Below are 72089 nucleotides of genomic sequence, written 5' to 3' on the forward strand. Positions count from 1 at the left end.
TAGCTAAGCATTTCTCCCACTGTACTTGGAATTACGGTATGGTCTACATATCAAATTGAAGATCTACGAGTTTAGTTTCTAACGTATTAAACCGTTTATCGATACGACATCTAAGTAGAGAGATATTTGCAGTTTCGCGAGACTGTGCAGACTGCATAGGTGACAAGTAGGTGTGTCACTAATGCTTTTTGAGCAATACATTTCGTATGTTATATGAGATATTTTTGGGACATGTTATATACAAAATTTAAGGTCTTGGAATGTAGTTTCTAAGTCTCTTAATCGTTCGTTCATACAACATACAGATAAAAAGATATAAGTATCGGAAGAAGGGTCAATGCTAGGGTGCCAAACTAGCACCTCTTTGAGTATTCAAAAGTTGATATATATAGGATTTTAAATCGTATTTCTATTCATTTTTCATAGAACACGACCATATAACCCCCAAAAACTTACCCTTAAGCTCTCTACAAGGGTTCCAAAGAAGATTAACATCACGGGTACGAAATCAATAAGCGATAACATTAGAACGATCCTTACGACATAAGTATCGCTATATCGCCTCTCTTTTTCTTTGTAGTTTGAGTTTTGGAAAGTACTTCATAGTTAAGAAAATATGTAGTTGATATATTTAAGCTTTTAAATGTCAAGTAAGATTAATAAATTCGTTTCATAATAGTTAGAACTCACGGGACGGTGATCAGAAGCCGTAAGTTCGATTTACTTCACTTTTAGTGGACTATTTTGTAGTCCACTCGTGTTGGCCTCTTGTGCTGATGTTTTATGGAGTTTTGGAGGATAAAAGGTGTGGAGAAACACCATATGATGACGGAATGGTGGGCTGGTCGTTCGTTGTTATATTTTTTAGGTTGTTTGGCACTACTTTGGTTGTCGTTTTATGTAAGAAGTGATTAGGGTGTGTGGGTTATTTTGTGGTATATTGTGATGGAGATAAGGTTGGAAAATGATGCATATATGTTGTTATTGTTGTTGTTTTTTTGTTGTTGCCATATAATATTGGAGGAGGGTCTTGTTACAAGGGAGATGCTGCCCAAATTTACGTAAACGAGCTACTAGTTTAAGTTGCGGACTTAGCCTTTACTCAGCACTGATTTTGAATTTCCTTATGTTGTGGTAGATTGAGTTGAGTTGTTTGAATAATTGTTTGGAGGGTATTAATGACTTAACGGAGTTAAGGTATGTTAAGGCTAAACATTTCCTTCAGTTTGGCATGATCCAGTAACTATATGTGTTTGATAACGAGACATAAAAAGAAGTTCATATTCCTGACTTTATGTACATTATCATAGTCTCATAAGTTACAGCATTCTCCCTTTTTGGGACTTCATATTCAGTTTAGTTTTGTCTTCTTTTAGCCAAGAGAGCATAGAGTCTATATATATATACAATACTACAGTATTTTCACCACCATCGAGCTATAATCAATGGGCAGGCCCCTATTGGCAACCTCTGATCAGATGGTAAGTTATATATCGAGCCTACTGTGGCCGATCACCTATGAGCGAGCCTAAAATGGTCGAGATACAAAGCCTAGTATGGTCGAGCGCCTATGAGCGAGCCTACTACGACAAAGCAATTACACATACCGAGCCTTATAGGGCCGGGCATCTATTTTACTTACTATTTTGAGAGAGATGAGTCAGTATCAACAGGTAAGCATATTTTCAAATTATATTTGACTCCTAGGTACTTTTAGTTATTATATTAGCAGTTCAGTTTCAGCTTTCAGTTATTCTGTTGTCTTACATACTCGGTACATTATTTCGTACTGACGTCTTTTTTGTTGGGGCTGCATTTCATGCTTGCAAGTCCTGATAGATAGCTGGATAGACCTTTCCAGTAGACAAAGTCAAACATCAGCTTGGTTGGTAAGCTCCACTTCATCGGAGTTACCAAGTCTATACCTTGGGGTCCATTTCATATATACAGGTTTGATGGGTAGGTCGAGGCCTTGTCCCAACCATGATACAGTTTAATTATCTTTAGAGGCTTGTAGACGAGTCCTGTATATTTTTTATATCAGTATTGTGGCTTTACCAGCCCTACGTAGATGTTTAGTTTGGTATTGCTGGTTGTAGACGTTATTTTTAGATGATTTAGAATATGGCCTTATTAGCCTAAGTTGAGGGTTACCCCTCCAGAGTTCACAGTTACAGAGTGGTACGCTCGGACCGAGTATGGCACCGGGTGCCGGCCACATCTCTTCAGGTTTGGAGCGTGACAAAAATATAGTAGAGACTAAATTCATAAGAAAACATCATATTTGAAGCTAGTAGAGAGCGCTGATGAGGAGGATAAAAGGGCGAATATGGAGCGTTATAAGAAGGCAAAGAAATAGGCGAAGTTAGTAGTCACGACGGCTAAGACTATAGCATTTGAACGTTTGTATGAGGAACTTGGGGGCAAAGACGGAAACATGAGATTGTACAAGTGGTAGGCTCGGGACCTAGACCAAGTGAGGTACATCAAAGACGAGGAATGCAAGGTACTGATGGAAGAGGCGTGTATTAGGCATAGGTAGCAGACATGCTTCCATAAATTCTTAAACAAGGATGGGGACAAGAACATCGTGCTTGGAGGTTTAGAGAACTCAAAGAGCCAGCGAGATTTTGGGTTTCGTAGGAGTATTAAGGTTGAGTAGATAATGCATGAGATGAGTAGGGGTAAGGCGACTAGGCCGAACGAGATCGGTAGAATTTTGGATAGACACTGGTCGGGCAGGCTTGGAGTGGCTTACTTTATTGCTTAGTATTATTTTTAGAACAAAGAAGATGCCCGAAGAATGAAGGTGGAGTTTGATGATTCTGTTGTACAAGAACAAATGTGATGTCCAAAATTGCAATAATTATAGGGGTATCAAGCTGATGAGTCACACTATGAAAGTTTGGGAGAGGGTAGTGGAGAGGATGGGTGAGAAAGAGTGTGTCTATTTTAGAAAACTAGTTCAGATTCATGTCGGGGCGGTCGACTAGAGAGGTAATTCATCTTGTGAGGAGATTGATAGAGCATTATAGGGAGATGAAGAAGAACTTGCATATGTTATTCATTGACCTAGAAAAAAACTTACAATAAAGTTCTGAGGGAGTTTATATGGAGATATTTGGAGGTTAGAGGTGTTCTAATAATACACTAGGGTGATTAAGGACATGTACGATGGGGCTAAGACTTGGGTGAGGACTGTGGGAGGAGACTCAAAATATTTTCTAGTGGTGATGGGGTTACATCAGGGATCAACTCTTAGCCCATTTTTATTTGCCCTGGTGATATATTTGTTGACGCGACACATTCAATAGAATGTACCATGGTATATGTTATTTGCATATGACAAAGTGTTGATTGACGAGACACGTTTTGGGGTTAATGCTAGGTCAGAGGTGTGGAGACAAACCTTGGAGTCTAAATGTCTCAGAGTTGCACCCATGAAGGGTGTGATGAGGTTCAGGAAGAAGAGCAAGTTGATCCCTCAATATATTGGTCATTTTGAGGTCTAGATATAATGGGAGATGTGGCCTAAAAACTTACATTGCCACCTGGTTTATCGGGAGTTCACCAGTGTTTCATGTTTTCATGTTTCGAAAGTATTATGAGGATCCGTCACTTATATTAGACTACAACACTGTATAATTGGATGAGGATTTGACTTATGACGTGGAGCATGTGGCCATTTTGGACCAGCATAATCGAAAGTTGAGGTCGAAGAATATAGCATCTATGAAGGTTCATTGGAAAGGTCAGCCGGTCGAGGAGGCAACTTGGGAGACCTAGCAGAAGATGCAGAGTAGATATCCCCACCTTTTGAGACCCCATGTATGATTCTAGACCCGTTCAAGGAAAAAACGTTTTTTAAATAATGGGAGAATATAACGACCCAACTGATCATTTTGAGTATTTTAGCCTCGTTTCCCCCTACTTAATGATTTACACATGTGTGTTTTTTATTATGTGACTTGCAGGGTTGGTTGGTTTATTTTCGGGGGAAAATTTGGATTGTATTGGGACACTTAGATTCAAGGTTGGATGCATAAGTTGTAAGAGTTCATCGGAGTTTGACTTTTGTGTATACGAACCCGAAATGGTATTTTGATGGTTCCAATTGAATTGTATAGTGATTTTTGACTTAGGTGTATGTCCGGATTTGGATTTAGAGGCTCGTAGGTTAATTTGGTATTTTTTGGCGAAAGATGGATAGTTGAAGGTTTGGAAGGTTCATAGGTTTGATCGAGAATTGACTTTCATGATATCATATTCAGATTCCGATTTCGGGAGTTGGAATAGGTCTGTTGTATCATTTAGGACTTGTGTGCAAAATTTGACTTCAATCCGAGTTGATTTGGTGTGGTTCGGTATGAATTTGAAAATTAATTAGTTTCTTTAGGCTTGAATTGAGGTGTGATTCATAGTTTTGACATTTGTTTTGTATGATTTGAGGCCTCGAGTAGGTTTGGTGTGATTGAGTGGAGTTCCGGGGGCCTCGGATATGTTTTAGATGAGTTTCGAATCATTTTGGATTAAGTTAGCATGGAAGGTTTTTTGGTTCTGGTTCTTGTCACACCTCCTTTTTCCAACCCCGCGAAGGGCGTAGGGAGTTTTTCCAATTAAAGGACAATCAAAACGGGATTTATTTATTTATTTCAGAGTCGCCACTTGGGAGATTTAGGGTGTCCCAAGTCACCAATTTTAATCCCGGATTGAGGAAAAGAATGACTCCATATTACAATCTGCGTACCAGAAATCCGGATAAGGAATTCTGTTAACCCGGGAGAAGGTGTTAGGCATTCCCGAGTTCCGTGGTTCTAGCACGGTCGCTCAACTGTCATATTCGGCTTATTTATCTGATTTTAAATACAATTATGAACCAATGTGCAAATTTAACTTTTTACCACTTTATTATTATTATTATTATTATTATTATTATTATTTTTAAAAATAAAATAAAATTGTGAACATCGTTTAAAACATGTCTTTGGATTACGTCACATGAAATGCACCCGCAATCCGGAACACATTTTTATTCAATGTTTTAGGATTTAGATTTGGGTCGCATGAAATGCGCATCCGAGTTTAAGAAGGTAAAATTGATTAAATCGCGCCTAAAGAGTCTAGCGCGTCATTATCTTTGGGGAAGGAAGTGAAATTCACTAAACAATCCATCCCAAATTCTAAGTAATTTTTTTTAAAATAATTAAATAAATAAATGAGATTGGAGAATCCTGTAAATTTTTGTATTATTTACATCTATTTATTTTTAGCGAAATCCTTCCTTATTTTAAAAATATCCTTTAATGACTACCTTTTTATTATTACTAAGTTTGTTTATAAATATAAAATCAATATCTACATTCTTGAAAATGACATATTAAATAGAAGAGAAAAACAAATATTAACAGAAAGTAATAAAAATTATAATCATAAATACAACATGGAATTGTCGAAAAATAAAATAAAATAAAAATAAAAAAATTAATTATCCCATAGTTGGATTAAAATTCAAATTGTTAGTAAGACTTAAGCTTATTGAAACTAATTATTTACAAATACTGAAAATTGAAAGAAAGAAAAATAAAAACTTGATTACTAAACCATATTTCTAAAAAATTTAAACAATTTAACCTTAACTAACTTTGTTTTAATTCACATCATGTCCTAATACTTGTTCGCAAACTAATTCATGTTATAACTGAAATTGACTACATGATTCTGATTAACTTATCGTTGACGAAAAACCTTATGAATAAGGAACTTAGTTAATTTTTGCCAAACTGATTCAATAACGCCATTTTTACGTTATTTCTTCTATTTTTTTTTATTAAACAGTTTTAATTAATAATCAGGCTTAAATATATTTCCTAATAATCTGGTTAAGGCGTTATTTAATATGTCGCTATAATATGCCTAGTTATGCCAAATGACAGTGATTTACAGAATAATAATACATGAATAACCTAAATACAATACAAAAAAATTAAATTCAACTAAATTAAAAATTTAACACTCCATTCTTCATTTCAGCTTACAAAAGGCCAAAATTACAGTTGTGTACCTGATATTGTCAATATAAGAAGAAGAAAGTCAGCAACGTAATACGTAACACAACAACAACAACAATAACCAGCAATAACCAGTCAACGAAAATCCCAGTGACAGCTTTGAAAAATTCAAAATAAAATCCAAGAATGCCGAAAATAACGGACAGAAACCAAGGGAAATTTTCAGATTTTTGAAAGGCTAGTTAATCTTCAACCCTTAATTTCTACACCTGTATACTAGAATATTTATCAGGTGTTTTTATTTTTATTTTTTGAAAGCTTAAATATTTTTCGGAATTTTCTATCTCTTAAATGTTCAGCCCTTTTCTCTCTCTTATTTTCAGATTTGTTTCTCTCTCTCGTATCTGTGTATTTTTTCTCTATCTCTCTGTCTATATTTTTTGATTTCAAGACCTCACATATATAACCCATCCCATAAACCTTTCAATTAATTAAAATCCATACTTTTCTCTACCCAACCCATTATCTTTCCACTCATCCCCATTACATTAAATAAACATATCACACCACCCCATTTCATTTTGTCCCCCATGCTTCATTTAAAATAATGCAAGATTCCCCTTTAAATTAAATCTTGTCCCCCCTTTATATTAAATAATCATATCACAACCCACCCCATTTCATTTTGTCCCCCATGCTTCAAATAAATAATTACAAAATGTACAATTCCTAAACTACCCCTTCCGACCTTACTGAAATTACCAAACTACCCCTGAACGTATTACAAATTTACCAAACTACCCATCAGCTATAACACATCAATTAATCAAACTTAACCAAAATATAGACAATATGATCAATTTCTAACAATGTTCAAACAACAATATGAACACGGATGAACATCATAACAACAATATCACATGAACATGATTTTAACAACATTTCAACAACAAATCACATGAACACAAATTGAACAACCAAGAACAACTAAAATTTGATTGAACAATATTTTAGCAACAAACAATCCTATTTTCGGATTCAACACCAACAACAAACAAAGTATGAAGATTTCTAAATTCAATCATATTGAACTTAAAATCAACTCTAACAACATTACAACAAACAATTCTTATATTAAACTTTAAACAAGATTATGAGAACAATTCAAGAAATAATCATAAATGGTAAACAAGAAATCAAACTATACAAAATTCGGATTCAAGATCATCCAAACATGAACATGAATGAATCTATTTTAACACAACAAACATGACGGATTCAAACGATTAAATCAATATATTTCCTTCAACACAACTATTTTTTTTAGACAAATAACAAGATTTGTTGTTAGAAACAATTATGAACTTAAACTTGAACTTAACAATATTAACAATTTCTAAAAATACATAAACACATGAAACAAATTGAAGAAATAATCAATTAAATTTCAATTTGAATCTAACAAACATCAAACTAACAAATATTTATTCTAACAATAAAACAAACATGAAATAAACATGAAAAAACCACTAATTAACTTTCCATTTGAAATTTGAAAATTAATTCAATCAAAACATATGAACAAACTAGAAAATTATTTCAACGAAGAACAAACCAAACAAGAATTGAATCATTTATCGATTTTGGATCCGAAAAATACCAAACAAAATATGGACGATAAATGAGATTCAAAAAACCAACTAACCGGAAATGAAACGACGAACAACGACCAACCAACGACGAACTCGAACAGTGATCGACGACATCGACCAAAACTCAATCAAGTATGCGAACTCGACTGGACTGAAGCAGCTGCAATTGGATTTGTTTGGATGACGAAGAAGAAAGCCGAAGAAGCTGGCCACGGCGAGCTGTAGCATCGCGGAGCAGCAGTGACAGCTGCTATGGCGTCGTCTGCGGGAAGAAGAAGCAGTGTGAAGTAGAAACGTGCAGCCATGGTGATGAGGCAGAAGTGATCGCGGGCATGGCGAGTTTTCCGGCGACTTAGGGTGAGCTAGGACGAAGAAGAAACTGGCAGCAGCCATGGCGACGTGGAGCTGGCAGCAGTGACGCAACCATGGTAGTAACAACAGTGGAGAAGAAGAATAAGAAGCAGGCGACGTAGTAGGGGAAGCCATGGATGAGCTTTGAGCTCGCCATGGATGACGAAGCTCGATGGAGGAGGGCAACTATGGAGTTGTTGGTGCGTGTGTGTGTGAGTGTGATAGGGTGGTCGTGGTGGAGGGTGGTCGACGTTGGTGAGGTCAGCCATTGATGGCTTGGGAGGGGAGCTTGAGGAAGAAGAAGGAAAATGAGGGGCGGCGGGTAGTTTAGTGTTTAGGTTAGGGTTTTTGATTTTTTTTTTTTTTTTTATTTTATTTTTGAAATGCAAGGTAATAAGGGTGTTGGGTTATGGACCGGGTCGACCCGGTTTGAAATGGACTGGGTCGTAGGGAAGATTGGGCCATTTTTTGGGCCTATGGCTTGAAGTTGAAGAAGAGGCCTAATTACGACTTTCTTTATATTTCCGCTCTCTTTTCTTCTTTTATTTTTCTAAAACTAAATTATAAAAATACTTAAACTATTATTAAGAACTAAATTAAGTTATAAAAGCGCAAATTAACTCCCAATAATAATTAACGCACAATTAAGTATTAATTAAGCATAAAATTGTATATTTGGACATTAAATGCTAAAAATGCAAACGATGCCTATTTTTGTAATTTTTAATTTTTGTAAAACAAATTTAATTACTAACAATTGTAGAATTAAATCCTACATGCAAAATGCGACATATTTTTGTATTTTTTATTAATTTAGCAAATAAACACGCACAGACAAATACAAATAATTATTCAAAATATCACAAAATTGCACACCAAAGAAAAATCATTTTATTTTTGAATTTTTTGGGGAGTAATTCTCATATAGGGCAAAAATCACGTGCTTACAGTTCTTTCGCACCTACGATGGATGGGGTGTAAGTGCGATGCCGTAGAAGCTGGATGGCCGCAGATGCGGCACGTGGCCGGAAAGGTTGAGTCATCATATGCGAACTGTGGAGCGCAAAATGCGTAGGTGCAGAAGCATAGAGTTCTCCCTATAAGCGGATGTGGGTTGGAAGAGCAGGGACCACAGATGCGCCGATTTGTCCGCAGAAGCGAAAGCGCATGTGCGCTTAGAGGTCCGCATATGCAGGTGGTCGAGCACTTAGTGCACCTCATAGATGCGAGGAAGGGACCTCCCAAACGGTGTCGCATGTGCGGCATTTTGAACCGCAGATGTGGATTAGCTGGGCAGATTTATAATTTGAAGTATTTTGGTTATTTTTCATTATTTTGGGTTGCGGAGCTCGGCTGGAGGCGATCTTTGGAGAGAATTTCACTACAATTGAAGGGGTAAGTAATCTTTATTTGATTTTGGTATTTAGATATTAATTATCCATGGATTATTACACCTAGTTTTGGTGAATTAAAGATTAAATTTGGGAGTTTTTGGACTATGATATTAGTGAGTAAAAATTGATGTTTTGAGGGTCGACTTGATATTAAAATTGGATGAAACATATATATACTCATATTGAAATGAGTATTCAGAATTTGTGAGTTTTTTGGATTTCGGGGTGCGGGCCCGAGATTGATTTTTTTGGGTTGACCTACCATATTTGAACCAAGATCATAGCTTTATTATTTGGGGTTATTTTCCATGGCTTTTATTAATGATATTAAGTAACATATCTAAACTTAGTTTGAGGGTAATTATCCTTGTGAGCTATGATACTTGAGATGTGTTGGGGTGACGCACGTGCTAGGTGACAGGCATGTGTGCACACACCGAGTATTCATGATTCGGGTAGACTTTAGGCTACTATAAGACTTGTTTGCTTTCATGCCTCGTTATATCCGTATTTTCTCCACTTGTATGATTATTTGAGTTATGACTCATGTTAGCAATCATGTCTAGGCTATGTGCGTATTTGTTTGAGACATGATAGGTCTATTCTTGTTATTTGAGTTGTTTGCCTTAATTGTAGTCATATTCTCTGTCACAATTCTTCATCCGCATGTTATATCTCAGTTTTTGTACACCACGTGTATGTCATATCACATGCTATTATTTCCTTATATATGTGATGAGCTGAGATTTATGATATGTGAGCTATTGAGACTTGAGCGGTTGATGACTGGTGTGGGTCATAAAGCCGTGTTGTGAGTTATATTGGATCGGGTTGCACGCCGCAATGGATTGATATTTGGATCGGGTTGCACGCTACAATAATTATATTGATTGTTGATTAGCGCTTGGGCAATGATCTGCCTCTCAGGAGTATGATATTACAGTAAGCGAAAACACGGTGTTATATATGTGCTTTGGTGAGGGGCATTTATTCCATGCATCCATACATTGTTGAATATGATCGTGTGTGAGATGGTGATAAGCATTTTTACTAGGCACTGTGAGTGTGCTGATGGTGAGTATACTTCATGACTTCACTGTAATGTTATTGACATGACATGTATATTTGACATGTAGGCATAAAGATTTATTTTTCCTCATGCTAGATGGTAAATGAAACGTATTATTTGTTGCTAAAAATTTGAAAAATCACAGTTTCCTTGATAAACTCACGCTTTAGCAATTTCGGTGAAAATTGGGCTTTGACTATTATACTTGGAAAGCATGTTTAATTTTCCATAATTGTGAACAAACTGAATATGATATATTTTGAGTTATTTAATTTTATGTCATCATTATATCATGTGTTGTTATTGATTATTGGTGTTGTTCGCTGATTTTCTTCCGAACTCATCACTACTTTCAGCCCCAGGTTAGATTTGTTACTATTGAGTACATGTGGTCAGTTGTACTCATACTATACTCTACACTTTATGTATAGATTCAGGTACTTCAGGATGCGATGATTGCTAGAGGTTTACACCGGTTTCAGCTTGTGGAGACTACAAAGTAGCTGATATGTCGTTAGTAGACCTTGAAGTTCTCTTTTGGTTATTTTGTTATCATTGTTCTATCGTTCAGACAGTTTTGTATTGAATAATGCTCATGTACTCGTTGACACCAGATATTTGGGTTGTTGTAGTTGCAATATTGTTGCTATTTTTCATATATTTTATGACATTACCATTGTTGAGATTATTAAGTTATGTTATTTGAGTGTTAGGCGTAGTCACGGATCCGGTGGGAGTTTAGATTGTGATACAAGCGTAAGGTTTCCTTGAGCCTAGGAACATAGGTATCGAAGGCAAGCCACCATCCGTTATATTGTCGATCCCACTTGAGCCAAACAAACATGGTATTTTCGACAAAACTCTTATATGATTGGGACTATTTTCTTGCCAAGTCTTAAAGTGAAAAGGGTATGTATAAACGTAAATATACCATGGTGTGCTGAATATAATCCTCTACACTTCACGAGGGGCTAAAACCTCAATGTTCTTCCAGTCACAATCCTCTTTTACAACAAAAATATTGGTCGGGCGAATAGAATAAGGATATTTACCATCAACTCTATTTTTGTCATTATCAGGATAAGAAGATTCCTTCTGAACATGAAGATCCTTTTCAAAAGACAATTGAGAGTGGATGATTGTGTATGTAGATGGATGTCGGGTATCATGTTTCTTAAACTTGTTCTTCTTGGATAGGCCACCACCGATGCAAGTCTGGTGTCGGTGGATGAATAAGTTAAAATAAAGTTATGTTGTTTAGGGGTAGAAGATGTGTTACTGGGAAAAAACAGCAGAAGACATGGTAATGAAAAGTATGAATTTGTAAATTTTACTAAGAAAATGAGAGTTGCAGGAAAGCTTCGGGAAGACCCAGAGAAGAAAATTTGTAAAGGTGAAGATAAAGGTGGTGAAAAGGGAAGAAGTTTATAGGCAGCACAATGCAAGGCCATCACACCTAGCTAACTGACGAAAATAATTATCGAATCACACGTCAACTCGTATTCGGCTAATTAAATACAAAGAGTTGTGCGTCCTTTCAAGTGTTAGAAACCGTTCAAGAACTTTCTCGTCAAGAAAAGAGAAAGTCTTATCTACTTCATGGTCATATCAAGTTGAGTCATCTGAAAGTAGGGGGACTATCTATATTGGGTAAAATTAATAGATGATAGGTGGATCGTCGAATTGACATGTGGCAGTAAAGACAGGTAGGATATGAGTCAGCAAATAGCTGACACCAGGTATAAATATGTGATCGAGGTGTTGTATAAGCTCCGAAGGAATCAAAATTGAAGAAGAGAATTTGGAATCGAGGTACCAGTTGGAGAAGACAACATTAAAGGAGCAGTCGTTACAAAGAATCATAGCATTTACTATGGGTGTTCATAAAAATCCGAAAACCCGAACCAAACCAAAAATCAAACCAAACCGACCAAAAAAATCGATACTTTTTGGTTTGGTTTTGGTTTTGAAATTTAAAAACCGATCAAATTTGGTTTGGTTTTGGTTTTAATTAAAAAAAAAAAATCGAACCAAACCGAATATAAGAGTAGCTATTTTAAATTTATTATTACACCTCTATATATATACACACACTTTTATACAAAGTTTTAAAATTTTTATAGTAAATATTAATCGTTTGCACTTTTAGTACAGTTCTTTACCTTTACATTCTAGTTTAATTGGTAATTTTCTTTTGTTAAGTGTAAAAATGTATTTCATGTTAAAATAATATATTTTTAATTGAGTCCTTAAATTATTCATCACTATTTGATTCAATTATTATCAATATATCTTGGTAAATAATAGATTTCTCAAAGGGTAATTGATTTGATAGTGTTGCGTTGAAAATGTGTTCGCTGATATGTGTATTTGGTAGTGTATGTCTTATATTTAAGAAAAAAACGACAAATAACCGAAAAAATCGAAAAATCGACATAAACCGAAGAGAAAAAACCGACTTAATTGGTTTGGTTTGGTTCTAAATTTGAAAAACCGACTTAATGGTTTGGTTTCTTTTTAGGGAAAAACCGATCCAAACCGAACCATGAACACCCCTAGTATTTACTATCAATCGTTATGCAACTATCAAGATGGTCTTTATTCATCTTAAAGAGGAGCATGATTTGGGGATTTTGTCTTCCCTAATTTTGGCAATCAATAGATTGAAGGACAAAAAATACTTGTATGAAAAAAGACTATTACTCTTTCTTATTATGTAAAACTTTACTCTGCTAATATTAAGTTTTCAACATTGTTCTTGTCTCCGGAGATGTCAATTTAAAAGCTCAGGTTTGTCTCTTCTTCAATTATTCTTATTTTACTCGCTTTTGCTCTTCATTATTTTATTTCTTCAGATCAACTTAATCTGCATATCTATAAATCACGTTGCAAATTCAACCGTACTATTTTACGGGTAAACAATTGTAGCTCAAGATATGTCAAATGTACTATGTTCAATCATATCATCTGAAAATACATTTAGGCAATAAAAACTGCAACTCAATGAATGAGTATATACATTAACTGGATGAACATTGAATATGCTTGTCTACTACACAGATGTGGTCAACATGAATCAAATGACAGATCCATAACAAAATTGTCAATTCTAGTTTTGAAGATATGTGTGATATGCATAACTAAGTACTTTTATTTGTATTTTTTTAAAAAGAAAATAGAAATATTAAATTAATACTAAACTTGTTCCACCATATTACATTCCATAGCGATGTCCGCTTAAGACTTTTAGATTACCTATACTTGATAGCATATTACATGCATTGTTAGATAACTGCTTAACAAAAATAACGACACCAAGTTTATCTTTTTTCTAATGCATGGTTAACACAAATGGGAGGCCTTGCAAAGCATGTGATCTTGTTCAACTTAGACTGATGAGAAGCTTTGTTTGTTGATATGTGTGCGACTTTATTTCCTTAACGGAAGGTATATCTAATTTCTAGGAGTCTCTGTTGCAGCATAAACAATCTGCAACCACAAATAAGATCGTTAAAATAGTATATAATTCTTGGTGATACTAGAGTCATCAACACATAGAAATTTATACTCTACAATATAGTGAAGAATATTTTGTGTAGCCATAGATAAAGCCATGTTAGTTTGATTGTTCTCGTTCCTATTAATCCACTGATTCCATGGTATAAAAAGGGAAGAACTCTGATCAATTAACATCGAAATTAGATGTGTGTAAATTTAGATCTCTTACCGAACAAAGCCAATGAGTAGTGATAAGAATAGTTATGTTGGGCATCCTAACTTAGACCAGAATAATTTAGCAATAGAACAATAGAAGAAAACATGATTTATAGTTTATGTAGAAGCATGCACACAAGACATATTGCATCAATATTAATACCTAAGTGATGAAGATAAGATCCACATGGAAGCCTTTCATGAAAATACTGCCATAAGAAAAACTTAATTTTATTGGGACAATTTACATTCAAAATCCAAGTGAAGACTTTGTTCGAAGAGTAGGGGCCATCAATAATTTTATAATAGGACTTCGTACTAAAGAGACCATTACTGTTGCCATACCAAGTAAGAATATGGCTGGTTCAATTTTTCAAGGGTAGTGGAATGATACACAAATTATTGAAAATATTATTAGGTAGATTGAAGGATATTTTAGATAGGCTCCATTTATTATTCTTACACGACTCTTCTATTCTGAGAGAGATATCACTTTTGGTCAAAGGACCTTCAATACAACTTCTAAGGCATGGAACATTTGGGATCCATCTGGATATCCAAATATCCAAATTAGATTTGGCTTTTGGTAGCCAAAGAATCCCAAGATTGCAGTAATTCCACCCTCTAAGAATACTACTTCAAATAATGGATGTATTGATTTTAATTTTCCTAAATGTATGGTTATTAATAAGGACCTTGACTCACGATGTATAAGAGTAGTGTAAGAGTCACCAAGTTAAACTAGTTAGATTTTTTTTGATTTGGCAAACCTTATGCCCAACCCTCAACCTCTGTATCTTTTTGAAGTACATTCCAATTAAGTATATGTATGCCTCATTTTTTTTAAGATTAAGGCGTTTGAATTTGAATTCACATCTGAATTATAAGATGTATATTAAGATTAGAATGCTTGAGTCTGAATACACATCTGAATATTAAAATTTGAATACTAAATGATTAAGACTGTTTATTTTTTCAACATCTGAATGTGAAAAAACTATCTTTACTTAATAAACATAAATTCAGATAAAATACCATTTAACCTTATATTATGTTAACAAAATACTTTTTGAATAATAATATGGTAGTTGGTGGTGGCGATGGCTAATGATGGTGCTTGTGAATGCCCACTAAAGAAAATGATTGGTTGCGATTTTGGTTGGTTGTAGTGGTTCTGGATAGTTTATAATGGTGGACATTGATGACTATGGTTGATGATGGTGGTGCGAGTGGTTAGTGGTGGCGGTTAAGGTGGACGGGCGGGTGGTTGTGTTTGAGGATGATGGTCGTGGGAGTGATAGTTTATAATTGATACTAAACCATACACAAACATGTGTTAATAAATCTAGAGGATTTCTGGTATTGAATTTATATTTCATGTGCAAAAAGAATTAAAAAATCCAATAAAATAAAAAACCAAAACCGAATCATAAATACTCCGGAACACGAAATTCACTTTTGAATTACCGCCAACCAAAGAAAAAGCGGAAAACTTTTCAAAATTTCAAATCATTCCTCAAGACACTTCGCCTTTAAGTTCCCAACAATTCTTCGCCGTCGATTCATATCCAACATCAACGGCTATAATTCATGATCCGCGTCATTCCATCAGGACCAATAACAACTCTCCTCCAAACCACTATATAATTAAACCCCTCACTCCAAATCTCTTCACAAATTCACCTTCAAGTCCTCAAATTTCTCATACTCTCTCTCTCATATTTTATTTCTCTCTCATATTTTATTTCTCTCTCTAGAGTATTCACAATGGCACCAAAAGCCGAGAAGAAGCCCGCTGAGAAAAAGCCAGCAGTGGAGAAGGCACCAGCAGCAGCGGCAGCAGAGAAGAAGCCAAAGGCAGGGAAGAAGCTTCCCAAGGACGGCGCTGGAGCAGCTGCAGGAGACAAGAAGAAGAAGAGGGTAAAGAAGTCAGTTGAAACTTACAAGATCTACATTTTCAAGGTGTTGAAACAGGTTCACCCTGATATCGGTATCTCCAGTAAGGCTATGGGGATCATGAACAGCTTTATTAATGATATTTTTGAGAAGCTGGCTCAGGAATCTTCTAGATTGGCCCGTTACAACAAGAAGCCTACTATCACTTCTCGTGAGATTCAGACTGCTGTGAGACTTGTGCTTCCTGGTGAATTGGCTAAGCATGCTGTTTCTGAGGGTACCAAGGCTGTTACTAAATTTACTAGCTCTTAATCAATTTTAGAGTTTGTGTTTTGATTAGGGTTTGTAGATGTAAAGAATTGTCCAGTTAGGGTTGCATTTGAAATTTGTGGTATGTAATGGACATCTATATCAAGAAGGAAGAATTTTCAGTTTTCTCTGTTAAATTTACTTGGTTTTGAATTTTGACATTTTTTGTACTTTTAATCGTTTTGGATGGTGGAAAGGCTGTTACCAGATATACCAGATCTTAATCAATTTTAGGGTTTTGTTTTATCTTGGGTTTTGAGGATTCTATGTGTACACATTGACAAATTAGGGTTTCTATTGAACTTGGATAGCTATAGTGAATGAAGAATTTTTATGTATCTCTATTAAAATTTGTTTGGTTTAGAATTGTGATGTTTTAGGTTTTGTGTGTTTTTTTTACATGTTTTGCCTTGTGCGGTTTCAACTTTGTCTGGATCTTGATATGTTGTTTTGATGGAGAGAATTGACATTGGTTCAATGGCTTCAATGTCCTTTAGGTGATTCCCTGAACAAGATTCTGGTATCTGTTGACTGTTCAATTAGTGAAATGTTTGTACTTCAAATTTGCATAATGGTATCTAAAGATTGTCACTTTTGTGTTAGACATCTAATACTTACATCCCCATTTTGTTCGTAATGAGGTGTTCTCATATAGTTGGACCTGATTTTTTGTATTTTGTTAGATTTATTTTTATTTTTTATTTTATGCATATTATTTTTATGTTTCAAAGTCCTTGCTGGTGTCAAACAAGATGAATGGAGGGACTATTATTTTATTTCTTGTTGGTCTTGGATTTGGATAATATTAAATGGTTAGATGATAATACCTTTAGGTGTTATATGTACAGGTTTATTATCAGCTTGATGGATGATTTATTGAGCTCTTTTCTAGAAAGATAATTGCATATTTTTCACTTGTAAAAGCATCTGCCATTGTTTAACAGCTCAAGTAGTTGCTGGTTATGTTGTGAAAACCTTTTTGTAGGTTCTTTTTTATTTAAATAGTGCCAAATTCAAAAATAAAAGGAAAAAGATGCTTGTAGGCACGTTAGATTTGCTAACTCAATTGATACTACTGTGTCTAGATCAGTGTTCCCGATTCCTCGCTGCATACTTCAATGAGAAAGGAAAAGAGCTTTGTTGCATGCTTCTTCGGGTGTGGTTGCAAGATCTCGCTTTCAGTTCGAAATGTGTACGTAGCTTCCTTGTACAATAGCTCTCTCATTTCACTTGTTTGTATTTCTAGGTTCTCACCATGAAGGCGCTCCTATTGCGGTCACCTAGAATGATAAATTTGATGACACATACTCTCCTTATGTGCAATATCCACTGTTGGAAAAGACAAGGAGTATTTACATGTGGATGTACTGATCCTATAATCTAAAGAACCTACATTTGTTTTTCTCTAAAACTCTAAAGATGTCAATGCCTGAAACTAGATATAATCTTTTTTATTAGTCCATAAACCTTGCATAATTGGATATTTATTTATAAAAAAGAAAAAGAAAAGAAAACTTGCACAATTTGATTATACAGGCCTGTTGATTTGGCTGGTTTAGTTCTGAACCCTCATTCAGTTTGGTCTGGTTTGATTTAATCTGGTTAGGGATTTAGGTCCGAAAAGTTTGTACATGGTTCAGTCAATTTGAATAGGTCCAGGATTGAAATCAAATTTACTTGGTTAGGATTTGTGTTTATCTATGGACAGCTTCTCTTGGTTGGTCTTGTTTTTCTTTTCATTTGTGAAAACCTTCTTGTGGTTTAGTTGATCACATAAGCTAGCTGGCGAGCCAATACTAGGTGTTGGATGTGGATAATATTGAATGGGTGTATGATACTACCTTCAGGTGTCATGTGTACAGGTTCGAACCTGTCCTGTTTTGCTGGTTATTTTTTAGGGACAGCCTGATGGATTTTTTATTGAGCTATTTCTTGGAAGAAATTTGCATAACTTTCAATTGTGAAAGAGTTTGCACTAGCTTAACAGCTCAAGTAAATGATGGTCATGTAATGACATTTTACTTGTTTGTATTTTAGCTTTTGATCCTGAAGGCACGCCTACTGTGATCTTCAAGAATGATAAATTTGATGACGCGTATTAAGTTTCTCTGATAATGTTATCAGTGGAAGTGGCACTGGATGTCCATGATCTTCAAAAGTTTAATTAATATTTGAACTTTGATCGAGGGATGAGTACCTTGATATATGTTGTGTTGGAGATGACATTTTCAATGGTGTTGTAAGCTGTCTATAAAAGGTCGTTTGGAACTAGAGTAAATATATTTTCCATAATATTGTTCAGGTTTTGAATTTATAACGTTCTGATGACATGATTTTTGACATAAACTCTGCAGCATTACAGTGGTCTTTTTTGTTGTTTCTGATCGTAGTTATCTTGAGTTGTAGTTGTTTGATAGCTCCTCTGCAGCACCTCCCTTCAGATGCTGTTATTAGCTATTCATTGAGCTCGTTCCCATTGCATATTTAAAATTAATTAAAACATTGTTTCGTTTGCTTGCTTTGATGGTTAACTTGTGCAGGTTAGCATTTAGTTTGCCTTTCTTTTTGAGCTATTTCAGTACAGGTGGTGAATCAACTGGTAAGGTCCTAGATCAGATATCATGCTGATGCTCCTCTGGTTAATAGCTCTGGTTTGTCCTCTCCCTCTCTAGTTAATGTGTTTTAAAAGCTTTGTCAATTTGCTCTTTATCTTTTTGAACTGAAATGCTTTACTTTTTTGGAACTAAAATGCTCTATAACCCCCTTAATTATTGGCTATTTTGCAACTTTCCCCTTAAACTATTTTCTCGGCCTTCTTTTCTCAAACTATTTTAGCTTTGTGCTACAACCCTTTTTCCACAAGGGTGGCTGTTAAATCTAAAGGAAAAATACATGGCACCAATGCACCATTAGTATTCTCGCTGTCCTATTTTGAATGTCTTTGGCACCAATATCTCGGAATGTTCACTATGCTAGTGTATTTCTTCTTTTTCTTGGATCACCATATAACAACAATCAAGCCTCAGTCCCAAACAAGTTGGGGTCAGTTGTAGAATTTTTTTCTTTAAGCTCAGGTCATATCATCGTCATACCAAAATAAAATAAAGTTAGCATAAAAGTGAAAAGGAAGTTATATATATACAATTTATAAATAACTGTCTGTGTATATATATATATATATATATATATATATATACTAGTAATAGGTATCACCTATTCTCTAACAAGTCTAAAACCTATTCCCAACTAGTAGGTATCACCTATATGGAGCTTTTTCTTCCCTTGCGCCCTATCTTTAGCTAAGTCTTGCATTACCATACTTCTCTTTTCTGTTCTTAATATTTTTTGTCTAGACCAAATTATACTATTTGTCATCGTTGAAATATTATGAAGTTGTAATACCATCTAAGAAATTATATTTGGGTCATGATGGTTTCATACCAGCCATACTACAAGGCATGTGTCCACCACTCTGTAATCCTTGAAGATGAAAAGGCATTCCCATGTCCTTGTGGAGAATAACCATTGGATCAGATCTGCAATAACAATGAGGTACAATGTGTAATCTCTTTTGTTTGTATAGCCTCTCTCAAAATAATAGCAAAAAAAATGTATATATTTTGTATATATACATTTTGTACGATACATACAAAAAATTATACAAATCTTATAATTATCAAAAAAAAATAAAATAAATACAAATCTTGTACACTTTTTCGGTTATCAAATGTAAATGGTTTCTGGCACGGGCTAAAAGTGATATTTCCCCTTTGTTTTGTAATATCATCTGGTATACCTATTACCCATGTTTCCCATTTATATTTCTAGGAGGAACCTTTTTGGCCTTATTTATACTGCATAATGTTTTTTTTTTCTTCATTAATCTAAAAAATAGAGTTGAAGGTTAAGTTGTTCGTTTAGCAAGCCCCTGAAAAATGGTCTTTGCCATAAAAAAAATATTTGCTTAACAGAAAATAGAGTTAACAGTCCCAGAGACTTAGGGAAAAGGAACAAATGGAGCTAAGTTGAGATTTGTATGTTTGTGCAGTGATAAGTTTAAGGTTTAGACAAACTCTATTAGAGAAGTTCCAAGTTGTATTAAAAGATAAAAGTATTTAGTATTGGAATGAAATGGAATTGAATAGAGCATGATGTTTAAGAGGTTGTAGTGCATTTTAACCGTTCATGTTCTTGATTAGTGGCTGAATGTAATGAAATCAACCTTTCAAGAGCTGCAAGTCCATGCCCTTGCTCTTTACTTAAAATTTCTCATTCCCTTTTGATTAAATGTTCCTTAATTCTTTTGCCTAATTCATGGGAACATTGGAAAGAATGAAAGGATATAGGGCTAATGTAGAGGTCTTTCCTCTATAAGCTGAAAATCAGTGGTAGTAGCGGAAAGGAAAACATATCTGGTGTAGGGTGGAGATGGACAAAAATGTCTTCAGATAGATGAAGATTTGAGTTTTGAAGATCTTAGTCTTACCCAAGGCAAAAGTAAGATTATGAGACAACAGGTGATGGCGTGAAGCTAGGCTGACATGGCTATTAACAACGACGATAACTATAAATCCCATGCTAGTTGGGGTCGGCTGCGTAAATCCTCAATATCATAAATGCTTTGTTTGGGTCCATAATATTGCAAAAATTCGTACTTAAGGATTATCTAACACCAGGGATTCTCTAATATACTCTAGTGGTTATATTTCTAATATACTAAGGGGTCATTTGGTAGGGGGTATTAGAATAAATAATGCAAGCATTAACTCTATGCATTACTAATACCTTGTTTGGTACTTTTTTCCAACTTATGTATAACTAATACTTGTATTAGTTATACATCATACTTGGCATTATCCTATGCATAAGTAATGCATAGAAAACCATGACATTAGTAATACCAAGGCTTTAATGCATGCATTAGCATGGTTAAAGACAAAATTGTCCTTAAAATCCCTTAAAGCTAGAGAATATGGAGGACATTTTTGTAAGCAACTATTTTTCTTAAAAATTATGCAATGCATTATAATTTTAATACACCACACCAAACAGTAGATAAGAAATAGTATTTGCATAACTAATGCTTATTCCGCACTATTCTTATACACCCTACCAAACGACCCCTAAGGGTCTCCTAGTAAGCTAAAATTTGTATTGCGAATGTTATATTGTTCACCAGAATTTTTTGGTCTTTGTATTCCATCAAAGTGGTTAAATTTATATATTAGGAGAAACAGGCTGTGGCTTCTTATGTATGAGCCTTCTGAGTGAGAAAAGGTTTCTTTTCTTGGCCTAGGCTTTGATACCACGTTTTCTTAGGTTAGCTTATGAAAAAGGGTACTCGAAGTTTTGTTTCAAGTTACATTTGCTTATCTCCCACATCTCCTCCCCTTGCTCCATGTACGAAAAAGAAAGCATTAGAAGGAAAAAGGAACTTTTGTAGTGCAGGATTAGAAGATTTACGAGAAGGGAAAAATGTAACAACTTCCTAGATAACATCTAGGAGTTTAGGTGTAATACCTCCACCCATCCCTCATCCTGAATGGACTGATTAGCGACTCAGTGTTGACTCTCGCAAGATCAAGAGAAAAGAGTGTGAACAGGTTACTATATGTTGTTCCTAGAGTTATATTAAAATAATACTCCTAGTAGGAAGGTGTGAAAAGAGTAGAGAAATGTGATATCGTTTTTTTTTTGATAAGTCAAATTTTTTATTAGAACCGGTACCAAGATGGTACTAAAACAAGTACACGTCAAAAAACCAACACACCACCAAACATATTACATGTTCCTCCTAAAAAATAAGAAACCCAAATACTGATCCATCCTATCTAAAGTATTACAGGAACACCGGAGAAATAGATTCTTGATGCATTTGTTTTTGATTCTAGCAATCTGCAACCTTTTCCCTTCAAAGCATGCCTTGTTCCTTTCCATCCATCCAGTCCTTAAAACACAGATGGGAATAGTCCTCCATATCTTCAAGTTTTTCTTCACTTTTTGAGCCTGCCAGATTTCCGAGAAACTACCGATCTTCTGTGGAATCACCAGGGACACTCCCATAATAGTAAGAAAAAGCTCCCAGCATTGTCTTGCTAAGGTGCATTGTAGAAATAAATGTTCAGCAGTTTCCTGCTCAATGTTGCAAACATAACATCTGCTGCACAAAGAGAAACCTCTTATTTGCAATTTATGCTGAGTTAGACAGGCTTCCCTATTTATTAATGCTAAGTGAAAACCTTCACGCGATATCATTCAAATATAAATCTTTGATGAAAGTGCTATGTTTATGTTTTCTTGATTGCTTGTTTTGCAGATGATTATTCCCGTGCTGTTAGAGGTCAATATTATTGCCATCATTATATATTGCATTTACTGCTTCTATATGATTACGTTCTCTTTTAGGGTTTTAAATGTAAAATTATATTAACTCTGATGTTCCAAAATTCATGTTTCCACGCCTGTTCGTTAGAATTTATCTGGCCATTTAGGATATCCTCTGTGAGATGGCTATGTCACATTTTTGTTTCCGACAATCTCCATCTCTCTCATGCATTGTTATTCTTTAGTTTTTTTTTAAAGTAGCTGGTTTTTATTTTCTAGCCTCCAACTAAGGAAAGACAAATCCAGCTTGGGTTTCAGGTGACATCTCAAGTCAGCTTCCAGGAACTGGTCAGATTTGATACCGTGAGCATCTTTCTCTGCAGGTTTGCGTGACTGCTATAGTTGTGCTAAAGCAGGGAAGTCATTCAATTATTTTTACCACCTCCATTCCAGTAGGAAAGCAAAGGGAGAATCTGCCATCTACTTCTGTTTCTAATTTTTCACAACGTAATCATGCTTAATCGATATAATTGCTGCAGATTTGAGTAAAGTTGCTGCAAGAGTTCCAAACAGCGATATATTTCTAGGAAATAGTGGTGGATATTCTTTAAATGTGACATTATGCTGCCAGAAAACATCTAAGACCCAGACTTCATATTATTTAATCGAACAATCATGAAGAAGAAAGACACTATCAAATCTGTAGGGAAGCTGAACATGTTGCTACCTCTATTCATATTCTTCTTCCTTTTCTTGTTGGTCAAAATTTTAGATCCTATTGATCTAGAGTAACTACTAGGTGAAGTAGCTTTACTTGTGGGGGTAGAGATCTGCGGTTATAGCCTTGATTTTGAATATTTAGAGGCCTCAGGCATAAGTATGACATGTCTGGCTTCGCATTTGGGATGAAAAATTAGGTGTCATTCTTGACTTAATGAGCAAAAATTTGTTTTCCTTTATAAGAAGTAAGTTGCTTTCTTGACAACAGAGGTTTCTCCGATGGTCAAGGTTGTGGGTTTGAGTCACCAAAGGATCGATAACTCCAACAAGAGGGGGATCAAAGAGGAATAAAAAAAAAAGTTGCTTTCTTAGCGACTTCATTTTGAAATTTCTTTGCTCTCTTTTGCAGTTTCCTTTCTCTTTAGGATATACTTGAAACGAATTTCGTTGAACATTGTTACTGTCAAATTGCATTAGATCTGGAAGATGCTTCAATCAGGCAGTTTGCTCTTTTCCAACTTAAATTTGAATGTCCCTTGAGGACTTGAGATTGACTTGTGGGATCGGATACAGAAATTTACAGTTGAAGTTGCGTCAGCCCAGCACCTGATAAAGAAGGCCAAAACCATTTTGATTCAACTGTGCGGGCCTTGTTTTTTTATTCGTTCTAAGTTAATGGAGAAGTAAATCTGCTCTAAGTTATATTACAATTCTTTAGTTTGTAACTAAGATTCGTTTTACTTACAATTCTTGAACTATTGGCCAACATGTGCATATGAATCGAAGAAGTTAATTCAGAATGTTTTACTAACCTAAATTAATATAAAAGTTTACTTCTAAGGCTTAAGTTCCCTCTTGCTATTTTTTTTCTATCTTTCATCAATAAGATCGAAAACTACAGTAAACAGTGAAAACAGTTGTTGGTTTCCAAAGTATGGCTTGAAATGTAATTTTGTCGCCTAAATTACGGCAATAATGTAATTAAAGAGGTTCCATCTCATTGTTTTAGCTGGACATTTTATAAGCCGAAAGTAAGGTTGAAATGCAAAATAAGGAAAAATTTCTAAGCACATATTTTATGTTGTTTCTACAAAACGGCATAAGGAGAAAGAGCTAAAGAGCTCGAGAAAGGTCGAAGAATAGTGAAAAAGAAACCAAATGAAACTTTGTACCAATAAATGTGTTTACTCTAAAATCTGGATAACAATTAAACTTATAATATAATTTTAAGGATACGTGATTTCACCTAATACAATTGATAAATGCAAAGATTAGCGATAGAAGTTGATAATAAGATAAAGCAAACCAGCGTTTGAACAGAGCTTTCAAGTTGGAATACCCTCGAGCTAGTAGAGCAAAAACAGTTAAAAAGCAGCAAACTAATAAACAAGAGAATTAAAGAGAGAATATTGTATTGCTTTGATCTGTGTGAATGTCCGGGGTCCTTACAAATGATGAGGACTCCTCTTTATATAGTAGATGAATCCTAATTATTGTACAACTCTAATAACAGAAGGAAATCACATGATTAGCTAATTAACCGCCTTTGATTTGATCCGTTCCGAGATCCCCGCCATGATCTTCAACCAGTCACGGATATCTCGCTTTCCCGTTATTGTATTTCACTCGGAGTCTGCCCCGTTTGACCTCGATCACTGCCTGCTTCGATCTCGGCAGGTACTTCGATTCTCGAACATAGTACCTTGCCTTCGTCGCTTTGATCCGTTTCACTTCGAGACTAACCCTTGAAATAACTCCATGGTTTCGATTAAACAGCAAAATCGGGTAGCCCGATTTTAACCGTATACAGATCGTCCCCTCGTTTCTTGGAATGTAATGAGAAGAAGCGAATTAAGCCTCCGATTTTGTGCCTCGACCAGTTATGACGTCATCATCGTGACGTAAGCGACAAAAAGTGACCGAAACATCTCGTCGGTACAGTTCCCAAAATCATTAATGAGCTTCTGGTGGTCGGCTACCAGTGCCTTTGAACCGTCGCCGTGAACATTATAAATAGGCCTTCCTCATAATTTCCCAAACTTTACTTTCAAACTTCTCTTAATCTTCAAAGCACTCTACTTCTTCCAAGTTTTTTAGTTCTGCAAATTTTTCAAATCTTGCTGTCAACCTTCCCTCAATACAACAAATCTCATGTTCTTCTTTCTTTAACCCATATAAAAATGGCAAAAACGTCAAAAATCGTTCCTCAAAAGGAAAAAGCTTCTTCGTCGTGGCCGGCCGGCGATAAAATACCGGTGGATCCAGCCTTGAGGAGTGTGTTCCCCGGGGGTGCGATCTTACTTCCGACTTCAAAGTCGATAAAACTTTGTCGGTCCCTGGCCAGTGTGAGCCAATGTCGAGATATATATGCTCGATAACTGAGGGAGACTTCGAGCAGGTGAGGAAAGATTGCTATTGGGAAAACAAAGAAGTGGTGATTCTGACCCCCAAAGAGGACATCACTACTTCCGTGAAAGGGTTTCTGAGCATTTACACCTTTCCTTTCACACTGGGCCCTGTCGATTCCGTCATCATCGACTTCTGCTGCCAATACCAAATAACCCTAGGCCAGATCCATACCTCCTTTTGGGGGATCGTAATTCTGCTCCGGTTCTTTGTGAGCAAGGTCGAAGAGATGCCTTTCACCCTCGACCATCTCATCAGACTGTACAACCCATGCCTTTATCGAGGCGGGTTAATAAGGCTTCAACATCGGTCCACCAAGGTACTGTTCTCGAGCATAGACGAGGACAAATATCAAGGATGGATGGGACGGTTCGTTTGAGTGAGGACTTCCAATATAATCCCGGTTGAGAAGATGCCATTCCCCGAGGAATGGAACATGAAGCGTAAGTACAAACCCATTTATAGCTTCTGTTTATTGTTTTGTTTCTTTTGCCTTTTCTTATTAGCATCTTTTCCTGCGATGCAGCAATTTCTTGGATGCTTGGTGCAATTTTGAATCTTGAGGGCTGGGTTCGGAAACTGACCTCGACTTCTTCATATGCCGAACGCTCGTGGCGCGACTTGACAAAGGGCCGATGGGAGGCCAAAAATCATGGTAAGATTCTTTTCATGTATTTGATGATCTTTTTCTGAGATGTTTCCTTTCTCATTCAGTTGATTTCTTTTTGCATAGGCTTCTGAGACATTGCCTTCATGAGGCCCCTGTTTGGGGAGGAGGTGGTTCCGCCCCCGATCTTGAAGCCTTCGAAGGAGAAGAAAAAAAAGGATCTCGCCCTCTGAGACTCCAAAGCCTAAGAAGAGAAAGGCTCGCAGTTCGAAAAAGGACACCACTGCCATACCTGCTAATGTTGCTCAGTGTCTAAGGGAGGAAGAAGAAGAAGATGAAGATGCTGACTTCGAGCTAGTAGCTCGAACAAAGAGGAGCATCAATGCTCCGAAGGTCGCTGAACCGGTGATGGTTGAAGAGGTTCAACCTCGGACCGAGGAGATCTTGGAGGGTGGCCCGAGCAAAGTCCCCGAGTCTTTGGAGGCTGAAGATGCCTCCCGCCGTGATGAGCAATCGGCGGATGTGCCTGAAGGGGCCGGTTCCGAGGCCCTTCGGAACGAAGAGAACATCCCAAGTGACTTGCTTGGGGCAATAAATGCTGACGATTCGCCGCCCCTCCCCACATTTTCAGAGGGGCAAATTCAGGAAGCCCAACCCCCGATGTGGGAATGGCCCACGAAGGGGAAGACCTTTTCACGGTTGCTTCACGGGAGTCGAAGATGCTTCCGATCTAGGTGATGCATCGAGTATCTTCGATGAGGCTCATCGACTCCCGAGTCAGGTAAGCCTTAGCTCCCTTTATCAATATTGCTTTTGCCTTTATTTCCTCTTGCCTGATTTCCTTTCTTTCTTCATAGGCCTTGACGCTTCATCGGGAAGCATTCTCTAAATCCCGGTCAGAGCTGAGCTGGTATGAGGCCGATCTTAAAAGGCTCACGGAGGAGAGAGATGCCCTCAGACTTCTTAGTGGGCAAAAAGAAGAACAGATCAAGGTCCTCCGAGCCGAGTTGGCCATAACCCATAAAGAGCATACCGACCTGATTGATCAGGTAATGAATTTTTTTAGGAGTACGATGTATCACTTCGGGGATGATGACTAATACTTCAATCCTGCAGGTTCAGAAGAAGGCCGAGATGATCGAACAGCTCCGTAAAGTGGCCAATATGATGAGGGCGGAGACTTTGGGGTGGAAACAAAACATGGATCGCCTTGCCTCAGAAAAAGAGACTGCTCGAACCCAACTGTCATCGGCCGAATGTCAGCTCCAAAGCATGAAGGAGGAAAGCTCAGGTCAGGCCAAGAAAATGGAGGAGCTTGAGGCTCGGTTGGTCACCGAGCTGGACAAAGCCAAATCCAAGGTTGAGACGGCTAAAGTCAATGCTGAGGCGATCGCAGGTATCTACCGATCCGATGCCGAGGCCTCTCAAGCTCGAGCAAAAGAAATTTTCGATGCTGCTCAGGCTCGAGCATTCTGCATTGCCGAGCATGCCAAATGCCAGTCTCGGAGAGAGACTCTCGAGGAGATTCATGCTAAATCGTTGCTCTCTTCCGATGATGATGATTCTGGGAGCATGAGTGGTTCCGAGGGCAGTGAAGATGAAGATGAGGCTCCCGGGGAGGATTAGGCATTTAGAATTTTTCCTTCTTTGAATTTTTTGTGTAGGATCCTAACCGATCCTTGTAAATATTTTCATATATATATATAAGATCTTTCTTCTCTTTGATTTATCTTCATTTCAATTTATGCCCCGTACAAATTCCATTTTGACCATGTCTTGAAAATTTTCATGAGGCTTGGGCAGTTTGATCGAAATCGGACTAGCGTAGTCCTTATAATTGAGTGAGTATCTGCTCAAACTCGAAGTAGGATGCCCCTTAGGTTTTAGTTGAGTAAGGATGATTTCTCAAACTCAATAATGGCCCTTAGGCTCTTGAATTATGCCGATATGGCTTTAAAAGGAATGGCTTTTCTCCCTTTTCGGCATAAAAAGTTAATCATAAAAATTTGTTTACGCCTTAGCACTAGCTAAATCTGTTAGGGTTTTCGGGGGTTAGTATTAACGAAACCCTTTACTTTGTTATGCCTTAACATAAGCTTGTTCGAGAGTTTGAACAATTTTGTGCCCCATAAGGTTTTTGAGGGTTGATGTTATCGAAACCCTTTGTAATTTTGCTGAGGGTAGCCTTTTTAAACCAATTTTATGAAGATATTTGAAGGCATGTTTCATTACAGAATTCGTACGTCTCCGAATCGTGTTAGATTGGCCGTAACCTTTAACTTGAGTTTTGCCCTTTGGGCTTGTTTCTCTATTATGCTTCGAATTTGTTCGAAGTGTCAGTCCCCAAGTGGGGTGGCCGTGGCCTATAAAATCGAGGATTGCATTTTCAAGGTCTTATGGCCTCGAAGTTTAATTATTCAAACATGTCGATTTTTGGACGACAATCCGCGAATACGGGGTTGATAGCTCGAGCTTTAGTTGCGATCGGTGCTTGAGCAAGCTTCCCCAATAGATCATAAGTAAAGTAGAAGAAGTAGAAATTTCACTAAGGCATGGAACATACGGTAAGGAAAAAATACTTCTTCCAATAGATCATTCATGCGTACATGTTTTGCCATTAGGTCTCGAGTAATATACAAGGACACGGTTCATTTGACCGTTTGGCCCTTACAAGATTTTGCCTATCGAGACTTGTTGATACGAAGTATTTTCCTTGAGAACATAACATCCGAGGGTGATTACATCCGAGGGTGATACCCCCCAGTATTCGAGGTTGAGTGTAAAGAAGCCTCGGATACTGTTGAATTGTCCCCAAGTAGCACAAATAATTGTTTCCTCGTTAAAAACCTCACCGGAAAAACCCATTTGGGACAAAAATCGATCTAAGGGAAAAAGAGTGCAACACGTGCTTTAAAACCTGAGGTCTTTGTGTTGAAGAATTTATCGATGTCTTCGATCGAACACCTGCAATAAATTGGTATCAAATACAAATGAAAAAAGGAGAAAGTCATACCTTAGCAATAATATCATTTGAGGAATGATATGTTCCAATTATTGGGCAATTGTTTGCCATTCATCGTGCTAAGTTTGTAAGATCCCTTTCTGATAACACGAGGACCTGGTATGGTCCTTCTTAATTTGGGCCGAGTTTCCCTTTGTTTGGGTTTCGAGTGTTGAGGGTGACTTTTCTCAAAACTAAGTCCCTGATTCGAAAGTGGCGAAGATTGGCTCTTCGATTGTAGTATCTTTTGATGCGCTGCTTCTGTGCTGCCATTCTGACGAGGGCGACTTCTCGTTTTTCATCTAGCAATTCGAGGATTGTGTTCATAACCTCGTGATTCGACTCTTCTGTTGTTTATCAAAACCTGATGCTGGGTTCCCCGACCTCGACCAGGATCAGAGCTTCAACGCCATATACTAAGGAGAGCGATATTGCCCCCGTACTAGATTTTGACATTGTTCGATACACCCAAAGGACTTCGAGCAAAATTTCTCTCCATTTTCCCTTAGCATCATTCAATCTTTTGTTTAGATTCTGAATGATGGTCTTATTTGTTGATTCGGACTGCCCGTTCCCACTAGGATGATACGGCGTCGATAATATCCTTTTTTATTTTATGATGCTCGAGGAACTTCATTATTTTGCTACCGATAGACTATTTTCTATTGTCACATACTATCTCGGCAGGTATCCTGAATCGGCATATGATGTGATCCTAGATAAAGTCTATAACTTCTTTTTCTCTGACTTTATCGAAAGCCTGTGCTTCTACCCACATAGAGAAATAGTCAGCCATAAATAAAATGAATTTAGCTTTACCTGAGGCCGATGTCAGAGGACCGATGATATCCATCCACCATTTCACGAATGGACATCGTGTTGGTGGATCATCGACACATATCTTTGGCACTTGTCGCATTTTCAAACAACTTCCTTAGTGTCCTTTTCCATATCAATCCATTAGTATCCCACTCTAATGACTTTGTGAATCAGTGATTCAGCGCCGAAATGGTTTCCGCAAGTACCCTTGTGAATTTCTCGTAGAACGTAGTCCGTGTCTCCCGGACCCAAATATATTGCCAACGGTCCATCGAACATCCTTCTGTATAATGTTCCATCTTTGGCCAATGTGAATCGTGCAACTTCGCTCGCAGAGTCCTCGATTCCTTAGTGTCCGATGGAAGCTTCCCACTTTTTAGATACTCGATATATTTATTCCTCCAATCCCAAGTTAGGCTTGTGGAGTTTATTTCGGCGTGCCCTTCTTCGATCACTGACCTTGAAAGTTGTACAACAGTCCCCGATCTAAGTTCATTATCTTCGATCGATGACCCCAAATTTGCAAGGGCACCGACCTCGCTATTTTGTTCCCGAGGTACATGCTGTAGTGTCCATTCTCTAATTCGATGTAGAGACACTTGTAATTTGTCTAAGTATCTATGAATCCAATCTTCCCGAACCTCGAAAGTTCTGTTGACCTGTATACAAGTTGGGATTCACACTTGGCCTTGACGACCTCTTCTCCCAAGCTCTTAGATAGCTCACGACCTGCAATCATGTCCTCATACTTGGCCTATTGTTAGTTAATTTCGAAGTCTTGATAGACTGTCTAATTGTATTTCTTGTGGGTGGCTTCAAAATGATGCCGAGCCCGGACTTCTTCATATTTGAAGAACCGTCCGTAAAGAGGGTCCATACCCCCGAAGATGTACCTGATTTGAACAATAGTTCCTTTTCGACCTCGGGTATGAGGGCTGGCATGAAGTCGGCCACGAAGTCTGCCAAGATTTGAGACTTGATGGCCATTCGGGGTTGATACTCGATGTCCTACCCGCTAATCTCGACGGCCATTTGGCCAATCGGCCTGAGAGTTTGGGATTGTGCAAAATGTTGTGAAGAGGGTAAGTGGTCACCACACAGATTGGGTGGTACTGAAAATATGGTTTTAATTTCCTAGAGGCTCTTATTAGAGCAAGCACTAATTTTTCTAAGTGTGGGTACCGGGTTTCAGCTTCACCTAAAGTTTGGCTAACATAGTAAACAGGAAATTGCGTACCTTGCTCTTCTCGAACTAGGACACCACTTACCGCAACTTCCGAGATTGCCAAATATAAGTACAATTGCTCGTCTGCTTTCGGAGTATGAAACAATGGGGGGCTCAAAAGATACCGCTTTAACTCTTTCAACGCCTGTTGCCATCAGGGTCCAAGCGAAATTGTTCTTCTTTTTGAGCAGTGAGAAGAACCTGTAACTTTGATCCGAAGACCTCGAGATGAACCGTCCTAAGGCGGCTATCCGTCCTGTTAACCTTTGTACGGCCTTAACACTGTCCACGATTGTGATGTCTTCGATTGCTTTGATTTTATCGGGTTTGATCTCGATTCCCCAATTTGACACCATAAAGCCGAAGAACTTACACGAACCGAGCCCGAATGCACATTTCTTAGGACTGATATTCATGTTGTATTTTCTCAATATGTTGAAGGTTTCCTACAAATGGGTCAAATGGTCCTCTGCGTGCATGGACTTATCTAGCATGTCATCAATATAAACCTCCGTTGATTTACCTATTTGTTCTTCGAACATTCGGTTTACTAGGCGTTTATAAGTAGCACCAGCATTTTTAGCCCAAACGGCATTACGTTATAACAATAAGTACCGTACTTAGTAATGAACAAAGTCTTTTCCTGATCCTTCGGGTTCATTTGTATTTGATTGTAGCCGGAGTAGGCATCGAGAAAGTTGAGGATCTCGTGGCCGGCTTTGGCATCGATCATGCAATCGATATTCGACAAAGGAAATGAATCTTTAGGTCATGCTTTGTTTAAGTCTTTGTAGTCTACGCACATTCTAAATTTATTTCCCCTTTTAGGGACTACGACTACGTTTGCTAGCCATTCGTGATATTTTACCCCTGAATGGACCCTATTTTGAGAAGTTTTGTTACCTCATCCTTGATGAATGCATTCTTAACCTCGGATTGTGGCCTTCTATTTTGCTTTACTGGTCTGAACTTTGGGTCCAAGCTCAATCGATGAGTGGTAATCTCCGGTGGGATTCCTGTCATGTCAAGGTGGGATCAAGCAAAACAATCCATATTTTTAATAAGAAATTTAATAAGTTTTTCCCTGAGCTCTGGGGTTAAGCCCATGCCCAGGTATACCTACCGATTAGGCATATGCTTGATTAGTACGACTTGTTCCATCTCTTCAACCGTTGACTTTGTGGTATCGGAATCAGCGGGGATTACAAAGGTTCGAGGTATCATATAGTCATCATCCTCAAAAGTTTCTTGCTGCTCCGATCTGGTTGAGGCCGGTGACTGTGGTTGCTATTTGACTTCCTGCTTTCCCTTCGACTCCGATCCCTTCGTTGATGATAGTGCCGATACTGGTATTACCTTATCGATTGCAAACATATCTTTGTTTGTGGGTTGTTCGCCGTACACCATTTTGATCCCTTTCGATGTTGGGAATTTCAAGACTTGATGAAGCATTGAAGCTACTGCCCTTATATTATGAATCCATGGTCTTTTGAGCAACGCGTTGTATCTCATATCACCTTCGATTACTTGGAACTTTGTTTCCTGGATAGTTCCGACCATGTTTACTGGCAAAATGATTTCCCCTTTGGTGGTTTCACTCTCCATGTTGAAACCGTTGAGTACTCGAGCTGCGGGTGCGATTTGATCCTAGAGGCTGAGTTTCTCTACGACCCTTGATTGAATAATATTCGTCGAGCTACTTGGATCAACCAACACACATTTAACTTGAATTTATTCATAAGGAAAGATATTACCACTGTGTCGTTGTGAGGCTGTTCGATCCCTTCTGCATCCTCATCGTTGAAAGATAAGGTATCTTCTGGTAAGTAGTCCAGGGTACACTTTTCCCTTGTGATTGTAGCTTTGGTGCGTTTAAATATTGGGCCCTGAGAAATATCGACCCCACCAACGATCATATGAATCACATGCTGCGGTTCCTCCTGTTTGTTTTTGCTGTTTGCATCCCTATCTCTGAAGTGAATTTTAGCTCAGTCACTCAAGAACTCTTGAAGATGACCTTCGTTGAATAAATGAGCTACCTCCTCCCTTAATTGCCCGCAGTCTTCGGTTTTACGACCATGGGTTCCATGGTATTTGTATATTTGATTAGGGTTTCTTTGAGCCGAATCGAAATGTAGGGGTCTGGGCCACCTAGCATCCTTGATTCGTCCAACGGCTGATACAATACCCGATGCATCGATGCTGAAGTTGTATTCTTATAACCGTGGCGGTTCCTTAGGCTTGACATATTTATCGAGGCCACTCTAACTTATGAGCCCTCGGGAGTTTTGTCCTAGATCATTCCTTCAATCATTCCGAACGGGATTATGTCCCGGTCCGTTATTTCTATGATCAGCGCTGTATGGTTGATACCGATCTTTGTTTGATCGGGACTCTCTGTCGATGTCCTTTTGTGTCACGCCCCAACCTTAGGAGGCGTGGCTGGCACCCGGTGCCACACTGGCCCAAGCGAACCACTCTATACCTTATTTATTCCTTTTGTAACTATTATGGGCCAACATGGCCACAATTCATAATGTATAACTATAAGTGAGAAAATATTGTATCATTGAACCATTTTTCTTAAAAGATGAATACGCTTGATCCATCAAGGCCTCTGACATTCTGTACAAAATGAACCTCTGTCTACAAAACCTCTAAGATTATTTGATATCAAATGGGACAAGGTACCGACCTACCTATAAGTCTATAGAAAGCTTCTGACACGTTGACTCATAGACTCGTCTGCACTTCGAATGAGGTGGAGTCTTACTGATCCTTCGCTGAAGCCAATCTCGTCTTCTATGATAGCTCGTCAAACTGACTATCTATAGCTGCATGCATGAATACAACGTCCCCAACAAAAGGACGTCAGTACGAATAATGTACCGAGTATGTAAGGCATGTACTGAAAGCTAAAACTGAACTGATAATATAATAAGTGAAAGCAACTGGAAGTCAAAGATAATTTGTAGATATGCTTACCTGTAGATACTGACTCAACTCTCAATATAGTAAGTAAAATAGCTGTCTAGCCTTAAAAGGCTCGGTATATATATAACTTCTCTGCTGTTGTCACGACCCATTTTCATAATAGGTCATGATGGCGCCCAACACCACTGCCGGGCAAGCCAACGCGGAAAATACTAAATAAGCTCCCATTTACTTTTACCCAAAAATAGTTTCAATGATTCTTTAAGTTGAAATAAAATCAGAAATGATCAGTAAAGCCAAAAATAATCATACAACCCCAAAAATAATACAGTCTACTAATGTGTGTGCCAAGACCTGGTGTCACAAGCTATGGGTGACTAGTATAATATACAAAAGAATCACGCTATCCTACTGTCCAAAATAGAATAGACAGCAAAAATACATAAGAGAGACTCCTTCAGGCTGCTGAATGACATGGGAAGGGAAACAACTCACCGTAGAAGTCTCGAAATCTGTTCAATGATGCGCACCAGACTGATAGCCAGATATACCTGCCTTAGATCCTGTACAATTAAGTACAGAAGTGTAGTATTAGTACATAAACAATATGTACCCAGTAAGTATCCCGTCTAATCTCGAAGAAGTAGAGACGAGAGGTCGACTTGATACTTACTAGGATCAAAATAATATGAGAAAGAATTTATAATAAGCATGGATAACACAATTTATTAACATTGTATGGTAGGGAACAACAATTCTTTTTTCAAATAATATCGTGGGTATCCATTTACGTTTCAAGGTATACATGAAGTTCAGTCCACATAGAAATACTAAGTAAAGCATGCGCAAGTAACACCGAGGGACGTATGGCCCAATCCAACATAAAAGTAAATTGTGCACTGCCGAGGGTCGAACGGCTCGAACCATAGATGCATCTATTACCCCGCTCGCGAATCACACGTGCGACGCAGTCAAATATAAATAAACTCATCAACAAACAGACAATAATGTATATCGGAGTAGTTATTCACATGAATATTCAAATTCTCTTTTAAAAGACCAAGCAAGATAAGGTTCCTGTACTAGTCTCATTTACCTTAATCAACATAATTTATACGAATCCGAATTTATCATCAAGTTACAAGAATATCACGTAGAACATGCTTTTGGGTCCTAGACTACCCGGACTTAACATAATAGTAGCTACGCACGGACTCTCGTCACCTAGTGCGTGCGTAGCCCCTGCATATATAGCAATTAATTCAATTATTACACCTATGAGGATAGTTTCCTCTTACAAGGTTAGAAAGGAGACTCACTTCGCTCCAAATTGCACTTCCAATATCAAGAACAAGTCCAAGCCCTCAATTCAGAGTCGAACGATCCCGAACTAGTTAAATGAGGTAGGAACTAGTCAATATAAACTCACAAGATCGAATTCTAGCTATTTAAGCAATTTCCCAACCTTTAACACAAGTTTCCTAAAATTCGACCCCGGGCCCACGTGCCCGGATTCCGAAATCTTTCAAAGGAAGTTGTTCTCTATAACCTAAGGATCAATAATATATGATTTCTAATTTATTCTATAATAAATTTCGTGGTTAAATCTAACTTTTATTAAAAACCCTAGGTTTTGCTCTAACCCCTTTATTTTACCTAAATTCTAGTGTTTAATCTACTTAAAACACAAGTATTAAACTAAGAATTAGTGGGATAGACTTACCTCAAGATGCTAGGTGGAAGTCTTCTCTCAAAAGCTCCCAAAATCGCCAATGGAGGAGTGACAAGTGGTAAAAATTGACTTAGAACCGTATTAAATGAAGCTCATCGCTTCAGCGATTTCTGCATCTGCGGTCTGGGGACCGCAGATGCAGTCCCGCTTCTGCGAGGAAGAGGTCGCATCTGCGATAATTGGCCGAGCGGGCTGGGATCGCTTCTGCGGTCTTGAAGCCGCTTCTGCAGTTCCTGCCCTGCCCTGCCCTGGGCCGCATCTGCGATGGGAGGACCGCTTCTGCGGTCAACCAACCACAGGTGCGATTATGACAGAAGCAGATGCTTCAACACTTCTCAAAATTTCTAACTTCGCTCGAGCTTCGTCCGATTTGACGCTCGGGGCTCCCTGGCCCCGCCCGAAACATACCGACAAGTCTGAAATCATGAAACAGACCTACTTGAACCTTTGGAACGCCCGAAACAATGCTAAATCTAAGAATCACGCCTCAAAACCAATTGAATCAAACTTATGAACTTCAAGTTCTTAATTTTCCTCTAACGAGCCGAAACACACTTAAATTACTCGGATTGACACCAAATTTCGCGGGCAAGTCTTAAATGTTATTTTGGACCTGTACCGAGCATCGAAATCAACATATGAGCCCGATACCCATGTGATCAATCATTAATTAGTTTCTTTAAATCCTTAAAATTTCAGATTAACAATTTCTAATAAAAATTCATTACTCGGGCTAGGGACCTCGGAATTCGATTCCGGGCATACGCCCAGGTCCCATATTTTCCTACGGATCCTTAGGGACCGTCAAATTATAAATCCGGGTCCATTTACTCAAAATATTGACAAAAGTTAAACTTAGCCTTTTAAGAAAATCCTAAGGAATCAAATGGGCATATTTCACTCCAAACTCTTACAAAACAGAACCAACCGTCCCCGCAAGTTGTAAATTAGCTAAAGCAAGCGCGGAAAGTTTTATTTAAGGGAACATGGTTCTAAAAGGCAAAACGACCAGTCAGGTCCTTACATCCGTAGTAGGCTCGCTCATAGCCGCTCGACCATACTAGGCTTTATATCTCGACCAACTGGGCTTGCTCATAAACGCTCGGCCATAGTAGGCTCGATATATATATAACTGCTCTGCCATAGTAGGTTCGCTCATAGGCGCTCGTCCATACTAGGCTCTATATCTCGACCAACTGGGCTCGCTCATAAGCGCTTGACCACAGTAGGCTCGATATATATATAACTGCTCTGTCGTAGTAGGCTCGCTCATAGGCGCTCGACCATACTAGGCTCTGTATCTCGACCAACTGGGCTCGCTCATAAGCGCTCGGCCACAGTAGGATCGGTATATAACTTACCATCTGATTAGAGGTTGCCCAATAGGGGCCTGCCCATCGATTATAGCTTGATGGTAATAAAAATAGTGTAATACTGTATATATAGACTCTCTGCTCTCTTGACTGGAAGAAAGGAACACTCAATTGAATATAAAGTCCAAATAAGGAGAATATTGTAACTTACAAAACTAGGAAAATATACGTAATTTGCGAGACTAATAAAATATACGTAAATTTCGGGATATGAATTATTCTTTATGCCTCGTTATCAAACTTGTGTAATGACGAGATCATACCAAAATAAAGGAAGAGCTTAGCCTTAATATACCCGAAGTAGGGAAAAATCCGTGTATAATGTATTCCAGTCACCCCTTTGTCCCATGATATATATTGTATTTGCTAAAGAACCAACTCACTTGAATGTTTTGCAAAAATTGCCCTGAACCAAGAATCTTTAACTGAAGTTCTTTGGAAATATTACTCAAGCTCTACTGGTTTGCTAGTACTTGTAAAGCCAGCCTCCTTAACATGATGGTAACATAGAAAAGAGCATAAATTACTCTACTACTACCATGAGAGACTTCAAGTATCCAACTAAAACACCTTACAATAGATCAAAGTAGTTTTTTTTTGTCAAATCAGAAAAGATCAATATGGTTTAAATATTAAATCAGGAAGAAATCTAACATGGTCTCTATTCCTTAAAAGTGAATGTATTAGCATATTAACTGAAAATACTTTCTTATTACTTGGGTAGACAAATAGTAGTTAGTCTAATCAACACATTCATAAATGGGTTATCTATTTGTCTTTATAACCTTGATTCACAATTTGACGAAGTGAAAAGTTTTCCAAGACATTCTTTCATTTTTGTTGAAAATGAATATTGAAAATATCCTACAAACTTGACGTCTAAGGTGTAAAAGAAAGTACGAGGTGAGACAAGAATACCCTATATTCATGGTTTCCACTATTTAAAACTCAAATTCGCAATGGATGATGAACCCACCAAAACCTTAACTTAAAAATCAGATTTTAGAATGCGTGATATATAGGTAAATAGATATTGAACTGTACAATCAATAAATCCTATAGAGATGTTTTTCTATCATGCGGAATAGGACAGCAAAGAGAGCAATTTTTCAACAGAATAGATTCACTCTTTTATGCATACTTAATGATTAAACTTAAGAATCACATTGCTAAGATAATTAGACTAAACTATCCATTCTCATTTATTAGCATGATTTATGATATTGCCGTGAAAAGCTTGACTAAACAAAATTCCTTATTTTAACAGCGTGTTTGAAAATACTATTATATTTTTCATCAGTCGTCAAAACTAGAATGGTCTAATTTTTCAAAACAACAAATATGAGGATAGACACATTTTCCTTTAACTAAAGGCGAAACGAGATGCAGAAGCATTGCATTTCTACAAAGAAAAGTGAGCCAACAACTAAATATGTCAGAAATCCATGTTCATTATACATCATTTAGGATTGATGGAGAGGTATAGTTCAATACCTATTCTTGATATGCAAAAACGTAAGAAATAAACTAAAACCAACACTACTTCAAACATGTTATAAAATAAAGACTATAAAGTAAAGACAAGTATAGAGAGAAACTGATATATTATTCGAATTCAAACTGATGTACATAATGAACTGAAATCTCTTCTATTTAAGGAAGCTGCTCTGTAAGCTGCTACTACAAGCTGCTGTATAAGCTGCTACTACAAGCTGCAGTGTAAGCTACTATAAGCTGCTGTGTAAGCTGCTACTACAAGCTGTTGTGTAAGCTGCTACAAGCTGCTGTGTAAGCTGCTGCTGTACCAGATATGGATAATCTTCTACTGAGAGCAATATTTATCCATAACGGAGTACTGAATGGATAAGCTTATTATATCCGGTATGGATAATCTTCTACTGGGGGTAATGTTTATCCATAACCGGGTACTGAAAAGATAAGCTCATTATACCCGGTATGGATAATTTTCTACCGGGGATAATGTTTATCCATAACTGGGTACCGAAGTGATAAGCTTCTTCAGGAAGCTTATTTCCAATATAGTACTAAATAGATAAACATATTTACGGTGGAGTCCCATATGGATAAGCTTCTTCAGGAAGCTTATTTACAACGGAGTACTAAATGAACATCCATAATATAATATATTTATAACACTCCCCCTTGGATGTTCATTAAAAAGATAATGTGCCTCATTAAAACCTTACTGGAAAAAACCACGTGGGAAAAAAATTCCAGTGAAGGAAAAAGAGTACACATATTTAGTAAGACGCATTGTTAGGTGCCTCATTAAAAACCTTATAAGGAAAACCCCATGGGAAAAAACCTTAGTAAGGGAAAAAGAGTGCATCGCGTATTTTACTCCCCTGATGAAAACCTTGTTTCAAATATTTGAGTCTCCGCATTCCAATCTTGTATGCCATCTTCTCAAAAGTTGAAGTTGGCAAAGATTTAGTGAATAAATCTGCTGGATTATTACTTGAACGGATTTGTTGCACATCAATGTCATCACTTTTCTGAAGATCGTGTGTGTAGAATAATTTTGGTGAAATGTGCTTCGTTCTATCTCTTTTTATCAATCTTCCCTTCAATTGGGCTATGCATGCAGCATTGTCTTTGTATAAAATTGTGGGTCTTTTCTCACATTCCAACCCACATATTTCTCGAATGAATCACTGATCTCAATCATATTCACTCCCTGCTTGCCGGTTTGAGATCGAGCTTTATGGGTATCAGATAAATAACCTGCATCTGCATTATCAATACGATCTGTACCACTTTTGTTAGCATTAGCAAGATAAATAAGTGCAACATCTACACCGAGATAGAGTATTTCAGGACCAAGGAGCTCCTCATCCTCTTCTAGAGGTTGGAACATATCCTTATTCACTTCAAGTGATTGAATATCCAATGGTGTACTTAATGGGTACACTTTGTCCATGTAAAAGCATTTTAAGACCCTCTTGGAGCTCTTCTGGAGTTCCAATTTATGTCACCAACATAAACAACAAGTGTAATAAAGTCTGATGATATTTTCTTTATAAAAATACATGGACAAATAACATAATTTATGTAACCTTCTTTCAGCAAATATTCACTAAGGCGATTATACCACATGCGCCCAGATTGCTTTAAACCGTACAAAGATCTTTATAATTTGATCGAGTACATTTCTCAAGACTTTGAATTATATGCTTCGGGCATTTTCAATCCTTCAAGGATCTTCATATAGATTTAGCCAAATAAGTCATATAGGTTAAGACTTGTATCTAAATGGTACGACATCTTCAAGTGTCTGGACTGCTAGTCCGATCCTCACAATCGTTTACAATATTGTGCACTATATTGTATTAAATGTATCGTCGACGATCATTTTGTGTCAGTTCCGAAGCGACATAACTTGTGGAGATCTCATCACTTTCTTTATTTTCAGGTACCTGAACTTTTTCGGGAGTTTCATGAAATGTTATGTCGTGGGCTCTTCTAGAGCTTATTTCCTCCTCATTTTGATCATTTCGATCATTAGCTCCTACTATTTTTCAAGGATTGTTACCTTTGGAACCGATTGGTCTACCACGCTTCATGCGTACAGTAAACTCTATCCTTCAGGGACTTTAATTTTAATAGGAGCATTTGCAGCTGAAATATGATATTTAATTTTGGATCAGCAAATGCTTCTGGCATTCGACTTGAATTATCTTCTAAGTGAGGATCATGATAATTCGATTCATATAGCATATTTTTCAACTGTTTATTCCATCCCCCAAATGTTAGAAAAACTAACATATATCCCCAATCATCTTTGGGAAACATATCTTTGTGTATTATGGTAGAGAAATTAATCATATACCACACAACAAAAGATAGTAAAAATATTTGGTTTCTGATCCTAAACCAATTGTGAAGGGAGGACTTATCATATATTGTTGATCTGATGCATACAAGTGCTGCTATATGCAATTTAGAAAATCTTAGACCAACACATGAAGCTTTGTTCTCATAAGCAATGGTTTAGACATTAATAGGAGGTATTCAATGCTAAACCAGCTTGGATATAAACCAGCATTATCAAGATGAACTGTCTTGATTTCATAATCTGAAAATTATGCTCTTAATCGAGAAAAGCAATTCCAAATGCCAAACTGCAGGTTGACAATAATTACACATGTAACCATCTCATATATGCACCTATAAGTGGTTCACATGATAGGTGAACGGGCCCATATTCACCTTTTATATATTTCAGAATCAGGGGTCTTAGTCCCAACTTTAGCTGGTATAATCAATTCATTATGAGAACAAGCAACACATGAGAATTCCTGAAGAATCTTCTAGTTCTTTAGTATATGCTTATCTGAATTCTCAAATAGCTCATTTAAAAATGGCAAATGAAAACTTCAAGTTTATCATGTCATGTGCTATCTCTTAGTAAACTTCTGGTTTACTATGACATAAACTTTTGCTTTAGTAAACTTCTGGTTTACTGTGATACATGATATAGTACAAATTAAAGAATAAGGGTAGGTAACTTCTCACATACATATTATTTTACCCCCTATGATTGTGGAAACATGAAGATAATCAATCTTCCAATCATTTGTAGTCTCAATATGATAGCCATTTGTATTAGTAAACTTCAGGTTTACTACAACATATGTTTTGACCATAATCATATAATATGAATGACATATTTGTATATAAGCTCTTCGAGAGCCTTAATTTATTATCCACAATCTAATATTTATCTGGCACTACTGGTGTCATGTATTCTTTAGGCAAACATTTAGCTCTTCAGGAGTTATTGATACATTTTGTACTATCAAATATTGCTCAGACACTGCTGGTGTCATGAGAGAAAATCACAATCAAATAAACAATGTAAAACAATTGTTTAAGCACACGAAAACTCTTCTTTATAATATTTTTCCACTTCAAGAGGCAATTTCAACTGTGTTACTTCTTCAGGAGCAAATTTAAAACACGAAATATTGAGTATATATTCTCTCAATTATATTAACTCTTCTGGAGGTGAATTGTAATGTATTCACATCAAGAGCGCGTTCATATTTACCCGACTTATTAGTATTGTCACATTCACTTCAGGGAATGGATTAATATTATCAAAAGTTCTCATCCTTCAGGAAATCGAACATAATTATCTGAATGCGCATTAATCACATCAAATTGTGATGCCTCAACCTCTTTTAAAATATTTACTACTTCAGGAGCAAATCGAGGCGTGCATTTAATATAGAGAATATTTATGTAGCTTATCTTCAATTGTAACTATAGAAAGCCTAAATTATCACTTCTGGTGATCATAGACATATACCACTTCTGGTGGTTAACAAAATATAATTACAATGAGATATATGAAATATAACTACTTCTGGTGGTTGTATATTTCTTGCAAACTCTGCTAGAGTTTAAGTTGATCTAATAATATTATCCATATTCTTTAAAATGACATAAATAAGATATATTATAGTAAACATCATTATCAAATCATAATTTTTCTTTATGTACAACAATTACATAACCATACTATCTATTACAAATAACAAAAATTAAAATATTTATATTTCTACAGATTCACCACCGATTACATTTCTCCTTCTGGGAGTGCAAAGTAATCAGCTACATCCAAATGCATGAAGTCTAAATTATCTTCAAAAATAAAATTTGCTTCAGCATTTTTCTCTGTCTTCTTCAGGGAGGCTTAATAAAGCTCAACCAGGTGCTTTAGCGTACGGCAAGTACGTGACCAGTGCCCTTTTCCTCCACATCTATAGCATGCATTTTCTACATTTGGCGCTTGCACCGCTTCATGCTTTTGTTCCTTCCTTTTCCACTGCTGGTGGTGAGAAGGCTTCTTTGGTGCATTATTATTACCATGATTGGGGTTTCTTCCCCGACCACGGTCATGACCACGACTGGGGCCACGACCTCTTCCACGTTTAGCTTGGTGGAAGTTCGTCTCATTCACTTCAGGGAATGGACAAGAACCAATAGGTCGGCTTTCATGATTTTTCATTAATAGCCCATTATGTTGCTCTGCTATAAGAAGATGTGAGATAAGTTCAGAATACTTTTTAAATCCCATCTCTCGATATTGCTGCTGCAGGAGCATATTCGAGGCATGAAAAGTGGTGAAAGTTTTCTCCAACATATCATGATCATTAATATTATCACCACATAACTTCAATTGGGAAATAATTCTGAACATAACAGAATTATACTCACTGATAGATTTAAAATCTTGTAGCCTTAAATGAGTCCAATCATATCGTGCCTGTGGAAGAACGACCATCTTCAGGTGGTCATATCTATCTTTCAAATTATTCCACAGTATGACTGGATCTTTAACAGTAAGATATTCCATTTTCAGGCTCTCATCAAGGTGATGGCGTAGGAATATCATTGCTTTGACACGGTCTTGGTTTGATGCCTGATTTTTGTCTTTGATGGTGTCTACCAGACCCATCGCATCAAGATGAATTTCAGCATCAAACACCCAAGACATGTAGCTTTTGCCTGATATATCCAGGGCTACAAATTCAAATTTAGAAAGATTTGACATTATTTAGGAAAAGAAAGTTCTTACCTCAGATACTTTCAAAATATTTGCTCGAGATGGCAGAGTCTCGTGCTGATAACGTGTTATAAAATAAAGACTATAAAGTAAAGACAAGTATAGAGATAAACTGATATATTATTCGAATTCAAACTGATGTACATAATGAACTGAAATCTCTTCTATTTATAGAAGAAAGGAAGTTGCTCTGTAAGCTGCTACTACAAGCTGCTGTGTAAGCTGCTACTACAAGCTGCAGTGTAAGCTACTATAAGATGCTGTGTAAGCTGCTACTACAAGCTGTTGTGTAAGATGCTACAAGCTGCTGTGTAAGCTGCTGCTGTACCAGATATGGATAATCTTCTACTGAGAGCAATATTTATCCATAACGGAGTACTGAATGGATAAGCTTATTATATCCGGTATGGATAATCTTCTACTGGGGGTAATGTTTATCCATAACCGGGTACTGAAAAGATAAGCTCATTATACCCGGTATGGATAATTTTCTACCGGGGATAATGTTTATCCATAACTGGGTACCGAAGTGATAAGCTTCTTCAGGAAGCTTATTTCCAATATAGTACTAAATAGATAAACATATTTACGGTGGAGTCCCATATGGATAAGCTTCTTCAGGAAGCTTATTTACAACGGAGTACTGTATGAACATCCATAATATAATATATTTATAACAAAACACACATACTAAATTGTAAATATACATTAACAAGACAATAGAAAAGAAAAGGAGAAAGACATTGTCCTATTGCGGGACACGTATATTAATTAGGCATGAGTCACAATTTGTTTTAAGAAAAAATCTGCCACGTGGGGTGATGCGGGGATCTTAATTATTATCTAAACTTATTAGCTAATTAGGTAATGTCACGTTACCCGGTAATTAACCAATAACCCACATAATTAAGAATTATCTCAAATTACTTATAATACTACTTATTTTTAGTACACTTTATATAACTTACTATCATGGTCATGTGGTACCATATAAAATAAATACATACATTATTATTTTATTAAAATATCCGTGTAAAAATACATATATTTTCTCAACTTATAATTTTTCTAATCTCATACAAAAAGTAAAAATTCTCATACGCTTAATTCTTAAAATGGTAAAAAGATAACCTTCTTTTCATGTGAAAAAATAATTTCTATCTTTACAATAAAGAAAATCTTATAAACTTTTTTTTTTGTATAATGAAAAGTAGTAGTAATAATAACTATATAAAATCATATTTTCAAACCATATTTTTATTTTTATTTTTATTTTTTATTTTTTACAAAAATGTTCCACCCAAAATACCATATTATATATATATATAACGGTATCAAGGTTTTTAAACATAGGGGCGTCCTCGAATGTTAATTTTTAGAGATTTGCAAATTTTTTACTAGGGTCTTCTCTATAAATTAAACTAAAACCAAAACTATGTCTGATGTCTTGACTATTCACAACCTTTTGTAATTGAGCATCTCGTATCTTCTTCACCTTTACCTTACTTACTTATCAATCTCGCATCGCATCTTATGTTTCTTTCATAACCTTCCTTCCACATAAGTAAAATTACATCTATGCCTTAAAGCTCGATTGTGATAGCACGTCTAGTGAATACAAAATTCGGTGGAAACTTTATACTTACTTTTTACAACTTAGCTCTATGACACGATCCGGAATCAAAAGAAGGGTAACATTTCCTAAATGTCCTATAGCCTCTCAATTGTAAATGTGGCACACAAAACACCCATAAGTGAGACTCTACTAGGCACGACTTTGTAGACTTCCTAGGACACGACCCGCTCTGATACCACTTTGTCACGCCCAAACCTTGGAAGGCGTGGCTGGCACCCGGTGCCACACTAGCCCGAGCGAACCACTCTGTACCTCATTTATTCCTTTTGTAACTATCATGGGCCAACATGGCCACAACTCATAATGTACAACAATAAGTGAGAAAATATTGTATCATTGAACCATTTTTCTTAAAAGATGAATACATTTGGGCCGTCAAGGCCTCTGACATTCTGTACAAAATGAACCTCTGTCTACAAAGCCTCTAAGATTATTTGATATCAAATGGGACAGAGTACCGGCCTACCCATAAGTCTATCGAAAGCTTCTGACACGAAGACTCATAGACTCGGCTGCACTACGAATGAGGTGAAGTCTTACTGATCCTTCACAGAAGCCAATCTTGTCTTCTATGATAGCTCGTCAAACTGGCTATCTATACCTGCAGACATGAATGCAGCGTCCCCACCAAAAGGACGTCAGTATGAATAATGTACCGAGTATGTAAGGCATGTACTAAAAGCTAAAACTGAACTGATAATGTAATAAGTGAAAGCAACTGGAAGTCAAAGATAATTTGTAGATATGCTTACCTGCTGATACTGACTCAACTCTCTCAATATAGTAAGTAAAATAGCTGTCCGACCTTAAAAGGCTCGGTATATATATAACTTCTCTGCCATAGTAGGTTCGCTCATAGGCGCTCGGCCATACTAGGCTCTGTATCTCGACCAACTGGACTCGCTCATAAGCGCTCGGCCACAGTAGGCTCGGTATATATATAACTGCTCTACCGTGAGAGAAGAATACCCTATATTCATGGTTTCCACTATTTAAAATTCAAATTCGCAATGGATGATGAACGCACCACAACCTCAACTTAAAAATCAGATTTTAAAATGCGTGATATATAGGTAAATAGATATTGAACTGTACAATCAATAAATCCTATAGAGATGTTTTTCTATCATGCGCAATAGGACAGCAAAGAGTGCAATTTTTCAACAGAACAGATTCACTCTTTTATGCATACTTAATGATTAAAGTTAAGAATCACATTGCTAAGATAATTAGATTAAACTATCCATTCTCATTTATTAGCATGATTTATGATATTGCCGTGAAAAGCTTGACTAAACAAAATTCCTTATTTTAACAGCGTGTTTGAAAATACTATTATATTTTTCATCAGTCGTCAAAACTAGAATGGTCTAATTTTTCAAAACAACAAATATGAGGATAGACACATTTTCCTTTAACTTTAACTAAAGGCGAAACGAGATGCAGAAGCATGGCATTTATACAAAGAAAAGTGATCCAACAACTAAATATGTCAGAAATCCATGTTCATTATACATCCTTTAGGATTGATGGAGAGGTATAGTTCAATACCTATTCTTGATATGCAAAAACGTGAGAAACAAACTAAAACCAGCACCACGATCCGGATTTCCCACCCTCGGGGGTCGAGATGGTGCCTACTCGTAGAAGCTAGGCTAGCCACGAAATATAGAAATTCTAACTCTTTCATCTTTTTCATCCTTTTAACGAGTTGAATTAATAGGTGATCAACATTTAAATAATAGCGAAAGATGAAATTAAGCGGAAGACTTAGACTAATATAATGCTAAAATCAGTACAAAAATGCTAACATGCGTCTCTACCCAGAAACCGGTGTCACAATATCCACAGACTGTCTATGAATACTACATACAAACGTCTGAACAAGGAAATACAGTCTGTCTCGGAAACAAGTGAAACAGAACATATAAATAGATAGAAGAGAACGCCGAGCCTGCGGACGCCGGCAGGACTACCTCGGGATCTCTGAGTGGACTGAAGGCTGGCTCCCCAAGTGCCACTGCACAAATGCTGCTCCGGTATCTGCACATAGTGCAGAGTGTAGCATCAGCACAACCGACCCCATGTGCTGGTAAGTGCCTGGCCTAACCCCGACGAGGTAGTAACGAGGCTAGGACCAAACTCCAGATAAACCTGTGAAGTTATATAATATACAGCGGAAAATAAACAAGAATAAACAATTTAAATGGAAGGGGGTACATGCTACGGGGAAAATATCAAGTCCCGCAGAAACTTAAGAGAAATATGAGAGAACGATTCAAGATCTACAACAAAACATTAATAATACTGTTGCGGCGCGCAACCCGATCCCTTATCATTTAACACTGTTGCGGCGTGCAACCCGATCAAATATAATATTTGTTGTGGCGTGCAACCCGATCCATATATAATAATGGTGCGGCGTGCAACCCGATCCAATATAATATTTGTTGCGACGTGCAACCCGATCCATATATAATAATGTTACAGCGCGCAACCCGTTCCAAATATACAGTCAACAATAATCATAACCATAGTCCCGGCAAGGGATCAATAACGAACTATACTATCCCGGTAAGGGAATCAACAACATAAATAAATACGTCCCGGCCAGGAAAAAACAGCTATAACCAATTTTAATCCAACATCTAACCATTTCAGCTATCACCAATACTCAAACTTCGTAATTCCTATGAAAACAAACTTATTCCTTGCTCACTATTGAGAGTCATCAATTAAAGCGTCCGTAATATCATTTAAGAACACAACAAATTGCAATTTAAGACTCATGGTCATGCTCGACACCAACATATAGAAACTCGTCACCATGCCTATACGTTATACTCAACAAGAAGCAAATAACAAATAGGACACAACTCCTAATCCCTCAAGCTAAGGTTAGACCAAATACTTACCTCGATGCCACAAATACAACTCAAGTTTCAATTATAGCTTTACCCCTCGATTCTACCGCCAATTCGCTCGTATCTAGTCACAAGTAACTTAATTACATCAGTAAACGCTAAGAGAATCAATTTGAATGCATGAAAATGAATTTCCCAAAGTTTTACCCAAAAAGTAAAAAATTACCCCCAAGCCCACATGGTCAAAACCCGAGTTTCGAACCAAAACCCGATTACTCATTCCCCCACGAACCCAAATATATAATTTATTTTGAAATTGGACCTCAAATCGAGGTCCAAATCCCCAATTTTTGAAAAACCTAGGTTCTACCCAAAATACCCAATTTCCCCATGAAAATCATTGATTTTAAGTTGAAATCATGTTAAAAGATGTTAATGATTGAAGGAAATGAGTTAAAATTAATTTACAATCGATTTGGAAGAAGAGTTGTTCTTGGAAAATTGCCCAAAGGAGTTTGTGTTTTGAAAAGGTGTGAAAAATGGGTTTAAAATCGTCTAAGTATAAAGTTGCTGGTCACAGGTATGGAAAATGCGAATAGGGGTTCGCAATTGTGAACCCCGATCTCTGCTAACTTGGCAATTGCGAAACAAGGCTCGCATTTGCGAACCCTTCAGGGAAAACTGGACTTTCGCATTTGCGATCAACATGTCGCATTTGCGACTTGGGAATTGCAAAGAAAGGCTGAGCATGGGAATTTTGCATTTGCGATTGAAGCCTCGCATTTGCGAGCAAGACAAGCTTGGGCTAGTTTCGCATTTGCGATCCAGCCTTCGTATTTGCGAGTCAGTGCGAAGCCTGTAGGCCTGGGCACACCAGCTAAAATCTGCAACTTTCTAAGTCTAAAAATCCACCTCGTGGCCTATCCAAAACTCACCCGAGCCCTCGGGGCTTCAAACCAAATATACATACAACCTCAAAAACATCCTATGAACTTATTTGCGTAATAAAATCACCAAAATAACATCATGAACGTTGAATTAAACCTCAAGATCAATGAAATTTCTCAAAACTTCTTAAATATCAAATTTTGCATTTAAGGTCCGAATCACGTCAAACGGATTCCGTTTCTTACCAAACATCACAAAATTATCTCAAATCATATATAAGACCTATACCGTGCGCCGAAACCAAAATATGGGCCCGATACCAACATGTTCTAATAAAAATTCATTTCCAAAACCTTTAAACCATTTCAGAAAACAATTTTCTTTAAAAATTTATTTCTCGGGCTTGGGACCTCGGAATTCGATTCCGTGCATACGCCCACATCCCATATTTTCCTACGGACCCTCTAGCATCGTCAAATCCCGTGTCCGGGTCCATTTACTCAAAACGTTGACTGAAGTCAAATTAATTCATTTTATAGTCAAAATTTATCATTTTCACAGATTTTCGCATATAGGCTTTCCGGCTACGCGCCCAGACTGCGTACGCAAATCGAAGTGATGCTAGAAGAATTTTTTTAGGACCTCGGAACGTAGAATTTTATTTTAAACCAAGTGATGACCTCTTGGGTCATCATATTCTCCACCTCTATAACAACCGTTCGTCCTCGAACGGACGCAAGAAGGAAGTACCTGAGTCGGGGAAAAAATGGGGATAACGGCTCCGCATATCAGACTCGGACTCCCAGGTCGATGCCTCAGGAGGCTGACCCCTCCACTGAACACGAACAAAAGGAAAACTCTTCGATCTCAACTGACGAACCTGCCGGTCTAGAATAGCTACCGGCTCCGCCTCATATGACAAGTCCTTGTCCAACTAGACAGTGCTGAAATCTAACACATGAGATAGATCGCCGTGATATTTCCGAAGCATGGACACATGAAACACCGGATGCACGACTGATAAGCTCGACGACAATGAAAGTCTATAAGCCACCTCTCCCACTCGATCAAGAATCTCAAACGGGCCAATGAACCTAGGGCTAAGCTTGCCCTTCTTCCCAAATCTCATCACGCTCTTCATAGGCAACACTCGAAGCAATACCCACTCACTGACCATGAAAGCCAAATCTTGAACCTTGCGGTCAACATAACTCTTTTGCCTGGACTGAGCTATACGAAGCCTATCCTAAATAATCCTGACTTTGTCCAAGGCCTCCTGAACCAGATCCGTACTGAACAACCGAGCCTCTCCCGGCTCAAACCTTCCAACCGGAGACCGACATCGCCTACCATATAAAGCCTCATAAGGAGCCATCTGGATACTCAACTGGTAGCTGTTGTTGTAGGCAAACTCTGCTAAAGGAAAAAACTGATCCCACGAGCCTCCAAAGTTAATGACACAAGCTCGGAGCATATCCTCCAAAATCTTAATGGTCCACTCGGACTGCCCGTCCGTCTGAGGATGAAATGCTATTCTCAACTCAACCCGCGTGCCCAACTCTCGCTGAACTGCTCTCCAGAAATGGGAGGTAAACTGTGTACCTTGATCCGAGATGATAGATTCGGGCACATCATGAAGACGAACAATCTCCCGGATATAGATCTCAGCTAACCTCTCGGAAGAATAGGAAACTGCCATAGGAATGAAATGCGCTGACTTGGTTAGCCTATCAACAATAACCCACACTGCATTGAACTTCCTCTGAGTCCGTGGGAGACCAACATCGAAGTCCATAATGATCCGCTCCCACTTCCACTCGGGAAGCTCAATCCTCTGAAATGAACCACCGAGCCTTTGATGCTCGTACTTAACCTGCTGACAATTCAAACACCGAGCCACATATGTAACAATATCCTTCTTCATTCTCCGCCACTAATAATGCTGCCGCAAATCCTGATACATCTTAGCAGCGCCCGGATGAATAGAGTACCTGGAACTATGGGCCTCCTCTAAAATCAACTCGCGGAGCCCATCCACATTAGGCACACAAACTCGACCCTGCAATCTCAAAACTCCATCATCACCTAAGGTAACCTACTTGGCACCTCCGCGCTGCACCTTGTCTCTGAGGACACACAAATGGGGATCATCATACTGCCGATCTCGGATACGCTCCAATAATGAAGAACGAGCGACGGTGCAAGCTAACACACGGCTGGACTCAGAAACATCCAACCTCACGAACTGATTCGCTAAAGCCTGAACATCCAAAACAAGCAGTCTCTTACCAACCAGAATATAAGCAAGGCTGCCCATACTAGCTGAATTCCTACTCAAAGCATCGGCCACCACATTGGCCTTTCCCGGATGATATAAGATAGTGATATCATAATCTTTCAACAACTCCAACCACCTCCTATGCCTCAAATTCAACTCCTTTTACTTGAACAAATACTGAGGACTCTTGTGATCTGTGAACACCTCACATGCCACGCCATACAGATAATGTCTCCAAATCTTTAACGCGTGAACAATGGCCGCCAACTCCAAATCATGAACCATATAGTTCTTCTCATGAATCTTCAACTGCCGCGAAGCATAAGTAATGACCTTGCCATCCTGTATCAACACTGCACCGAGTCCAATACGAGATGCATCACAATAGACTGTATAAGGCCCTGAACCTATGGGAAAAACCAACACCGGTGCCGTAGTCATAGCTGTCTTGAGCTTCTGGAAGCTCACCTCACACTTATCCGACCATCTGATCTAGTCACCCTTCTAGGTCAACCTGGTCATCGGGGCTACGATAGATGAGAACCCCTCCACGAACCGACGATAGTAGCCTGCCAATCCCAAGAAATTCCGAATCTCTGTAGCTGATGTTGGTCTACGCCAGTTCTTGACTGCCTCAATCTTCTTCGGATCAACCTAAATACCCTCTGCTGATACAACATGACCCAGGAATGCAACTGAACTCAACCAGAACTCACACTTTGAGAACTTAACATATAACTGACTATCCCTCAAGGTCTGAAGAACCACTCTAAGATGCTCCTCCCGGCTGCGGGAATATATCAAAATATCATCAATGAAGACTATCACGAATGAATCCAAGTAGGGCCTGAACACTCGGTTCATCAAATCCATAAAAGCTGCTGGGGCATTTGTCAACCCGAATGACATAACCAAGAACTCATAATGCCCGTACCAAGTGCGGAAAGCTGTCTTAGGGACATCGGATGCCCTAATCCTCAACTGATGGTAGCCAGATCTCAAGTCAATATTTGAAAATACCTTGGCACCTTGAAGCTGATCAAACAAATCATCAATCCTCTGTAATGGATACTTATTCTTGATTGTAACCTTGTTCAACTGTCGGTAATCAATACACATTCTCATCGACCCATACTTCTTCTTAACAAACAACACCGACGCACCCCAAGGCGAAACACTGGGTCAAATGAAACCCTTCTCAAGAAAGTCTTGCAACTGCTCCTTTAACTCTTTCAACTCCGGGGGAGGGGGGCATACGATACAGCGAGATAAAAATGGGCTGAGTGCCCGGAGCCAAATCAATGCAAAAGTCAATATCCTTGTCAGGTGGCATACCTAGCAGGTCTAAAGGAAATACCTCAAGAAACTCACGAACTACGACCACAAAATCAATAAAAGGAACCTCAGCACTAGAATCACGAACATATGCCAAATAGGCCAAACAACCCTTCTCGACCATACATCGAGCCTTCACATAAGAGATAATACTACGGGTAGAATGACCAGGAGTCCCTCTCTACTCTAAACGGGGTAAACCCGGAAAGGCTAAGGTCATGGTCTTGGCATGAGAGTCCAAGATAGTGTGGTAAGGTGATAACCAGTCCATCCCCAATATGACATCGAAATCAACCATGTCCAGAAGCAACAAATCTACACGAGTCTCGAGACCCCCAATCACAACTATACAAAAGCGATGGACTCAATCTACCACAGTAGAATCACCTATCGGTATAGACACATAGACAGGAACACTCAAGGAATCACTAAGCATGACCAGATACAGTGCAAAATAAGATGACACGTTCGAGTACGTAGACCTTGGATCAAATAACATTGAAGCATCTCTATCACAAACTAGAATTGTACCTGTGATAACTGTATCTGAAGTCTTAGCCTCGGGCCTGGATGGAAGAGCATAACATCGGGGTTGGGCCCCACCACCCTGGACTACCTCTCTGGGATGACCTGCAGCTGGCTGGCCTCCCCCTCTAGCGGTCTGAGCTCTACCTCTAGCACCTCTACCTCCACCTATAACACCTCTACCCCTACCTTTAACTAGCTGGGTGGGCTGTGGAACACCTGGTTCCTGAACCATAGCACGGGAACCCTGCTGCTGCGATTGAGTACCCACCAATCTCGAACAAGCCCTCCGGATATGACCATACTCACTACATTCATAACATCCACCTGAGTGCTGCGACTGAGGAAACTGAAACTGACCCTGGTGACCTGAATGACCACCCCAAAAACTCTGGAGCATCGGTGCATTGATAAGAGCTGGTGGTTCACTGTAGGGCTGTTGATCAGAATACTGCATGTGAGAACCACGACCACCTGAAGCACCGTGAGAAACCTGAAGTGCTGACTGAAAGGGCTTAGGAGGATGGCCTCTACCATACGAATCCCTACCTCCAAACGAGGCACCACTGAATTTGCCTGAATGACGGGGCCTCTTATCCGATCCATGACCACCTCCCTACGACAGAACCGTCTCCACTCTCCTGGCCACATTGGCTGCCTCCTGGAAGGTAATCTCACTCCCAACCTTCTTAGCCATCTAAAGACGAATCGGCTAAATAAGACCATCAATAAACCTCCTCACCCTCTATCTCTCTCGGTAGGAAGTATGACAAGAGTATGGCGAGCCAAGTTGATGAATCTGGTCTCATACTGGGTAACCGTCATGGAACCCTACTGGAGACACTCAAACTGCATCCGATAGGCCTCTCTCTAAGTGATGGGGAGAAACTTCTCTAGAAAAAGCTGTGCAAACTGCTCCCAAGTTAAGATGGCGATTCGGCTAGTCTAGCCAAGCAATAATCTCTCCACCAAGTCTTGGCGGATCCAGACAAGCGAAAAGTGGCAAAATCGACCCCATTGGTCTCAACTATCCCCATGTTCCTGAGAACCTCGTGACGGCTGTCTAAATAATCCTGGGGATCCTCAGTAGATGCACCGCTGAAAGTAGTAGTGAAGAGCTTGGTGAACCTATCCAGCCTCCACAAAGCATCGACAAACATAACTGCTCCATCACCGGTTTGAGCTACCACACCCGGCTGAACCGCTGGAGTCTGAATTTGGGGAGCTACCTGCTCCGAAGTGCGAGTAGTAGGAGTCTGGGATCCTCCTCTAGCCTAAGAGACGGCTGGCGCTACAGAAAGCAAGCCTGCCCGGGTGACACTCTCCATAAGGCCCACTAGACGGACCAGAGCATCCTGAAGTACCAGGGTAGCAATAAACCCCTCTAGGACCTGAGCTGGGCCCACCGGGACTGCTGGGGCCGGAACCTCGTCATCAAAGTTAACCTGAGGCTCCGCCACTGGTACTGCTGCTCGGGGCTGAACTCTGCCCCTACCTCCGTCTCTAGCGCGACCTCGGCCTCGCCCTCTGCCCCTCGTGGGAGCTGCTGCTGGGGGCTCGGGCTGCTGAGCGGTGGATGAGGAACCACATGTTCTTGCCATCTATGTATGAACAGAGTAGAAATTCAATTAGTATTGAGAAACAAAACCGCACGACAAGAAAGAACAAATGTGAAGTTTTCCTAGCTCTGTAGCCTCGGGGGGATAAATACAGACGTATCCGTACCAATCCCTCAGACTCTACTAAGCTTGTCCGTGAATTGTGAGACCTATGTAACCTAGAACTCTGATACCAACTTGTCACGACACAGATTTACCACCCTCGGGGGTCGTGATGGCGCCTACTCGTAGAAGCTAGGCTATCCACGAAATATAGAAATTCTAACTCTTTCATTTTTTCCATCCTTTTAACGAGTTGAATTAATAGGTGATCAATATTTAAATAATAGTGAAATATGAAATTAAGAGGAAGACTTAGACTAATATAATACCAAAATCAGTACAAAAATGCTAACATGCGTCTCTACCCAAAAACCGGTGTCACAATATCCACGGACTGTCTATGAATACAACATACAAACGTCTGAATAAGGAAATACAGTATGTCTCGGAAACAAGTGAAACAGAACATATAAATAGATAGAAGAGAATGCCGAGCTTGCGGACGCTTGCAGGACTACCTCGGGATCTCTTAGTGGATTGAAGGCTGGCTCCCCAAGTGCTACTGCCCAAATGCTGCTCCGGTATCTGCACATAGTGCAAAGTGTAGTATCAGCACAACCGACCCCATGTGCTGGTAAGTGCCTGGCCTAACCCCGGCGAGGTAGTGACAAGGCTAGGACCAGACTCCAGATAAACCTGTGCAGTTATATAATATATAGCGGAAAATAAACAAGAATAAACAATTTAAATGGGAGAGGGTACATGCTATGGGGAAAATATCAAGTCTAGCAGAAACTTAAGAGAAATATAAGAGAACAATTCAACATCTACAACAAAACATTAATAATACTGTTGCGGCGTGCAACCCGATCCAATATAATATTTATTGCGGCGTGCAACCCGATCCATTTATATCACTGTTGCGGCGTGCAACCCGATCCAATATAATATTTATTGCGGCGTGCAACCCGATCCATATATAATAATGTTGCGGCGTGCAACCCGATCCAATATAATATTTGTTGCGGCGTGCAATCCGATCCATATATAATAATGTTGCGGCGCGCAACCCGTTCCAAATATACAGTCAACAATAATCATAACCATAGTCCCGACAAGGGATCAGTAACGAACTACACTATCCCGACAAGGGAATCGACAACATAAATAAATACGTCCCGACCAGGGAGAAACAACTATAACCAATCTTAATCCAACATCTAACCATTTTAGCTATCATCAATACTCAAACTTCGTAATTCCCACGAAAACAAACTTATTCCTTGCTCACTATCGAGAGTCATCAATTAAAGCGTCCGTAATATCATTTAAGAACACAACAAGTTGCAATTTAAGACTCACGGTCATGCTCGACACCAACTTATAGATACTCGTCACCATGCCTATACGTCGTACTCAACAAGAAGCAAATAGCAAATATGACACAACTCCTAATCCCTCAAGCTAAGGTTAGACCAAGCACTTACCTCGATGCGACGAACACAACTCAAGTTTAAATTATAGCTTTATCCCTCGATTCCACCGCCAATTCGCTCGTATCTAGTCACAAGTTACTTAATTACATCAATAAACGCTAAGAATTAGTTTGAATACATGAAAATGAATTTCCCAAAGTTTTACCCAAAAAGTCAAAAATCACCCATGAGCCACATGGTCAAAACCTGTGGTTCGAATCAAAACCCGATTACTCATTCCCCCACGAACCCAAATATATAATTTGTTTTGAAATCGGACTTCAAATCGAGGTCCAAATCCCCAATTTCTGAAAAACCTAGATTCTACCCAAAACACCCAATTTCTCCATGAAAATCATTGATTTTAAGTTAAAATCATGTTAAAAGATGTTCATGGTTGAAGGAAATGAGTTAAAATTAACTTACAATCGATTTGGAAGAAGAGTTGTTCTTCAAAAATCGCCCAAACGAGTTTGTGTTTTGAAAAGATGTGAAAAATGGGTTTAAAATCGTCTAAGTATAAAGTTGCAAGTCACAGGTATGGGAAATGCAAATAGGGGTTCGCAATTGCGAACCCCGACCTATGCTAACTTGGGAATTGAAACCCTTCAGGGAAAACTGGACTTTCGCATTTGCGATCAACATGTCGCATTTGCGACTTGGGAATTGCGAATAAAGGGTCGCATTTGCGACCCAAGGCTGAGCAGGGGAATTTTGCATTTGCGATCGAAGCCTCGCATTTGCGAGCAAGACAGGCCTGGGCTGGTTTCATATTTGCGATCCAGCCTTCGCATTTGCGAGCCAGGCTTCGCAAATGCGAAGCCTGCAGGCCTGTTCACACCAGCTAAAATTTTCAACTTTCTAAGTCTAAAAATCCACCCCGTGGCCTATCCAAAACTCACCCGAGCCCTCTGGGCTCAAAACCAAATATACACACAACCTCAAAAACATCCTACGGACTTATTCGCGTAGTAAAATCACCAAAATAACATCATGAACGTCGAATTAAACCTCAAGATCAATGAAATTTCTCAAAACTTCTTAAACATCAAATTTTGCATTTAAGGTTCGAATCACGTCAAACAGATTCCGTTTCTTACCAAACTTCACAAAATTATCTTAAATCATATATAAGACCTGTACCGGGTGCCGAAACCAAAATACAGGTCTGATACCAACATGTTCTAATAAAAATTCATATTCAAAACCTTTAAATCATTTTAGAAAATAATTTTCTTTAAAAATTTATTTCTCGGGCTTGGGACCTCGGAATTCGATTCCGGGCATACGCCCAAGTCCCATATTTTTCTACGGACCCTCCGAGACTGTCAAATTACGGGTCCGGGTCCATTTATCCAAAACAGTGATCGAAGTCAAATTAATTCATTTTATAGTCAAAATTTATCATTTTTCACAGATTTTCGCATATAGGCTTTCCGACTACGGGCCCCGCTGCGCACGCAAATTGAGATGATGCTAGAAGAGGTTTTTAAGACCTCGGAACGTAGAATTTTATTTTAAAATAAATGATGACCTCTTGGGTCATCACAACTTCAAACACACATACTAAATTGCAAACATACATTAACAAGACAATAGAAAAGAAAGGAGAAAGACACTGTCCTATTGCGGGACACGTATATTAATTAGGCATGAGTCATAATTTGTTTTAAGAAGAAATCTGCCACGTGGGGTGGGGTGGGGATCTTAATTATTGTCGAAACTTATTAGCTAATTAGGTAATGTCACCTTACCTGGTAATTAACCAATTACCCATATAATTAAGAATTATCTCAAATTACTTAAAATACTACTTATTTTTAGTACACTTTATATAACTTACTATCATGATCATGTGGTACCACATAAAATAAATATATACATTATTATTTTATTAAAACATCCATGTAAAAATACATATATTTTTTCAACTTATAATTTTTCTAATCTCATATAAAGAGTAAAAATTCTTGTACGCTTAATTATTAATGTGGTAAAAAGATAACCTTCTTTTCATGTGAAAAAAATAATTTCCATCTTTACAATAAAGAAAATCTTATAAACTTTTTTTTTGTATAATTGAAAGTAGTAATATTAATAACTATATAAAATCATATTTTCAAACCATATATTTTTTTCTTTTACAAAAATGTTCCACTCAAAATACCATATCAAATATATATATATATATATATATATATATATATATATATATATATATATAACGGTATCAAGGTTGTTAAACATACGGGGTGTAACACTTTGAATTCTACCTTCGGATCTATTTGAGTAAGAGGAACCGGAAGGGGTTCCTAACTGATCATCCTCGACTCTAGTCTTTGACTGGTACTGATTATGAACATCGGCCTAAGTCACTGCTGGATATTCAATCAAATTCTACTTTAGTTGTCGTGATGCTATCGAATTTCGCTCGTTCAAACCTTGAGTTAAGGCTTGGACAACCCAATCATCGATGACGGGTGGTAGGTGTCGCGCCCCCTTTTTTCCCTTTTGAAGGGGAATTCCGGGTTTCGACATTCATATGGAGAATAACTCATTTCCTTTTGGAAATTGGATATTTGAAGAGTCGCCACCTAACGGATTACGGTGCGTTAGGGTACCTAGAGCGATTAACTCATGAACTAGTTTGCATCACCAGATATTAGGGTAAGGGCTCGAAATAACCTTGAGGGGAATGTGTTAGGCACCTCTTGCAGCCCACAAAGGTAGGTCCCGACCGAACTTAAACTATGTGAATTAGTCATTTTACCAAATAAACAGTTTTAACACATATTCACAAATAAAGGCATGTTTTGACATTCTAAGTACATGTATGATTCAAGTAATGGAAGCAAGGGAAAGGTTTGAAAAATCTTGCATATATATATATATACGTAAAGAAAAGGAAGTTCATTTAAAACACATAGGAATTGGGAACGAGGGTCCTAGGTTGGTTAGCCTACAGGATCACATCCATGCAATGCCCGATAATCACTCTTCAATGATGGGCTACACGTGACATTAACGCACAGTTAGCATATCCTTACTACCCAATTCCCTCCCCTTGGTCACAGTCTAAAATGTTCTAGCAACCTCAAAAGATATCCTATGCGTGCGCTACCCGTCCCTTACTTGTGGCCCTGAGGTATTTAAGACCTCTAGTTTGGGTAGTTCTAGACCATTCTAAGGTACTTAAAGGAGAAAAATATAGGCGACAATCAAAACAATTAGGACTGGACTAAAAGAGAACAACTAAAGGCTCAAGGTTTACCTCCACAAACAGAGTAAGCAAGTACACGTCTTGCACATAGTTTTAGGTATTTAAAAAGAAGACCTAGAACAGGATATATAGGTGAGTATAGAATATGCAGTATTGAGTTAGGACCAAAGTGTCAAAGACCTATTCAGTTTGCCTACTGATTTTAGACCTGTTGAATATGAGCAGTCATAGATAACAGAGTGTAGTTTTACGGTTTGCATAGTTTTAGTCGCCCTATAGGCTTGCCTAGGCATGTGATAGTGATGTCCTACGAGCATGGTATCTAATCATTGATCAGGAATGCAGTAAATTAGTAAAATAATTTTAAACGGGCAATTTGGATCCTATAGGAATGCTTTCTAGTGATGTTAATTAACACAACATTGAAGAAACGAGTAGGTTGGTTAATCTGATTCAGAACTTATAAGTTAAACTAATTTTAGGTCTAACTGATTTTCAGATCCTATAGGCATGATTTCTACAATTAAAGTTGATTTCCGATCCTATAGGCATGATATCTAATTATGCAAAGTAGAGCAAGCAGAATTTATTTGAACCAAAGCAAAATCCTATAGGCATGTTATCTAACAAAACACACTTGAAACCTATAGGAATATTATCTAATAAAACACATTTGAACCAGATGAACCCTATAGGCATGTTATCTACCCAACTTTACCCACAATATACAACTACCCTCCCTTTTCACTAGTCACCCTAATATCTGTTTACAATTAATTATTACAGACCAATGATTGAATAAAAATTACATAAATAGAACAGAAATTAAGCTATAGGGAGACTGAAGTAGGCCCAAAGCAATTTCCCAGCCTTCAATAGTTTCAAATGCCCAAAGTTTCATAGGCAATTTCATGTCTAGGTGTGTCAGAGTTCCCTAAGGACCTCAAGTATCTGGGGCAGTGCTCACACCCAGACCTTTCTCAAATAAGGACTGATTATGTGCAGTGTGGAAGTGGCAACCCTGATATGCCAGAGTTCAGAGAGATCTCAAGGGTCTTTAAGCAGTACACATACAAGAGGGGCAGGACTTAGTAATATAAGACTAAGTGAGAGTGCATAATGGTTTGAAAGAGTTTGATAAACAATATAAAGAAAGGTCTTAGGAGTAAAAGGAGTTTATGAAAACTAGTACTGATTTAGTGATAAAACAGTTTGAGGAAAGTATGAAAAACAATTTGCAATCAGAACACAAGTCATAAAACAAACAACTTTAAAAGAATACTTAGGCAAACAACTTCCACACAAGGAAAGAGGGGTTGGGAACACATGGAATACACCTTAATGGAGAACCTAAACAATAGGGTGCATAAAGTTCTTAAGGGGTTCTACAGAACCAAATTTGTTAGATATAATGCAGTTCATTGGAACATGGAGCAAAGGTCACAACAGAAACATGTTGAAAACATATAAACAACACAACTTTAGTTACCCTAGGGAGACTAGATAACTTAGCAAGAGTAAGGCAAAACAGGAAAGGACTTAAATGAACATGCTAGGCAAGTACTAACAAGTGTAGGCATCTGATTACACAAAAATGAGAGTTTAGACATGCTAGATGAACAATAGTCTATCAAACAGGCTAGTTACATATGTAAGACATGTTAAACAAGATAGCAAACAAGCAAGTAAGGTGAAAACATGCTAATTACATATTTGAATAGGGCAGTATTTGGCATACTAGGTAAGCAGTAAATAGAAGCAGGAATGAGGGGTGATTTGGTGTTTCGATGTCATTTTGAGTGTTTAGAAGGTTGGAATAAGTTTGAGTAATGATATATGACTTGTTCGTATTTTTGGATGAGGTACAGGGGCCTCGGGATGATTTTGGGTGCTTATCGGAGAGTTGGAAAATAGAGTTTGCAGCAGAAGCTGTTGTGTTTCTGTCATAACCGCACATGCGGATTGGGGACCGCAGGCGCGAGCTGCAGAAACGGAATTTTCATCACAGGAGTGAAGGCCAGTTGGCTGGGGATGCAGCGCAGAAGCGGAGGTTAGTCGCACCTACAAGCCCGCAGATGTGGCAACTTAGGTTTAGATTCTTAAAGTTAATCAGAAGCATACCTAGTTAAAGAAAGAAAACACAAGATGTGAGACATGTATCGTGCAATTTCCAGCCTTGGCTTGCAGCTGACTAGAATAACAGAGATCACAAGTAGCAGAGACAGCAGGATGAGCCCTTTTTAGAGTGTAAAAGTGGTAGTTTTTGAACTAATGTTCGTGTCCCGAAGTGAGAATAGGTGAGGGCATATATAGTAATCAAGAGTTAAAAAGAATAAGGTAAAGAATCAGTTATGTAGCAATTAGGGAAATTTACAGAATCAATCACACACGTAAAATCAATAAAGTCTTCTCCTTTAATTAAGAAAAATTAGCCAACGGTAATGACAAGAGCTAATTAAGGCAAGAAGTTCAATCAGACTTGTGACGACCCGACTGGTCATCTTAAGAATTAATGCCTCGATCCCTTATTAACTGCTTTCCACAAGCGTATTTCTGCTATTTCGATTTTCCAGGATGTTCGGTTTTGAGTTTCGGAGAGTTTTGGGACACTTTTTCCCTAAATGAGAGATTAAGTGTTGGAAAGTTGTCCGTAGTCGAAACAATGTATAAACGGCATCGGAATGGAAATTCGATGGTTCCGTTAGCTCCGCTGGGCAATTTCGGGTTTAAGAGCATGTTCGGATTGTGTTTTGAGGTCCATAGCTAATTTAGGCTTGAAATGCCGAAAGTTGAATTTTTGAATTTTTTGGTTCGATAGACAGATTTTGATCCAGGGTCGGAATGGAATTCCGGAAGTTGGAGTAGCTCCGTATTGTTTGATGTGATGTGTGTGTAAAATTTCAGGGCATTTGGACGAGGTTTGATAGACTTTTTAATCGAAAGCGTGTTTTTAGAGTTTTTGGAATTCTTAGGCTTGAATCCGATGAAAAATAGGTGTTTTGATGTTTTTGTGAGCGTTTCGAAGGTTTGAACAAGTTTGAACGATGTTTTAGGATATGTTGGTATGTTTGGTTGAGGTCCTGATGGCCTCAGGTGAGTTTCGCGTGGTCAATCGGACCATTTCATGAAGTTTGGAGTTGCAGAATTGCAGGTTCAGCTATTGCAGATATTTACTCTTCGCGTTCGCGAGTGGACTCTCGCATTCGCGAAGAGTCGGTGTAAGATAGTGGAATTTTAGCCTTCACATTCGCGAGGAAGGCTCCGCGTTCGTGAAGGGCTGGATGTTCGTGCATCGCGTTCGTGAGAAGGGTAGCGCGTTCGTGTAGAGTAATTTGTTAGCTGGGTCTGAGGTCGAGTTAATTCATCGCATTTGCGAGAGAGGGAGTGCATTCGCGAAGGGTAGGTATAAGGAATCATCGCGTTCACAAGTGTCTTTGTCGCGTTCGTGTAAGAGGATTTTGGTCAAAGTCATTTTTGTGCTTCACAAATGCGAGGGTCATTCCGCGTTCACGAAGAAGGAAACACCTGGGCAGATTTTTAAAACCCAAAATCGAGGGTTTGAACCATAATTCATATTTTGGACTTGGGAGCTCGGGAGATTGAGATTTTTGAAGGGATTTTCACATGGACGATTTGGATAAGTGATTCCTACTCGATTTAGACTAATTTCCATGAATCTACACTTAAATCCATCCTTTAATTTCGAAATTTTGGTGGAAATTGGGGGAAAAGTTCTTAGACCAAGAAATTAAGTTTTGATTGCGAATTTGACATCATATTGAGATAATTTGATATGGTTAGACTCGTGAAAGTGTGATGATTCTGAAAATATAAATTTTACCCGATTCTGAGACATGGGCCCGAGGGGCATTTTGGTCATTTTACCTAATTTTGCATATTAGCTTAGAATTTAATTGTAGAATTAGTTACTTGAAGTGTTATTTACATTATAAAATTGAATTGAATAGATTTGGGCCATTTGGAGTCGAGTACTCGTGGCAAAACGTGGTCTCGGGTTGATTTTTGAGCCAGTTCGAGGTAAGTGGCTTGTCTAACTTTGTGTGGGGGACCTTCCCCTTAGGATTGGTATATTTGATAATTGAACTGCCTTGTACGTGAGGTGACGAGTGCGTACTTGTGCAAATTTTTAGAAATCCGATTTTCTTTAAGTATTTATTAGTATGTTTCTTTTCCTGCTTTTATTACTTGTACTATTAAGCCTTTTGTTAGCTTAGGAAAATCATGTCTAAGTGATTTAACTGCTTTAATTATTTAACCTGCTTACCTGAAATCTGTGCAACATGCTAGGCTAGAATCACTTGTTTGCCTTAATATGAAATTTCCATATTCTAGATATTTTCTTGCTGTTGCTGCGTATTTACATTGGGACTACGAATGTGGGATTCCGGTAGCTCCCCCTTGCCTGTTTATTTTGGGACTACGGAGATGTGGGATTTCAATAGCTCCCCCTGCACAATTATATGGTACTACGGGAATGCACCCGGTAGATTTCCCCAGTACTGGGTATTTACATTTGGGACTACGGACGGGGTTTCGGTAGATCCCCGCGCACTGTGAGTTGGACTACGGGACGGTATCCCGGGAGACTTATCAGATATGTGTATTTGGGACTACAAGACGATATCCTAGGAGATCCCCGATCGGTATTATTGGTGCTGAGCTTTACTTTCTTCCGTGTTTACCTTATTTATGTATAGTTGTTGCTGTCCTGTATATTCTGTGTTATTTTCACTGCTGCACTTATTCATTCTGTTATGTTCTATACTGTTGAACTTTATATTTTTGCTTAACCTCAGTAGGGCCTTGACCTTCCTCGTCACTACCCGACTGAGGTTAGGCTTGGCACTTACTGAGTACCGCTGTGGTGTACTCACGCCCTTTCTGCGCATGTTTTTCATGTGCAGATCTAGGTATTTCTACCCAGTCCTATCACTCGTGAGGCGAGGTGACTGCCCTAGCGACTTCGGGGTATATTTGCGGGTTCGCAGACCGAGGAGTCTCTTTCTATTCCTGCTTTTTAATACTTAGCCCTTTTGTATTTTCTGTTCTTGTTAGACATTTCCGGAGTTAGAGCTATGTAGTATTTTCTTAGCTTGTGATTCTTGGGTTTCCGGGTCTTGGATTTATGTATTGGTATTGAGAGTTAAACATGGTGTTTGCCGAGCGACACATTTAAACACTGTTATTACTTTATTCATGTTTTAAATTGTTTTACTTCCGCAAATTTTGGTTTTTCTTCCGCAATTTAGGCTTACCTAGTCGTAGAGACTAGGTTCCATCACGATGGTTCACGGAGGGCGAACCGGGGTCATGACAAGTTGGTATCAGAGCTCTAGGTTCATAGGAATCACGGATCATAAGTTGGCTTATTAGAGTCTCGCTGATTGGTACAAAGACGTTTGTACTTATCTACGAAAGGCTATGTAACTGTTAGGAAAATTTTCACTTCATTTGATTTCCTTGTCGTGCGATATTTTGACATCACAATTCTAAACGTCTATCTTCTATTCTCCCACAGAAGGTAAGGACACGTGCTACCCGAGATGATCAGGCACCCGCGCCCTCTACTGCAGCCGTTAGAGGCCGAGGACGCGCATGTTGTGCTGCCAGAGCACCTGCACGAGCTGCCGCCGAGGTACCGCCAGGAGTTCCAGCTGGAGTCCCGGCACCTGACACGCCTACTACTACTACTACTACTACTACTCCAGCACTTTAGGAGACTCTGGCGCAGTTCATGAGCATGTACACCACTTTGGCTCAGGCAGGGTTGCTTCCTCTTACTGTAGCCACATCCCAGGCCACGAGAGGAGCACAGACTCCCACCGCCCACACTCCTGAGTAGCGAGTGCATATTGATCAGGTCCCAGAGATTATTCCTATACCGCATGCTGTGCTAGTTCAGCCCGGGGACAGGGCAGCTACTTTAGAGGATGAGCAGCTGTCGCGCCCCTTTTTTCTCGCAAAATCGGGTTTATGACATTTGGGAGACAACTCGTTCCCGTTTGGGAATTGGGTTTTAAGTTGAAGAGTCGCCACCTAATGATTTAAGTGCATTAGGACACTAAGAAAGGTTTGGTTTGAACAACCAGAGATCGGGTAAGGGCTTGAAATTATCCCAAGGGGAAGGTGTTAGGCACTCCTCAAGATCCACTAGTATGGTTCCCGGCCAAGCTATTGTTGTGATTTAAGTGCAAATAACACATAGGCAAATAAAGACTTCAAATAAGAGGGGAATTTCACGTAATGGTTATAAGTAAACAAAAGTAAGAAAAAGGAACTAAAAGGAGTTGATTTTCTTAAAAGAAATGGCTTAAAAAGATTTAAAAGAAACAAAAAAAAGAAAGGAAGGGGGGGGGTCCTTGGTTTATTAATAATACGGATCACCCCACACAACATCCGGTAATCACTCCTCAGTGAGGGGCTACACGTGATGTTATCATGTGGTCATCATATCCATATCTACCTTCCTACCCCGTTAAGGTATTAAAGCACAAAATGATCTCGTTTACTTACTGCATGCTATTACCCGCCCCAACTTTATCAGCCCCGGAGGTACTTGGGACTACTATTCCTAAAAGGGAGGAGAAATCGGGCTTGTTTGTGGTTTCAAAGGTAAAAGTACTAAGGGGACAAGCAAAACATATATATAGCAAGTATGGGGAAACACATAAACAAATAAGGCTCAAACAGACCTCCTTAAATCAAAGAGAGCATATAGTTTAGCATGTCTCACACGTACTGATTAGGGTCTGATTAAACTTAAAAGTTGGGGCAGACTGATTTATTGCATATTTCAGATAAGAATCCCGAATCAGGCCTGCCTGCTGGTTGTAGTTAATAAAATCTGATTCAGTTTATAAACTGTCCTATGGCTTGCCTAAGTGTTAGACAAAAACCTATAGGCATGATATCTACTGATTTCAGAAAAGATGAAGTATACGTTTTGGAAAAGGTTGTCAGTTATTCAGGAAAGACAGATGCAGACGTTAGACAATGATTTTAGATTTGTAGGCGAGTGAGATATTTTAGACTTGGTTATTAATTCCTATAGGCATGCTTTCTAGGCGTTGTTGATTTTAAACCTTTTTACAGACATAACAAGAGTGCAGAAATCCTATAGGCATGACATCTAAATGCTGTACTTCGTTTAAGCCTATGAACATGATATCTACATGCAGTAAGTTGTTTAAGCCCTATAAACAGGTTTGCTTAGTGACAGATGCATATGCAGGATTCGGATTTCCAGTTAACTATAAGCATGGTATCTATATGAGAGATGCAGAAATTTAACTATAGGCAGGATATCCATATGAATACAGAATTTCAGAAACCTATAGGTAGGATATCTATATAGGTGAAGAATTCCTTATATGCATAGTATCTATATATGAAAGTGCAGAATTCCTATAGGCAGGATATCTATGTGATATGCATAAATCAGAAATTCCCTATGAGCAAGATATCTACCCATTTTACATACATAGTTATTCCCCCCTTTTTCACTAGCCATCCCTAATAGTTTATTACAAGTTATTACAGTCCAGAAAAATAAAGTAAAGAAAATACATCAGAAGTTGAAAATTACAACCAATGAAAGCCTGATTCAGACTTCCTGTGTGAAGTATGAAGTAAACCAACTCCAAAGATCATGTTTCAAAGCCTTTATCCCATTTGGGCGTGTCAGAGTTCCCTAAGAGTTTCATAAGAACTCCGGGCAATGATTACACCCAAATGTATCACCATATTAAGCCAAAGTGCAATGTGGAAGGGCCAACCCTTAGGTGTCCAAGTTCAGAGGGAACTCAAGGTCCCAAGGAAAGGCTCACAAGAGGGGGGCAGAACTTAGGAACTAAGAGAGAGTGTAAGTGCAAAATTCTGAAAGAGGGAAAGGGAAAGGGAAACGATACACATAAGGTATAGGGAATGGGGAGTTGCAAGAGGTAAAAACAGGTGAGTGGGCATAACCCAACAATGAGAGATGCTGGCACACCCATAAGCCTACTGGAACACATTGTTTAGAGGTTAGGATCCCCTAAGGGATCAAGTTCAATCCATAGACAATAACTTGTATATTGCCATGTTTTAAATTGTAACTCAAAGCACATAAAGGGAAATAGGGAATAGGGATTCATAGCAGAAACAAGCAAAAGGGAATCAACAAGCTAGTTTAAATATTTAACTCTGTGGAAGTAGAAAAGTAGACATAGATGCAGAAAGCTGTAAGTAAACACATTGTGGAGATGCTGAAATTTAAAATTAGGACATACCAGTTTCAAGGAAACAAGTAGAGAAAAATGCAGTAATCTGGTAAAAACCTCAGCGCAGACAAGAAAATAGAGTTCTATTATGTGAGTAAAAGTTTAGAAGAGATTGTGAATTGTGAAGTCTGATGTGTAGTGAACAAAGGTCATGCCCTTTATTGTGTAAAAACCAAGTAGAAATAAGGTAAGAAATAATTGAAGAGCTGATTGTCAATTAATTACACAAGATTCCCTTTAGTTAAGGGATTCAGATTCAAACGGGTATAAACCAATTAAGGAAAGAAATTAATCAAACACTTTGTGCAAAGTAGGCAATTAGGGGTGAATACATAAAAGTTACTTAAGGACAAGGTTTTTGAAATACACAGTTTGTGCAAATAAGGTAAGCAAATCAATTAACAAACAGCAAATCAAAAGAGTATGAGATTTTGCATGAGTGAACCGAGTCAGAAGATGGGAAAGGTTTTTAACTTAAGGGAAATCAGCAAACAATGGAAAGGGAATCAATTAGGCCCATATTCAGAAGGAAGTAGGAACTAATCACAAATTCAAAAGCTACTTTAAAGGGAAGTTTATCATATATAAGGAGCATACTAACATGTTAAGCATGAAGGAAGACTGTAGTGTCATTGTAAAGTCAGTAGAAAATTCAGTATAGAAAAATTTAGCAAAAGGTCAGAGTCATATGAAAAGCAAGGAATGAGTCTGAAAGAGTTAGGGGTTTTGAAATAAATCCTAAGTTCAATCAAATCACATAATCAAGCTTGGCGGAACCCCCAAATTATAAGGTTTCCACATTGAATCAAGTACATAGATAAGAAGGCAAGTAGTTGAAACAGGCTCAGAGGTTTCAGAGTTGAAACCTCTTGCATGCTTCTTTCATCAATAGAAACTCATGAGAAAAACGTGATAGCAAAGTAACATGCGGAACACAGTAGAAGCACTCGAAAGAAAAACACTGATAGGAACAGTAAAAGAAACATGCTTAAGAGATTTTTCAGAAGAAACTTAAACATGGCTTAATAGAAGGAAAATAAGGAAACTTAAGAACTTAGCAGGAAAATACAATAGGAGAAACATGCTGGAACATAGTAGAAGTCAAAAAAATATAAGAACACAGTAGAAAAGCATATGAGAGCATAGTATGGAAAACATGGTAGAAGAACATACAAGCATGTAGTATATAAAATTCAGTAAAAGAACATACAAGAACAGAGTGTAAAAACTCAGTAGAAGAACATACAAGGTAGAAGAAAACATAAGAACACAGTAGAGGCAAATAAACACAAAAGACAAAGGAGGGAAAGTCAGAGAAACACTTAAACATTTTCAGAAAACCCTAGATCGGAAACGAAGCGGTTCTGAAAGTAATTTTTTGAAAGAAAAGTTAGGGAAATCGTTTAAAAACTCAAAGAGAGCACAGATACACAACGGATCTAAAAAGATCGGAGAAAACCTCGAAGGGTTAGGGTTTCAGAAGAATCCTAGAAATGACAAAAGGCTTTGAAAAGGTCACCGATCTGAGTCGTAGAGGTCAGAACTAGGCTCAAAACACCATGGTACGCCGGAGCAAGGACGACGATGACTATAGAACCTTGAATCGGCAGAGGTTTGGGTGCAAACCTTCGAGGTCAGGCCTCGAATCTTCAGGTATCAGGCGCGTGGGTGCCATAGGAGGCCGGTGTAGGGTTTCTAGAGCCTTGGAAGCCATGGATTCCGATGGTTTTCAGGGTGGAAGTGGTGGGAGGTGGCTAAGGTTTGAGAAGGTTTGAGAGAGTTTGAGAGAATGGGGGGGGGGGGAAGGTTCAGAGGCGGCTTGGTAGGTGGAAAATGATTTAGGTTTAGGGGGGTTGGTAAATTAAAAAAGGAAAGGGAGAACGTGAGCCGTTGATCTGTTAGATCAATGGTTGGGATTTAAAGGGGGGTCGGGTGGGTTATTTTAATTGGTCAGGGGCGGGTAATTTTAGGAATTGGGCTGGGGTTCAATTGGGTTTAATTGGGGTAGAATTTAGGCTAAAATTGAAATAAGTATGGCTAGTATTTAAATAGCCACTTTTCCCTTATATATTTTATAAAAAATAGTAAAATGATTTCTAGAAACAAATTAAAGGTATTTTATTAATTAATAATATATAAATATTAAATTAAGAATACTGGAATCAATTTTGTAATTATAAACGCAATTAAATTTAAAATAAGCTAATATTACAATTATATGCAATTCAGCTTTAAAATACTAAATAAATTTGTGAAAAATGTGCAAAAATTACCCTAGCTATATTTTAGTATAAATATGAAAATTCAATAAAGAGTTACCAAAAATGGATAATTTGGGAAATAATTATTGGTTTTTTTCTTGATAAAATAAGGCCATAAAATGATTTAAAAATCTTTTAAAAATTGGAAAATAATGAAACACTTGGACATGCTTATATATGCATACATATGCTATTTTGAAAGTATTTTGCATATGAAAAATATATAGGGAAAAATTGGGTATCAATAGCTGCCCCTCTTTACCCGGGAAAGATGAAAGAGTTGTTGGGTAAAGATATGATGACCAATTTTGACCGAACGAAATGATTTGAAAAGGTTGACCGTGCCCTGGTTCTTGAGCTTCCTACATATCCCTGGTCTTACAGGAATCAGGCCCTATGTAGTTCAGGATCCGTCGGCGGAGTATGCCGATGGAGGTTTTCCAAGAACGGATGCAATGTTTAGGTTGTGCTGGATGGTTAAAGTCTAATAGGGCTACAGGAACTGGAGCGGGATCGCTCCTGCTGAGACAGCCGTTGCTCGCTGGTTTACCTGCAAATAAACAATGTGTTGTGCAGAAATTTAAACATGATGCAAGTTCCCATCGGACCATGAATGTTGTCTTCAGACGGTTAGGATGACGTCCTGGGCCAAGAAGCGTATAATAAAGATTTTCAGGCCATGAAATGGTTCTCTCGAGCCATGAGAATGATGCCTCCGAACTATGACGCCTTTGAATAATGATATGCAAAAGATAAAAGGGTCCTCAGGCCATGGCATGGCGTTCTCGGGCTATGAAAATAGTGCCTCCAAACAATGACGCCTTCAGATGATTTGGCAATCTTTCAGCCTATAAAATGCAGTAGGTGGTGATCTTTCAGCCAATGCGAGATGTAAATAAAGTGGCGATCTTTCAGCCATGCAAGATGTAAATGAAGTGGCGATCTTTCAGCCATGCGAGATGTAAATTAAGTGGCGATCTTTCAGCCATGCAAGATGTAAATATAGTGGCGATCTTTCAGCCATGCAAAATGTAAATGAAGTGGCGATCTTTTAGCCATGCAAGATGGAAATGAAGTGGCGATCTTTCAGCCATGAAAGATGTAAATAAAATGGCGATCTTTCAACCATGCAAGATGTAAATTAAGTGGCGATCTTTCATCCATGAAAGATGGAGATAGAGCTTAGTCTCGGAAGGCAAAATGGTAGCCTTATGCAATGCAGAGAATGCAGATGGAGGTAGAGCTTAACCTCGGAAGGCAGAATGGTAACCTTATGCAATGCAGAGAATGCAGATGGAGACAGAGCTTAGTCTCGGAAGGCAGAATGGTAGCCTTATGTAGGAAGTAAAAATGGCAAATGGCAATAGAGTATTCTTAGCTGATAGTGGATTGCGGTATCGTGATTGCTAGGGATATTGTGCCTGCTGGGGACACTGTTGTGCGGATAATAGTTGCGAGAAAGTGCAACGATTAGGAGAGTTGTATTCTTGAACTTTGTGATGAGTGTATAGTATATTTGATGATTTTTCAACTCAAGTGCC

General features: G+C 38.3%; 2 protein-coding genes across 2 annotated transcripts; both read left to right on the forward strand.

Annotated features, from left to right (window-relative positions):
- Positions 1-15809: 15809 nt before the first annotated feature.
- LOC104244716 (histone H2B-like) lies at positions 15810-16530 on the forward strand. The gene has a single exon (XM_009800189.2). The coding sequence runs from the start codon at positions 15956-15958 to the stop codon at positions 16394-16396; it is 441 nt and encodes a 146-aa protein (XP_009798491.1). The 5' UTR covers positions 15810-15955; the 3' UTR covers positions 16397-16530.
- A 9087-nt stretch (positions 16531-25617) lies between these two features.
- LOC138887437 (uncharacterized) lies at positions 25618-28076 on the forward strand. The gene is made up of 5 exons (XM_070169192.1): positions 25618-25692; positions 26760-26972; positions 27082-27231; positions 27308-27499; positions 27567-28076. The coding sequence occupies exons 1-5, from the start codon at positions 25618-25620 to the stop codon at positions 28074-28076; spliced, it is 1140 nt and encodes a 379-aa protein (XP_070025293.1).
- Positions 28077-72089: the final 44013 nt, after the last annotated feature.

The sequence above is a fragment of the Nicotiana sylvestris genome, chromosome 3 (genome assembly GCF_000393655.2).
Source record: "Nicotiana sylvestris chromosome 3, ASM39365v2, whole genome shotgun sequence".
Lineage (NCBI taxonomy): Eukaryota > Viridiplantae > Streptophyta > Magnoliopsida > Solanales > Solanaceae > Nicotiana > Nicotiana sylvestris.

Bases quoted from the DNA above. Each gene is read 5' to 3' on its own strand.
- LOC138887437 (XM_070169192.1), top strand. From the start codon at position 25,618: ATGGCAAAAACGTCAAAAATCGTTCCTCAAAAGGAAAAAGCTTCTTCG. The intron at 25,693-26,759 runs GTGGATCCAGCC...AATGTTGCTCAG, and splicing joins CGGCCGGCGATAAAATACCG to TGTCTAAGGGAGGAAGAAGA. The intron at 27,500-27,566 runs GTAATGAATTTT...TCAATCCTGCAG, and splicing joins ATACCGACCTGATTGATCAG to GTTCAGAAGAAGGCCGAGAT.
- LOC104244716 (XM_009800189.2), top strand. From the start codon at position 15,956: ATGGCACCAAAAGCCGAGAAGAAGCCCGCTGAGAAAAAGCCAGCAGTG.